A 72,089-nucleotide genomic window follows, 5' to 3' on the forward strand; every position below is an offset into this window, starting at 1 on the left:
ACACTCCCCTGCGGCACACCTGAAATCACTCTTACTTCGGAAGACTTCTCTCCATTGAGAATGACGTGCTGCGTTCTGTTATCTAGGAACTCCTCAATCCAATCACACAATTGATCTGATAGTCCGTATGCTCTTACTTTGTTCATTAAACGACTGTGGGGAACTGTGTCAAACGCCTTGCGGAAGTCAAGAAACACGGCATCTACCTGTGAACCCGTGTCTAAGGCCCTCTGAGTCTCGTGGACGAATAGCGCGAGCTGGGTTTCACACGATCGTCTTTTTCGAAACCCATGCTGATTCCTACCGAGTAGATTTCTAGTCTCCAGAAAAGACATTATACTCGAACATAATACGTGTTACATGGTATGAGAGAGATCTTTCTCCCTCATAGTGTAGATGATAGTGCGTGAGACTGCTCAACCTTTGGCTCATGTTCAATGCTCACCATCTCCGTCCCATTTGAGATACCCGGCATTTCCCAGGTTGTTGTTGTTGTTGTTGTGGTCTTCAGTCCTGAGACTGGTTTGATGAAGCTCTCCATGCTACCCTATCCTGTGCAAGCTTCATCTCCCAGTACTTACTGCAAACTACATCCTTCTGAATCTGCTTAGTGGATTCATTTCTTGGTCTCCCTCTATGATTTTTACCTTCCACACTCCCCTCCAATATTAAATTTGTGATCCCCCTGATGCCTCAGAACATGTCCTATCAACTAATCCCTTCTTCTAGACAAGTTATGTCACAAACTCCTCTTCTCCCCAATTCTATTCATTACCTCCTCATTAGTTATGTGACCTACCCATCTAATCTTCAGCATTCTTCTGTAGCACCACATTTCAAAAGCTTCTATTCTCATCTTGTCCAAACTATTTATCATCCATGTTTCACTTCCATACATGGCTACACTCCATACAAATACTTTCAGAAACAACTTCCTGACACTTAAATCTATACTCGATGTTAACAAATTTCTCTTCTAGAAACATTTTCCTTGCCATTGTCAGTCTAGATTTTATATCCTCTCTATTTCGACCATCATCAGTTATTTTGCTCCCCAAATAGCAAAACTCCTTCACTACTTTAAGTGACTCATTTCCTAATCTAATTCCCTCAGCATCACCCGATTTAATTCGACTACATTCCATTATCCTTGTTTTGCTTTTGTTGATGTTCATCTTATATCCTCCTTTCAAGACACTGTCCATTCCGTTCAACTGCTCTTCCAAGTCCTTTGCTGTCTCTGACAGAATTACAATGACATTGGCAAACCCCAAAGTTTTTATTTCTTCTCCATGGATTTTAATACCTACTCCGAATTTTTCTTTTGTTTCCTTTACTGCTTGCTCAATGTACAGATTGAATAACATCAGGGAGAGGCTAGAACCCTGTTTCACTCCCTTCCCAACCACTGCTTCCCTTTCGTGTCCCTCGACTCTCATAACTGCCATCTGGTTTCTGTACAAATTGTAAATAGCCTTTTGCCCCCTGTATTTTACCCCCGCCACCTTTAGAATTTGAAAGAGAGTATTCCAGTTAACATTGTCAAAAGCTTTCTCTAAGTCTACAAATGCCAGAAATGTAGGTTTGCCTTTCCTTAATCTTTCTTCTAAGATAAGTCGTAAGGTCAGTATTGCCTCACATGTTCCAACATTTCTATGGAATCCAAACTGATCTTTTCCTAAGTCGGCTTCTATCAATTTTTCCCTTTGTCTGTAAAGAATTTGCGTTTGTATTTTGCAGCTGTGACTTATTAAACTGATAGTTCGGTAATTTTCACATCTGTCAACACCTGCTTTCTTTGGGATTGGAATTATTATATTCTTCTTGAAGTCTGAGAGTATTTCGCCTGTCGCATACATCTTGCTCACCAGATGGTAGAGTTTTTTCAGGACTGGCTCTCCCAAGGCCGTCAGTAATTCTAATGGAATGTTGTCTACTGCTGGGGCCTTGTTTAGACTCAGGTCTTTCAGTGCTCTGTCAAACTCTTCATGCAGTATCGTATCTCCCATTTCATCTTCATCTACATCCTCTTCCATTTCCATAATATTGTCCTCAAGTACATTGCCCTTGTATAGACCCTCTATATACTCCTTCCACCTTTCTTCTTTCCCTTCTTTGCTTAGAACTGGGTTTCCATCTGAGCTCTTGATATTCATACAAGTGGCTCTCTTTTCTCCAAAGGTCTCTTTAATTTGCCTGTAGGCAGTATCTATCTTGCCCCTAGTGAGATAAGCCTCTACATCAGGCTGTTCCAGCACGTCGGCTCCGTCGTGAGCTGTGGAGCGCTCCCTGCTCCAGGGAGCCGTGTCGCTCGCTGTAACCAGTCAAGTGGGCCTGCACGCCGGCACCTTGCATGGCTGGCTGAGGCAGGCAGGTAGGCAAGCGTTTTGATGTGCCAGCTGCATCTTACAAGATCGACAACCTCATAGTCTTAGCTGCTAAGACGTGGTGACATGCTACACCAGAAAATACAATGTTCAGGAAATAAATAAGAAACAACTGTTTTACAAGAAATTGCATACTAACTTTATTGGGTCTCTGTAGCTTGACATTTTCTTTTCATTACAAGATCAGAAATATCAGGCATCAAAGTGTTCGCAGCATTAATGCGGAGGATGGCCTTCATTGTTGCATCCTGAAGAAACAATCGTTCCTTACTTTTTACTCTTTTCATTACTGAGAAAAGCTGCTCACAACAATACGTAGATCCAAACATGCACATGATCTGATCTGCATTTTTGTGACGCTTTGGAAATGTTTTTTGCTGTAATGAATGATACCATTGTGACAAATCCAACGTGTCTCTTTCAACAAAGTTGAATTTTGCAAATCAATTATCTCCAATTGAAGTGATGGTGACATGTCATCGGGGGAAACTGAAAAAGGAGTGCCGAACACCTAAAGTTCCATCTCCAGACTAGTGAGGTCTCGGAATCGTGTTTCAAACGACGTGATGAGCCGCTTTAACTTTGCTTGGTAATCGCCGAAAGTAGTACCTTCAGGTAGTTCTAAAGAAGCAAGACGAATGAAGATTGTTAAAATGTCCATTACTCATCTGCCTCTCAAATAAACGTAACTTTTCCATGAACGCTTTGATCTGGTCGTGCTTGTCAACGATTAGCTGCCCTTTGCCCTGCAGTGACTGATTTAAATTATTCAGATGCATAGTTATATCAGCTAGGAACGTCAGGTCTGATATCCATTTTATATCTTTCAGACAACACATTTCTTCCCCTTTCATTTCAAGAAAAAGGGATATTTCCTCACGAATGGCAAAGAAAACATCAAGAACTTTTTCCTGACTCAGCCAACGAACTGTACTGTGGTAAGGTATATCCCCATACTCCGCTTCCATATCTTTCAGGAATCCTTTGAACTGGCGATGATTCATACCGTGACGCTGCACAAAATTCACACACTTCACAACATCTTTCATTACGCCACCTAGCTCCACTGTTTCAGCGCACAGTGCCTCTTGGTGAATAAAACAATGAAGAGTCAAAATGTCTTTCCCGAATTTGTCACTGAGTTTATTTTTCAAACAAGAAGCAAAACCTTGGTGACGCCCGATCATTTGTGGTGCACCGTCTGTCACTACAGAATGGAGCTTATCCCACGGCAAATTCATATTGTCCACTGATTCACAAACAGCTTCAAAAATGTCACGTCCTGTTGCGGTGTAATCGAGTGGTACCACATCCAAGAGTTCTTCAGTTACTTGCAGCTCCATGTCAACACCACGCACAAAGACTGCAAGTCGAGCACAGTCCGATATGTCGGTGCTTTCGCCAAGCGCTAGCGAAAATGCAACAAAGCTCTCCACCTTTCTCCTGAGCTGTGTCTCTAAATCCGCTGCCATGTCCAGGATTCAACGAGACATTGTTTGCTTCGACAGGCAAACCCCTTCAATTGCCTGCACCTCCATTGGAGACAAACATTCTGCAACAGCTACCATGCATGATTTTACGAGTGGTCCCACCAAAAATGCCTTACCACTTGTCGCAATGATGTGAGCGACCCTGTAGCTTGCTCGAAGTACAGATTCAGTAGTGTTTTCTCCGCTCTCATTCACCTGAAAATTATAAACTCGTTACAGAACACGAACTATGTTGCATGTTTTGATACACTCTGTATTACGAAACTGTTTTTGAACTTACGTCTCCTGCTATGTCATTCTTAAGCCTGGCTACCAGTTCTCAGCGTGCAACGCCTTTTACCTGATCGTAGTGCGCAGCGCGAAGACGTGTATAATGTCGTCATATGTTGTACCTCTTTGCAGAATTGAATACTTAATGACATACAAGACATTGCAGATGACCATCCCTCTCAATGAATAGAAAGGTATCCTCCAACAGAGGTACAGGGCTCCCGCGGCTAGTCATAGCTGTCATTGAACAAGGATCATTGTGTCAGTTGCGGCTGTATGCGGCCAGGGGGCAGTGAGTTCGCTTTCCCCCTCCACGCAGGCTCCGAGCTGCCGCAATGAGCGCTCCGGCTCCCTAGAGCTCGGATGGAACAGCCTGCTCTACATCCTTACATTTGTCCTCTAGCCATCCCTGTTTAGCCATTTTGCACTTCCTGTCGATCTCATTTTTGAGAAGTTTGTATTCTTTTTTGCCTGCTTCATTTACTGCATTTTTATATTTTCTCCTTTCATCAATTACATGTTTCCCAGGTACAGGTACTGAATTTATTTACAGCTTTGCATCCACACCTTCATTAGTCAACCACAATATTAGTGCACCTGGGAGTGAAGGCGCTTTGGTCAGCTTACCGTGAGTTTTTACCATGACATTTCATGAAGACTCACAGAACCACTAAATAGTATATGAGCAACTGTCTCAAAATCCTTCATAATTCAATGCGTTCTCCTGTCGTCACTTTACTGATTTATTGTAATGTCGTCATGTGTTTCCGACAATGGCCTTGGGAGACCAAGTGCAATAATATCGTGGTTGGTAATACCACACAGTGTCTAGCCTTGTGCTTATTGCGTATGACGTCATATCTCCTGAAACAAGAGTCAAGCAAGGATATTCTGTAGGTACATTCAATGACATATCCAAATGTTTGTGTGAAAAATTTGTTGCGAATGGAGTTAATAGCAATGAAGCAATAAATTTAAACATCATGCACGAAGTAGCAGTTTTTCACCCATCTCACTGTTTATGGCATCATACCTCCTTAACTATATGTCATACAAGGATACAATATTGTAGCTGCATTCAATGGCATATGTGAATACTGTCTGCGAAATTTACTGTGAATAGAATTACTTGGAAAGAAATAATTAATTTAAACTTCATGCATGATGCAGCAGTTTTTAATGCATCTCATTGTTTATGACACCCTATCTCCTGAAATATTAGTCATACCCTGATACAAATTTGCACTTATATTCAGTGGTATATAGACATACTGTCTGTAAAATGTGACACAAATACAGTTAGTAGTAAAGAAGTAACAAACAAAAATGTCGTGTCTCATGAGGTACTTTTACTGCATGAACAGCGGGAAAGTAGTTAGTGGTAAACGTTTTTCCAATCATTTCGTAGGAGATGACAGCAAGAAAAAAATTTGTAAAGTTGTGAAATTGTGTGTAAAGTTTGTTGCATGTTGCTAAGTGCTTTCATTCTCAAATTGGATAAATAAAGTCTGGGCATTTACACGTAGAGATTTAAGCTTCTTTTTCCTGCCCAACCCCATCCTTTTCATAGGTAGGTGGTTTTTCCCATAGAGCAATTGTCACCTGACCGTAAGGTATATGTGTACCATTGGGTGAAATCAGTCTACTGGTTCTGGAGATGTGAAACATACATACAACATCCATTTTTGTATGGATGGATATATCTGCTTATGTACCACATATTAAAAAAAAAATGTACCATATGTCCATCCAAAGGCATATTAAGAGTATCATGTAAAAAAAATTGCAGTAAACTGGTCAAGTTCTTTTCCAAATTTTTAGTTCAATGTTAAACAACAATTTGTCAACAATCAGTATTATAGATAAGTTGTCACTCAGAGAGCGAAGTCTCCATAACAATAACACAATTTTACACCAGCATACACTGATGAGCCTAGACTGCTCTGTGGCTTTCCATAACGTGTCCTGTGTTCCATGTCAATGAAACCAGGTGTGCATGATCGATTAAACACTACAAAATTGTTCATCTGTTGTGATCCACTGAATGCAGATCACACAACCAAGTTCACGTAAGGAGCAGAGAAACATGTCATATTTTAATGGAAGCTACGAACGGAAATGTTACTTTGTTGGCTGCATGCCCTGTGGGAATTCGGAACAGATTATAAAACTAAGGAAACCTGGATGAACCACAAAATGCACAATTTGCTGGTTCCATACTCCTACAACGAAATTTTTGTTGAGGCACTAGGTCACATGTCAGTGAAATGATGAGTCACTGAAAGAGAGGGATGACAAATTTCCGATTGTACAGCTAAGAATTATCTGAACATGTAGCAGCAACTGAGTTGAGAGATAATGTATCATAAATACAGCTCCTAAAAGACCATTGACCTCTTACTCAAAACAAGAACCTATGACATGCACTGCTTTTGAAGTAAGGAAGGAAGGAAGGAAGGAAGAAAGCAAAGAAGCTGTGATTAGGTTTTATTGTTCAGTCAACAGGGTCTTAGAGACTGGGGAAGGGAATTCACCTTTTCAAGGGAATCACAGAAAATTCATTTTTAGATTGCCTGATTTGAATCCTATATATAACTAATCAAATGATCGTGACAAGATCAGCAGAGAATTAAAGAGTTCATAAAGTGGCTTACCAACAGTCATTATTCCCAGGCAACGGATCATTAAATGAAGGAAATGAGAGGGGTATTGGACGTGCCCTTGGCCAGTGATATGTTGTAGAGTGCAGGTATAGATGTGGCTCAGAAGGAAGGTTAGAATTTAGCATCTCATCAACAGCAAGATTATTAGGCATAAGAGCAGTCAGCCAGCTTGAAAAGGGAAGCAGAAGGTAACTGTCTATGCCCTTTTCAAAAGAATGATCCGTGTATTACTTGTCCGAACTTATTTACAGAAAACCTAAATAAGAATGAGCCAGTCTAGTGTCATAAATGCAAGTTCAGTGGTATCACACTAGCATACCCCCACCCAAGACAGAAAATACATTCTGCAGACAGTAAAACACACAGATGTCATCTCTTAGCAAACAGATACACATTAAAAGTAACTTGATGACTATTACACCCAAACTGTTTAACTTTTTTTCCTTGAGAAAACTGTTGGATTGAGATTCACTCGACCCACTTACTGTGAACTTTAAAAACTCACTACATTTTTTGGATTCCAGTGTATTGAGCACTCACTTACTTCTGAATATTTCCAGAGTGTTTAGCATAACAAAAGGTGTTTTTTGACATCCCACCATAACATACTTTAGTGTATTAGATGATAATTGAAGAGAGAACAATTAGACTCTTTGCTTGCACAGTAAAACTTACTCAATAATGGACTCTAAACGAACAGTAATACTTTTGTAGCCCCACTTGCACTGTGCTCAGGTTACATAAAGACCTATTCTATACAGGTGCTCATTAATTTCTTTTTAATTTAACTAAATGTCATCCATTATATTCATGGAAATATAGCCCATCAGATGGCAATACTTACCACATTAGATGGCACTGTTCTTAGGACACACTAAAAACAGATTTTGTCACCTGAAGCAACCCCAATAACTGGAAGATTTTCACTTCAAATTTTTTTTTTTTTGTCAAAGATGTCTTCGTGTGACAAGATGCAATGAGACATCTGCCCCTAAATCACACAGTGTGTAACCCACAGTGAATAAAACTTATTAATTTCAAAGGCTTCTTCCAGAATGATGTAAGTTTAACCCTTTTGCACCTGTGGGCATGTATACATATCCCGCTACACTGTTCCTCACATGTTGTAAACACGTACATGCATGCCACTTGGGTGTTCCAAAAATGTTATCGATATCAGAATGTGTCATAAGCCACAACCTCTCAATGCTAAGGGCAAGTTACTACCGTATCTCTGTGAATCAAAATGTTTTGAGTATTTTATCATACAACATATGTATTTCATTGCACGTTATTTGCAAAAAATATTTGTTTCAGTATCTTGAATTGTTTACGAGATATGAAGCTTGTTATGGCCACGATTCACGTTGCACAAGGATGAAAATGCATGTGTGTGACATGTAGAAAACCCAAAAACCGGAGAATGAAATGAGATATCATTCTGCTCCAAATTTCAATACCTTACCTAAATTCCAAACACTATAATGTATGAGCTAAAATCAAATATACACAAAGTTTACGCAATGTGGCTTTACATCTGCTCAAACTCTAAAATTTCATGCAATATTTTACTTAATTTGATGCAGCGCAGTAAGTACAATGGAAAACAAAAACAATAAAATTCTTTATTGAGTGTAGATATCAGACTGTAATATGTGCAAAAATCTAATTTTTCCACCTAATAGTTTTTGAAAAATTGAATGTTAAAGCATTCCATATCGATCGGAATGTCGTCTCTCAACACAGGTACCAGCATTTGGCAAGCAGGCACCAGCATTTGGCGAGCAGTACAGCCATAACAAAAGTGGCTGCAGCACAGAATGTAAAGAGCACGTCTGCAGCAGCAAAAGTGTTAATACAAAGGCAGGTCCAAGGACCTCGAGGTACAACAAATTGCTTTTCTGCTGCTGGAGTTTGAAGGTGGTCGGCCGATGTTGTTGTTGTTGTTGTTGTTGTTGATGTTGATGATGATGACTGTAAATGTACACAGACTGAACTATGTGATTATTAGCCCCTTAATCTTCTCGTGGTGTCTGAAAGATGTAGCCATTCTACCAAAGTGAATGACACACAATTTGGTTGGTAAGAAAAGAAAGATCACTGATATATAATGCTGGTGAGACTACATGACCTATGTCTACTACACCCCCCCCCCCCTTTTTTTTTTTTTTTTGGAATAGCAAATGGGTGGCACTTTAAACTGATCCTCATGCAACTAGATTCTTCCGCATGTATCAATTACTAAAGGTCGAACCAATCCTGCCTCTAATCTGACTAGAGAAACAATGTTGTATTAAGACTGGTAAATTTCCTCAAAAACCCCGTTTTTGCAGAGTTCATAAAATGTGATGCTGTCACATTGTATCATATGCTTTGTGTAGGTAAAAAAATACTATGCTGATGGTGCAAAAAGGTCTCCTGATTCACAAACTCCAACCATATCAGATGATCCATGGTAGTCTGAGATCTTCGGAATCTGCACTGGAAATGGGAAAGGAGATTTTTTTCAGATTCCAAACATTAACAGGACTGCATATTAACCATCTTTTCTAATAATTTGATAAGTTGTTTGTAAGGTTGATCGATCTGTAGCTATTTCTATTTTTTTGGGTCCTGGCTTCGTTTCAGTATAGGTATTTTGATTATTTTGATTCTCTCTCTCTCTCTCTCTCTCTCTCTCTCTCTCTCTCTCTCCATTGAGAGACAAATTCAATATCTCACTATAGATTGTCAAAAATTTATACAATAGAGCTGTGGGGGTGATGTAGAGTGGGGATCACTGAAATGTTAACATATAGTAAGAATGTAATACATACGAACATGAAAAACAACAGGATCATTTTATTAATTACTGAATCATTCCAGTAGTCTGTACAATATATACAATTTCATGATTTGTTCTACATATTTGTTATAACAAACCATTTCCATGTGCAATGGAAAATATAAATTATATCACAACTCTTATTGGTGAAACACTTCGAGATGAACAATTTCATGATTCAGCACTAATTAAGTATGTCATGAATACCAGGGTCAACAGCCATTGTGAAAAAAGGTGGAACTGTTAAGAAGCACTTGCAAATTCAGTCTACACTGTACCTACTCAAAGATTCAATATAGTCTCTTCATGTTATGGTGTACAACACGAGGCACATTTTTAACACTGATGCTGCCACCACACACACATGAAACATTAATTTTCATGCTGCTGCTCTACTTATCAAGAAAATTGAGCTTTTATTTGGTGGTGTTTAAGTACTGCCATAATACAGTGGTGAAGTAATAAAACTTTTGTACTGACAACCAACAAAAATTGATTATTTAGGATCCAAATAAAACTATTCTTTATCCACAATTCCTCATAATATTTTACATCATACAAATATAAAAATGTATGGCAATTGCAAAAATGTATGCAGTGCAATGCTTTAAGTAACAAATAACTGAATAAATATTTGCACCCTTCAAAATTTCCAGTGAGCCATTATCAAGTCCAGCTTTCTCTATCACACGAGTTAGTTAATACACCAAAACAATTTTTTTAAATGCTTCTACAAAAGCCTGTACTCAACCAACTCAAAGAGAATATTCAGTGGTTTGTGGAGTAACAATGAAATAATATACATAAGACTGCCATTGTACATTACAAGTACAAAAATTTATCTCAAACGCAATGCACACGGTTACACTCTGCCTGTACATCATTAGTGTGAAAATTAACTATTTTTAAAGTTTTTTTAAGCCCTGCGCTATGTACACGAGTAATCTACTGAAACATGCCTCTGTCAGAATACAAAGAAATCTACAACATTAAATTCTCTCTCCATATTGTTGTTAATAACAACATGCGAACTGTTAAATTAATTCTTCATACACCACACTGTTACTTTTAATTATATCAAGCTAAAAAATTGAGGTATCTAGATGAAATGTAGGGTACAAGACTTGAAAAAAATTTGTAATCTCATAGTGATACATTACCAAAAATAGTGATATTGTGAAAACGATTACAACAGTAAAATACAAAGATTCATAAGACATGAGCAAATTCAGTCTCTTCCAAGTGAACTGAATAAAACAGAAGATTTTTGAAGCTTTACAAAGAATTATTTCACTCGACAGATACATGATACAATCAAATACCACATTACTTTGTTTGCCTATAGTCCTTGAAAACAACTAGGCAATGGTGCAACATGATACATTGTCAAAAGACACATTACATCACTATACAAAACAAACATAATCAAACGGCAAGCAAACACAATTATGATCCTTTCTGGAATAAAATTAAACAACAACTGGAGAAGAAATGACCAGAACAATAACTTATCACATGTAATTAGCTTGAGTGAGACATATCTTGTATACAGTACAGAACCTTTGCAGACCATTATGCGACAGAGGGACCAACGCAATTAGATACAAATGGCAATGGATTTGCTTTACATTTTACAACATTGATAAAGAAGCTGTGCACAAATCTATAGAAAAATGCGCTTGCCAAAAACTTTTACTGAAGTTGTACTAGATTCCAAAGGAATACTTTTGTGCACATAAATGTACTTTCCGACTGACTATTAGAATAAAATGCTCTGCTTCTGCCAGAAGGGTGAAAATTCTTGACTACATATTATGTAACCATCAGTTCAAAATGTTAAGTGTCATTCAATTAACCTAGACTTAATCAAAAGCAAAGACAGTTAACAATAACCTACTAGGGAAAGCAGACAACATAAAACATTCTCAGCTACAGTACATTAAAAACAGGTGAAATTGATATAAGCTTTCCTCAAGCAAAATATACCATTTCTTGTAAGTCACATGTTCACATATCCAGTTAATATCAACAGTAAATCAAGAACATTCATCATGTGGATCATATGGGCAATAATTTGGAACTATGTTGCAAGAGATAAAAACTAAATGATTATTACAGATTCCATAAATATGCTATGGTACAAATATGCAATTGTTGGTGTTTTCCCCCTTAATGTGAATTGAAATCAAGTTATTTAACATTATATTGCATGACACAATGTTGCATTCACTACCAACTGACATCACAGCCTATCAGAAGTACCTATAAGTAAACAGTGACATCTATCTCCTGGAGTTAAAAGTACCTCTTTTTTTTAAAGCTGAGATAGGAAAAATCTGAAGTGTGGTTGCTCGTAAAGAAAGATCTTTCATTTCCAAGGAGGTGAAATTCAATTTTTTTCTTTTTTTCTTTTTTTTCAACTGTTTGAAAGTTTTCTGTTGACTTTTGTGGTATCTGATTAAACATTTACTTATGAATTTCTTTTCATCAATCATTCCATTTCTTAATTACTTTTCAATTCAGTTTATTACATACGGTTTAAAGCTAAGTGTATAACAGTACCACAGTTCTCCAGAAATACAAAACAATGTCAAATAACAGCTAAGATAAACATGCAGTGAGAGGGGAAGGAGGAATTCTGTCTGGGTGGGAGTGGGAGGGGAGGATAAAATTAAATAATCTTTTTCACTAATTTAAAGCTTAAAACTCATTACTTTAAGGTAAGTTTAGAAGGACATGTTATTTTGACTTTTGCACATAAGTTCAGAAAACAAACTATTACACTCAATGATGGGTTTGATTAATAAACATCAATGCTATAAAAAAATGTGCATGCATAAAAACTGAGATAACTATCATTATCTCCAAATATTAAGCAATTTCACTAGATGACGGCCAGTAAAAAGTACTGTTATGCATTGTTCAGACTCCCATATAAATGATTCTTGATTGCACTTGGATAATGAACAGTAATCAAATCAATGTGTAATGTTCTTTTTCTTGAAATACCATATGACGGGGAAAAAACTGTACAATGAAAACCTGCTGTTAAGAGTCAACAATGCACTCCGTATCAGGCTGTGATGTGCGTAGGACAGGCTGTGATGTGTGTAGGAATAGCAACTAAAAGGGCCCAGAACAATCAAACTATACATAAACACTAATATGCAATTGTTTCATCTTCTGTTTTTAATAGTTTCTATGTTATATGGATGCCAGAGCCCATAACAAAATAATTACGCTATGGAACAGAAATTTCCAAAGGCACAAAAAAGTGTTTAAATACTAGAGACCTTCCACATTTTAAGACAGACACAACCGGTCAACGTCTTACACGGAAAATTGCAGGCACAATTGTATTTTCTACCATAGTCATTAATGTTATTATCCAATCAATTCCACTAGCTGTGCAAAAAATCAATAGTGGGAACCATGGATGATTCTAAACGAAGGAATCATAAAGCATAACAGTCCAACATTTATGTTACCATAATGTTCACTCAATACTACCTGAATGAACTCTATCCTCCTCTCACGTACAATATTGTTTTTCACATAAACATTACGTTCTACAAAAGCAGAAAGGAGTGCCTAGTAATGTAATAAATTTTTGTCACCGGGAGACACAAAAATGTTTTGAGCAAGTGAGAAAACTGGGATATAGCAGTATAAATTAACAGAGCGTGCCTGATTTGTAAAACCTTCTTCATCATAAGCTCTGGAAGATTAGCTAACAAAAGAGCTCCTTAAGATAATTAAGGAAAACATTATTTAAATAAATTATAATGTTTATGAGAGACAAGAAGTCACAAATGGAAAGATAATTCTTTCAGAGTTTGCACTTTCCCTATACTGTAAACATAATAAAGCATATCTGCTGGTGCAGTGGCTGGGCTACTTTATGAGTATGGCCCTTTTATTTTCCACCATTGTAGGAAGCAAAAATGCCAGTTACAAAACACTAGAGATCAAATTTTTTAATGCCACAGAATCTCTCAAAACATACCAACTTAAAAAACAAGGGGGTTCTCTCAAAATATATCACATTTCTGCTATATTATCATACACATTGTATCAAACAACTAACGTAAGGTAAGTATCTGATCTGCACAAACACTTTTGTTAAGCATTTCTTTTTTTTCCTCACACTCTGAGCCTTCATGACAGGGCAAGTTTAAACTAGAAGTAGCAATTTTTGGCTGAAAATTAGTCCTGTACTTTCCAACAAGCATCAAAGTCATTTGTATAATTTTTAAAAAATTATATATATTTCTAATTTTCGTTTTTTTTTACAATACATGAAACAAAGATAAAACTGCAAAACAACAGAAAGCACTGACAACATTTTAACAAATGTATCAAGTCAGAAAATATGAAGCACTTCGTTTATGGCAGGTACTTGCACAGCATGAATTTGCTATGTGACTACACAAAACACATGTCCTCCTTGACATTCCTATTCTCAAGTTTTTGGGAGACAATCTGAACAATGTTAAGATGAAACATAGCACGATGCACACTTTTTTTGTTAACACTATAAACAAAAGCAGTGTTAAACTTGAGTGTTCTGTGGAGCAGTGCCCGCTGATACCAACGGCTGTGCATATTCCACGAAGTCATCAATAAGTACGGGCCACGCACCTTCTTCGTCATAGTTGGACATATCATCATTTATCATCATTGCAAAATCCAGAAGTAAGTTCCAAGTATCTTTAGGTATTGAACGTTTATGATGTTCCTGAAGCAAATAAAAAAACAATCCATCTGTAAAATTACATGTACACAGAGTGAGAAAGAGAGAGAGAAATTGGCCTGCATTGTCAGCAGTAGAATGTGACTGAAACAACTGTAAAATGAATTCCAGCTTTTAAAAGTCTAAAACATATTTTGTGGCAGGCTGTGATATTTATAGGAACTGCATATCATAGGTACTTGTCCCTGAATAACCAAACTTCCCCCCTAACAGGACCAAACTTTTGACAAAAATGATATCGGATAAGAAAAATGCAACAATAAAGTAACTGTGGTTTTAGTGTTTACAGGGGGCTGGCAGAAATATTGTGAAATAGCTTAATAATATTTCCAATTAACAAATGTAAAAAGAAATGAAATGTTGGCAAAATGGCATATAAAACAATAAATTATATCTTCCGATGTCTTTGCCACAAAAGAAGATTGCTCCACTGTGTGGCTGAGCTTGACAAACACACACAAAAGTAACACACTCTATAGCAATTGAATTACAGACATCTGTATAGTAGTGTGTAACAACCCCTTCCCCCCTGAAAATGGCTCCAAGAAGTACTCCATGTGACACCAAAGGTGTTGGGGAGGCACCCTGATCCAGGACCTTTGGACTGAAGCTGGCACAGTGATTCAAACTAGGACTGTTGACATTTTAAAAAATATTCGGAATCCAATATACTGATAAAGAAATATCATTATCGGCCCTAGATATATCAAAGAAAAAAATAAATAAAAAAGTAGCAATATATTGTTATATAAACAGAAAAGATAGCAATGTACTAGCCTATCAAAATATCAGCTGCACACTGTAAATATACTGCCAGTTTTAGAGCTATATGTTTAAGTATTGATTTACTATTAGATATTCTGTACATCAACAAGCCAGCAGCCTGCTCACCCCCTTGGAGCAAGAATTGAAAATCATGACGTTCACACCTGGTGGTAACCACTTTGCTAACATTGGTAACTGCATATAACTGGCACAATAAAAGGTGTCCGATGTGTGTGTCATTCAGTTTCATCACATATCTGATTTGTCCGGAACATTTCACTTCATGTCTACATCCATGCTTTTTTTTATTTTTGGAAATGCCAGTAACCTAGCAGCTGTAGTGTCAAAATTGCATCGTCAAGCTAAACATCACAGTTTCTGTTGGCAGCACAGAGTGCTTATTACGTTAGCATTTCCCCACACACATCTCCACCTTCCGCAAAGACCAATCTTGCCATTTAGATTTTTGTTCATCATTTTCAGCAACTGTTTTTGAAGAATGGTGATGTGAAGAAATAGCATACTCGTTGCATTAAAAATTGTTTCTTTTTTCCTACTACAATTTCAAATATTTACCGGGAGGGTTGGGCGCAAAGTTAAAATGTCGGCACATGATATTGACATTTCTATGTTGATTATCGGTGAAATATATATCGCAGATATATATCGATACTTTTTGGAAAAAAATATATCAACAGCTGTACTTCAAATGTACCAACTTTAACCTCTTACTCTCCCTGATTCTTCCTCTTTCATCTTTCTTTCCCTTAATCATCAAAATAACTATGTCTTTCATCCTGCCACTTCTTTCTAACCTTACCCAGTCTACTAATCTTTCCTCCCTTGAGAAAGAAGGAAGAAAGATTTAGAGTTAAACATTCCTTCAACGTCAAGGTCATTAGAGGGCGTAGGATGGAGAAGGAAATCAGTTACACCCTTTCCAAAGGAACCATCCCAGCATTTTCCTAAATGATTTAGGGAAATCATGGAAGGCCTAAATCTGGATGGCTGGATAAAGATTTGAACCAGTATCATCCAGAATGAGAGTCCAGCGTGCTAATAGCTGTGCCACCTTGCTCAGTACAAGCTAATATTTCCAAAAGCTAGAGAAGTTTTTTGTACTTTTTTGTGTCTACTACCAATACTTGAAACGAGTTTCACCTCCTGAAGTAAGTGTTGGCTATCCATGTCTCCTTTTAATTTCATAGTTTTCACAAGTTAATTTTCCTTTTGATGCAATAAAAATGCATTCCCATGTGGATGTATCATGTAAACATGATGGTTCACAGAATTTTATATATATATATATATATATATATATATATATATATATATATATATATATATATATATATAATGATTGTGGTTGACAGTGAGTGAACACTACACTCAAAATACCTCACTGGCAAATTTGAAGAAATCCACACTTCATCACAAATACACAAGACCCTGTGAATAATTAACCAATTAATAGAACTTTTTAAAACCCTGGTTCATGCATACTGCCTCCTTCTGCATGTGCAGTGGGTATGATTTTGCCAAGTTTTGCTTATTTCATTGTATTGTAGAATTATCCAAATGGGAATCTTTTACTCGTAAGGATATTATTTACTCGGTCATGGACAAATCCCTAATTGATATGGGTCACACAACAAAACCTATAAGCTGACATAATGTCAGACTATCTATGAAAGTACATCAAGAGCAAATGACCTTGGATGCTCTTAAACGGAATGATTCTGCTCCATGTTAATGTGCGTCCACATGTTTCCAAGACCACACAAAGTGTAATGGCTAAATATAACTGGGAGCAGCTTGAGCACCTATCCTACAGCCCAGACATGTCACCCTGTGACTTCCGTGTGTTTGGTCTGCTAAAAAACGTATCATAGGGAAATGCTTCAGCTCTGACAACAAACTGACGGACACTGAACGACACTCTTATTACAGGCACAGGATTTCTGGGAACAGGAAATCCTTTCACTTGTGAAACAATGGGATAGTTGTGCTCACATTTCTGGTGATTACTGCTGAAAAAAGACTTCAATTATACCCACACTGTTGTTTTGCATTTTTCAGTTTGAACACCCCTCACATCACAGAGAGGCTTACATTCAGCTCCCTGGAAACCAAGCCTGAACACAACAAAATATGATGACTATTCTAGTTACTAGCCGAAGATTGGAAACAAGCTGGAAAAAGCAGCCTCAGAGGGTTTAGCACCTGTGGGCAAAACTAAGCTATATAAAATCTATTTGTGTCTCACTGTAATTGTGCACATGTGTCTTATTAAGAAACCTGAATTGACAAATTAGTGGTCTGTTCAAGATGTTCATTCCAACCCCATTCCCAGTTTCTGCAAAGACTAGATACAGCTTCAAGGCCACTTTGCCAAGTTTGCATTTGAATTAGAATGTGATCTACATACCTACAAGTCACCATATTCTTTGATAATTTGCTATTCATTTCTTTGGTAATTTATTGGAAGAGTTTAAGAAAATGGTTTAACTCATATGAAATCTGCACCACTAATGAAAACGTGTGGATTTCGTGTAAGTGATATGTTTCAGGCGTATATTAAAACATTCCTCCTAAATAAGAAATAAAGATGTTATTTTTGAGACTCTAAGGTTGGAAACGTTCTAGGATTAAAAGTGAATACATAGTAAATCCATGACGACTCACTCAGAAGTTGCTTACCGCCTACTTACTGAAAGGTGAAACTGTTTAAATGACTAGACTTTTCACTACCAGTTTTTTTCAATTTCTATTGCAAAATGAAACAATTAAGTAGAAATCAAACAATGGAAAATCCAAGATGGAATGTAACAATACTATGAGAAGGAAAGTTGCCACTCACCATATAGCAGAGAAGCTGTGTCGCAGATAGGCACAACAAAAAGATTTTCACACTTAAAGCTTTTGCCCAATGGCCTTTGTCAACAAGAGACAGACATACACAGATAAACACTCATGCAAACGCAACTCACACACATGACTGCAGTCTCAGGCAACTGAAACCAGTTGCCTTTTTGTTGTGCCTATCTGCGACTCAGCACCTCCGCTATATGGTGGGTAGCAACTTTCCTTCTCATGATATTCAAACAATTAAGTAGGTCTCATGTCAGGGAGGGAGGGAGATGTGTCAACATGGAGGAATCATTGGTTTGTCTGAAGTTTAAAGCCATGAGGTGTACAATTACATTACATAGATTCCATGAAGAAGAGTCTCTGCAGTATATGAATTGTGGCCATAAAATAATGGGACTGTTACTGTCACAGAGTACATACGCATGCACCAAACATGAATGACCAATAGCTGTTAATTGTGAAGCCTTTTCAGTTGAATATGGCACATCTGCTGTTTGTAGACAAATCTGTGTGGTCATGGCTTTCCTTTGTGTAGGAGCAGTTATTTTGTTTTGCCAGAAAAAATCGTAAGTGTAATAATAGAGCAAAGAATTGTCACGAAGATTCACTTGAAACCTGGAAAAAACTGCTACTGAAACCTAACTTTTAGTAAAGAAAATTGAACTTTTAGTAAAAAAAATTGCATTGAGAAAACTGTTTATTACTGAGTGAGTTGAGCAGATTTTCAGATGGTCAAGAATACAACAAAAGCTCATGTGCGGGATGCCCTTCAACATCAAAAACTGATGGAAATATCAAAAACGTAGGTCATCTGATTTGATCTGACAGTTGGTCAAGTTGATTGCTGAAATTGTAGGAATTAACAGATTGTGTAAGGCAAATTTTACATAACCAGTTTTACATGAGAAAAGTGTGTACAAAACTGGTGCTGAAGATTCTCACAATTGAACAGCAAGAAACTTGCGAAAATTTTTGTACTGACACTCTGAAACCACTGAAAATGATCATAATTTCTTGGAAAGAGTGATAACATGTGACCAATCTTGGTTTTTTGCTTATGATCCGGAAACTGCGTGTATTGGAAAGGGCTAAATTCACCAAGAGCAAAAAAAAACTCATTTGAGTAAATCAATATTCAAAGTGATGTTGATTGCCATAATTTTATATATATTCATGGAACTGCGTATCTTCATTGGATTTCTGACGGTCATATTAATCAACATTACAATTTTGAGTTTTTTGCTCAACTCTATGAGAAAATAAGGAGAAAAAAAAAAGACTAACTGTGGAAGATCAAGTCATGGGTTCTTCATCAAGACAATATAAGACAACCCAGCTTTTTCACCTGACCTAGCACCATGCGACTTACCTATACCTCAATGTCATACCTCCAATACATGGAACAAGACTTTGGTCCATTGAAGCAAGGAAACAAGAAGCTGCAACATGTCACCAAGTAGCTCACATACAAAAACCAATGTTTTACAGCATTAATCAGGTTATTTCATAGCCCCACAATGCAGAAGTAAGTCAAAGGTGATTGTTTCATTTATCTAAGATGAAACAAAATGACTTACTTCATGAAAGAGTATGGTATACAGCACTAATATTAATTATATTAAATCTAAGACACTGATTTTAAGGATTTGCGTGAAGATATTCTTCACTGCTGTAAGAGAAGCTGCTGAACAAAAATTTACTTTCAGCCTAAGTTCCACATCATCCACAAGATGTTTAATATGTCATTTCCTCCACTCACAAAATTACAAGCTCTGATATTCCTGTTTGTATAACATATCAAAATCCGATGCCAATCTTGATAATAATACATAGAAAACACGGGTTTATAAAAGTGAACACATGACATTTTATTGTGTATATGCAGAGTGAAGCAACAAATGAAAATTTGTACCAAGCCCAGGACTCTAGACTGGATCTCCTGCTTACTAGACAGATGCGCTAGCCACTAAGCCAGACCATCATGGTGACTTTGCACAACTGCAGAGACTTCTGCAAGCTGTTCGATTTTAGGGGGATTACCAAGTGCCCTGAGACATGAACGAGAATTTGGAATGAGGAAGCAAGCATGCTCAGGTAGGCCAAACGGTTGTGCAAGTCACTGTGCCAGAGTGATGTTTGAAAATTTATACTTACGAATAGTTTTTTTCCCACTTTTTAATGTGCTTGGAATTTTGTCTCTTAAAGGCAAGCACAGGGCACCTATTTTGCTTCCGTGTAATTTCATAGTTCTCTCAAGTGAATCTTCCTTTTCGAACAACACAAATTTTTGTCCTAACTAGTAATATGGAAAAGTTTAGCTCTATATGACAGACTTAATGGCAAGAGCATAGCATTCAACATGGAGGAGGAGGAGGAGGAGGAGGAGGAGGAGGAGGAGGGAGGAGGAGATTAGTGTTTGATGTCCTGTTGACAAAGACGTCATTAGAGACAGAGCACAAGCTCAGATTACGGAAGGGAAGCAGCTGTGTCCTTTCGAAACACGGCATTTGCCTTAAGCTTTTTAGAGAAATCTAAATCAGGGTGGCTGGACGCTAGTTTGAACAGTTGTCCTCCCAAATGCATGTCCAGTGTGCTAACCACTGCACTACCAGGGCATTTGATTACAACTGGATCAAAAGACACAGAAGAACAAAACAGGTAGTTAATTTTATACAGTGCTGTTATAAGAGGAATAATAATCATTTGCACAGAATAGGCAATGCACATCATATCACTACAGACCAAACAGATGCTAAAATGTTAGGTGTTTAATGAACTACAAATCAGTCCCATTATACAGTGTTTCCTTTTTGGACAGACAGATACAATCATGTAATCCACAAATGTAGAAGTTTAATAATCTTCTATTCAGTAGTTGTAACAAGAAGTGAAGTAGTAAACAGAAACAACCGAGTCTGAAGACCTAATTAACATTATTACAGGAACAAGGCAGGGGCACTGAAGCAATATCCTCTAAAATAAAATACATTCTAGATCTCCCAACCCTCATGAAGAGATCATTTTTCAAGAGCACTCTGCTTTGTACTGAGATGAGCTCAAAAATACAGTTTTCATGTAATGCAATATTTGATGATCAGGAACGATGGGTGCAGCATGGTCATCAGCGACCTTGTGAAGTCTCAGTATGCATTCTTGTAAGGGGGATGAAGGCTGTCCTCAGTGGCAGAGTTACCTAAAATGCATTTACATCCACCTATCAATTTTAAAAACTGCCATCAAGATACACTAAACCAGTGGATCCCACCAACTTTTCTGAGACCATTAGCCATGAGTGCAATCAGGTATTAGCTAGTAAACCCCCTCCATCACCACCAACCACTAGTGCCCAACAAAATTAACGGCAAAAGATAAATGATATTTACCTTTTGTATGTGTTTTATTAAACCATGAGCTAATGAGTCAGTGATGTAATTGGTACCACCTACTTCCAACAACCTCTTTTACAATTATGAAGCAATTCTTGGTGCACTGCTGGAAATACCTACAACTCCTTCTCAGAAAAGGAAGTGAACTGCCCACATTGAGGGTCATTACAGAGGATTTAGGTTCACTATGTAGAGGCTTTACTAAGGAAGATACCGTGGTTATTGTGGGTGGGCCGGGCAACATTATTGACAGAGATCCGAGGTACAGCATAGAGTGTGACCTGGCAAATATTGCATCGGCATCGAGTCATACCAGTGTTGGGTTTGTGTCGGATCTGGAGTGCCACGACCGGCCTCATTCGAGCTCTTCTGTCAGGAGAGTTAATTTGGAGTTGGAACGGCTACTTGGATCTGATGCAGGGTCACACATTGGTGTGGTTCCTGTTGATTCACTCTGTAGGTGGGACTATACTAGACATGGCCTACACCTCAACAAGAAGGGGAAGGGTAAACTGGCTGGGCTGGTAGCAGGAAATATCAAGGGGGGAGGAACTATATCTCATGGTGGTAACTCTTTTTTAGTTTAAGATCAGTGTCCACTGGGAAACTCAGCCAGGCAAGTACTAAAGATGTTAAAAAAGTTCAAGATACTCACAAAAGTAAAATGAAAAATGTTAGTATATTTCATCAAAATATTGGGGGATTGAAGAATAAACTTGATGAGCTTCTGCTTTGTTTAGAAGATATAGAAACTGAGAATGTAATAGATGTACTATGCCTGTCTGAGCATCACATTGTCACTGATATGCAAAAGGTTAGCATCAATGGGTACAAATTAGCTGCTCATGTAAGTAGAGATAATATGATGAGAGGAGGAGTTGCCATATATGTCAAAAGCTTCCACAGCACAAAACATTTAGAAACCAAAAAAATTTGTGTAGAGCAACATATGGAAGCATGTGCCACTGAACTAAAACTAAATGATGGCACTTTCATAATTGTAACAGTGTATAGGTCCCCCTCAGGGAATTTCGAGCTATTTCTAGAAAACTTGGATGCTTTGTTGTGCTATCTGTCAGACAGGGGGAAGCAAATTATCATTTGTGGGGATTTCAATGTTGATTCCCTGTAAGAGTGTAATAGGAAGAATGACCTTTTAGTATTACTCAGTTCTTTCAATTTGAGTTCCGTCATTGATTTTCCTACTCGGATAACAAAGAACAGCAGGACATTGATAGATAACTTTTTTATAGACCAAGATAAGTTTAAGGACATAAATGCTTATCCTGTTGAGGATGGTCTTTCAGATCATGGTGCACAGCTAGTTACAGTACATGATATAGCTCCATGCAGTATATCAAATCAGAATTTCAAAACAGTGCGTTCAATTAACAATATAAATACTGCAAACTTTAGGGAAAGCCTAAAGGTGCTAGACTGGGATGAAGTGTATATGGAACCCGATGCAAACTTGAAATATAACTTATTTCACGGTACATATTTAAGGGTATTTGAAAATTGTTTTCCCAAGAAAATAGTGAAACATAATTCCAAGAAAACATATAAAAAAACCTTGGCTAACTAAAGGAATAAGAATATCTTGCAACCGTAAAAGAGAACTGTATCTAACAGCAAGAGGGAGTACTGCCCCCGAAATTGTTCAATATTATAAAAACTATTGTGCAGTACTAAGAAAAGTTATTAAAAAGTCCAGAAGCATGTGTATCATGTCTGAGATCAGTAACTCTGATAATAAAATTAAAGCAATTTGGAATATTATTGAAAGGGAAACAGGGCAACCAAGAGCACAGGAAGACTTTAGTGCCATAAAACTGAATGACAAGTGTACTAACAAACAATCTGAAATTGGAAATATTTTCAATAATCATTTTTTAAATGTTGTGGAGAAAATAGGATCTAGATCTTCACTAGAAGAGGCAAGGCTTTAATAGAAGAGGCCATACCTGTGCAATTTGAAACAACTGTATTTCCACAAACCTCTCCCTCTGAAATCAGTAAAATAATAAACTCACTGAAAAGTAAAAGCTCTTACGGAATTGATGTTATTTCCAGCAAGATACTTAAAGCTTGTTCCCCACAGATAAGTAGGATTCTCAGCCACGTATGTAATAGCTCTTTGGAGCAGGGGGTTTTCCCCGATAGACTGAAATATGCCATTGCAAAACCATTGCATAAAAAGGGGGATACGTCGGATGTCAACAACTATCGCCCAATCTCTCTTCTGACAGCTCTATCAAAAATTTTTGAGAAAGTAATGTATTCAAGAGTAGCCTCCCATATTTGTAAAAATAAAGCACTAACAAAATGTCAGTTTGGTTTTTCAACAGAAAATGCTATATACGCTTTCACTGATCAAATATTAAATGCTCTGAATAACCAGACATCACCCATTGGTATTTTTTGTGATCTCTCAAAGGCCTTTGACTGTGTAAATCATGGAATTCTTTTAGATAAGCTAAATCATTATGGTTTGAGGGGGGCAGTGCACAAATGGTTTAATTCATACTTAACTGGAAGAAAGCAGAAAGTTGAAATAAGTGGTTCATGTAATGTTAATACAACAGTTGATTCCTGAAACTGGCGGGCTATCAAGTACGGAGTCCCACAGGGTTCGGTCTTAGGTCCTTTACTGTTCTTGATATACATTAATGACTTAACATTCCATATTGATGAAGATGCAAAGTTAGTTCTTTTTGCTGATAATACAAGTATAGTAATAACATCCAAAAACCAAGAACTAGGTGATGTAAATGATGTTTTTCACAAAATTATTATGTGGTTCTCAGCAAACGGACTCTCTTTAAATTTTGATAAAACACAGTATATACAGTTCTGTACAGTAAATGGCACAACTCCAGTAATAAATATAGACTTTGAACAGAACTATGTAGCTAAGGTAGAATTTTCAAAATTTTTAGGTGTGTCCGTTGATGAGAGATTAAACTGGAAGCAACACATTGTTGGTCTGCTGAAACGTCTGAGTTCTGCTACGTATGCTATGAGGGTTATTGCAAATTTTGGTGATAAGAATCTCAGTAAATTCACTGCTTTCTTATGGTATCATATTCTGGGGTAATTCATCATTGAGTAGAAAAGTATTCATTGCTCAAAAACGTGTAATCAGAATAATTGCTGGAGTCCACCCACGGTCATCCTGCAGACATCTATTTAAGGATCTAGGGATCCTCACAGTAACCTCACAGTATATATATTCACTTATGAAATTTGTTGTTAATAATCCAGCCCAGTTCAAGAGTAATAGCAGGGTGCATAGCTATAACACCAGGAGAAAGGATGATCTTCACTATGCAGGGTTAAATCTGACTTTGGCACAGAAGGGGGTAAATTTTTCTGCCACAAATGTCTTTGGTCACCTACCAAACAGTATCAAAAGCCTGACAGATAGTCAACCAACATTTAAAAATAAATTAAAAGAATTTCTAGATGACAACTCCTTCTACTCATTGGCTGAATTTTTAGATATAAATTAAGGGAGGGAAAAAAAACTAACTTAAGCATTAGTGTCATGCAATATTTTGTGTAATGTAATATCTTGTACAGACATCTTTCATTAACCTGACACGTTCCATATCATTATGAAGTGCCGTATTCATGATCTATGGAACAAGTATTAATCTAATCTAATCTACTTGTCACAAAACATGGTTCCTCTGCACCACTCCTCTCCCTTCTGACATCTGCTTCACACCCACACAATGGAGCCCAACCCATATATTAAGTTAAAGCACGAGCACTATTATGGGTGGCTATAAACTATTCATTCATTTTCCAAGCTGTATATTTTAAAAAGTATTACAAGTAAAAATATGATACTTGCCTGACTAGAACTGTAAACTTACCAAGTTTACATTTTGCACTCTAAAAATATTCTATGATTGTCCCTCTGATCATATGACCCATCTCCAAGCAGTAGTCAAGTTTGTTCCACACTTTATGTCAGCAACACCCTATCACTTTTCATCACACCAGCATTGATGTGTTTTCTGAGCTGTTCTAGTTTTCTTGGCAGTGGAGGGTCATAAACATGGTCCTTTATAAACCCCCCAGCCCCACCTCACTTTCAACATTACACCCAATCGAACAATGTACACTGTTTAAGTTGCTTCAGTGAGAGGGTCTTGTTGAAAGATGAAATTCTCAGAATCAGGTGTTAGATGTGGTATCAACCAAAACTGTAATGTAGCACGGTATGAGGTATCTGCCACAGTCTTCTCAGAGAGGAAAAACAGTCAATACAGCATCATCTGCGGCAAAGCACAGTAAACAGTAGTCTATGGAGAATCTCATTCATGCATCACTATATCCTGACGATTTTCAGTGTCCTACACTTTCACATTATGGTGATTAACCTTTCCAGATAAATGGTAGGTTGCTTCATCACTGAACAACAACTTTCTTCTCATACTGTGATGCAAAATTGAAGGCACAAGCCATAATCTTCTGGTTTTAATTGTTGCATGAGCTGCAGATGGTATGGTTTGGAAGGTAGCCTCCAAAGCCTAATCTACCACACAATTTGCTGCAATATTCCAGCATGAGCTGCAGATGGTATGGTTTAGAAGGTAATCCCCATCACAGAATATACCACACAATTTGCTGTGCTGTTCCCAAGTTCAAGGCTAGCACCGAATTTTGGTCTCCGCCCATTAAAACTTTCCCTTACCTTCTCCACGATTGCATCTGGCACACTTGGTCGACCAGTACTTTTCCGTTTGCAGAGACAAACAGTGTCCCTAAATTGTCGGTACCAAAGCACAATGTTCTGTTTACATCAGAGTTCTTTGCTTTTCCATAATTCCTACCGAAGGCACACTGCACTGTTGCACCAGAGAAACATATTACATATTCCAAGTCACAAAAACTATTTTCTTGCCAACCAGCAGTCACAATGCAAACTCAGAAAGTTAACAGTTCTATTCTTGCATCAATAAAATTTGTATATGTAATATTTTGGAAAATATACATCTCCTAAAATGAACTAATCATTTATAGTAGCCCTGTGCTTACTGTCTGTACATCAATTGATCACCGCACTCCTTTGACCACTGCATTCCTTCCTCCCAATAATAATAATAATAATAATAATAATACTTGTACACTCTACCTATTTAAATGCCACTACACTGCTGCAATGTCCAAGCTAAACTGTCAATTAGTTCATTAACTGTTTTGATGTGGATAAGGAAGCAATTTTTCTTGTCTATTTTGGGAGCTACCTAGACTCGATAAGACATTTTTAAGAGGTATTTAAACATATGTAATGTTTATGAATATCAGTCTCTCTATCATAGACGCATGGTACAGAGTATGAGAGTACTGGTTGGACTATGTGAGGAAGATGATTTTCATACATTCCTTTCACAAGCTCTAACCTCCTCCACACTGTGATATGTTTTAACACTAGTAATTGAAAAAAATTACTGGTAACTTATGTTATCGCTATTAAAGTCTTGCAAAATTTGGAATAATAGTCTTGACTTTTAAAAATAATTTAGTGACCGAAACACAATTGAATGCTTTCGTTCTTAGCTGTCAGAAAATTTAATTAGTTGGGAGCCACAGCACTGAACTATGACATTGAAAATAGAGTAATAAAAACTTATGCTGCCTGGGCAAGCTATTTATTCAAAGCATGCCGACATCACCAATACAGCACCCTAAGGATGAGTTTTGACAGATCCCAAAATATCAAAATACATGTTATGCTGGTCAGAAAGAATAGGGGGCTGGTCTCCAGCCAAACCAATGGTTGCCCTGATGTCAATACATAAAACAGACACAAAACTACCTGAAACTCCATCCAACCTCCTGACTGCACCTAGCCGCATACCCTCTCTCTCCACCCTCGCAGCTTCATGCTCCTACAAGCAGCACTTCAGCGTCCCCATACCTATTCTGCTATCCCTCCCCTAATTCCCCAGTCTCCTCCTTACACACACCACCCAGATTGCTTCTCCCACACAGCTCTCTCTCTCTCTCTCTCTCTCTCTCTCTCTCTCTCTCTCTCTCTCTCTCTGTGTGTGTGTGTGTGTGTGTGTGTGTGTGTGTGTGTGTGTGTGTGTTTTTTTTTTTTCCAATTCCTAAGGCAACCTTTTGGCCAAAAGTTTACTTATTTAAGTCTTTCTTTTTGTTGTGCCTATCTGTGACTCAACATTTCCGGTGTATGGTGAGTAGCACTCAATCCTTTTCATAATATTGTCATTATTCCATCCCAGATTTTTCCTTGCTTGTTTTTTTTTTTTCCAAATAGTATGAAAAGAGACAGTTGGTGTTAATTGTGGTTTTACTTTATTTTTCATGTCACAAAGAATGTTAATAACATAAAGATGTGGGATGATCCATGACATATGGGTATTGTCATCTATTGGGAATGATAATTTGAGAGAGAAACCACTGACTGACAATCAGAGTTGACATCAGTGAGTGAGTGAGTGAGTGAGTTAGTGAGTGAGTGAAAACATTTACACTGGATCAGCAAGGTTTATATGAAGCGGCATCGATGTAATTATAAAAGTTGTACTTAGTCTTTGCTTTTTGATATTTTACAATAGGACTGACTTCCTGTGGATTGATGGAGAGTTTTTCTGGATTTTTATAATTTTGCATCATTTACTATCCTGAATAAATGTCATTACATTCCAAAGCTCCAGTAAGCTTGTTATGTTAACCTATTTTTTTCAAAAGCATGTTTCTTTAACTTTGCCAAAGTAAAAGTTACATTAATTCTACTAGTCTTCATTTCTTATTAATTTCATGAATATTGTATGACACATGATGTGAGTAAATGACATTCCTTTCTCAAATGTTGGGATCCATTTTCCGAGAAATTATATGTTGAGAAATTTTCTTATTTTTACATGCCACCTTAATAAAATTGTGCTGAGAAGTGTGTTTGTTCATGTTGTGGCACTTTACCACTCAAACCGACCTCCTGCTTCCTATCAATGATAGCAGAGAGGCAAGTAAGTGGCCATACCAGGCAAGGTTTCAAAGTTAATTTAAAGTGTTTAACAATTGTATCAATTTTGTGTACTGTCTTTTACTTTTGATTCACAGGTAATATCCTTTCCTTCTCTACTTGCCATTTTTAATATCCTACTAGTGTGTTTATCAATATCAGGTAAATTTTAGTGTGAGTGATTGACAGTTACCCACAATTGCAGGATACGCCTCATCTTCCTCTGGGCCAGTTATGAACTGCTTAGTATCGTATTTAATGTTTTAATTTATTAACTTAGCTGGGGACCTTCTATGACTATAGCTTTTTCCCCCTTAAGTTACTGACATAATTCAGGAAGAGCCAAAGCAGAACATAGTTTTGGCAGCACTTAACCACAACTACACTTCACTTATATTCAGTTATAACCTATTTAAATGATATCAGAGTATAATGGGCATCCTCCCCTGGGGATTAATTATATTTGGTTGGAACCTATTTAAATGATATCAGAGTATTACGGACATCCCCCATTGGGAACACCACCTTGAAGCACTTACTATGTGGTCAGAGAGGCATGTTCACAAGATGATAAGGGGCTATGCCAGCAACAGCAGCATACCCATTGGAGGGTCTCCCACACCAGAGAGGCCTCAGTAGATGTACCAGATGAAGGGTATTGCACAACACCCCCATCTCTCATATAGTCAATTCTCATGGAACACAATGAATAACATGGAACAAGGAAAAACAAAAACTGAGGAATATGATGCGACCTCAGGTATCCATACATAAGGGTTGGAACCAACAGAAGCTCTTTCTGGGACAGACCAAATTGTCACAGAGAATTTGGACCAGGTCAAGATTAAATCCTTGTCTTGGGGTTCAAATGAGAAAACATCTCCAACAATAAAAACAAAAGGAAGGTGAAGCTAAAGCTAAGACAGGAAACACCAGAACAAGAGAAGAGTCTAATGTTTCCACTCCTCAGGACAATCATATGCAAAATAAGATGAGGGAAGAAACAGGGAAGCAAACCTACAGTGCTGCAATCACAGTTTTCAGAGTGGTAGCTGGTCACCATCACCTTCAGGAAGTGGAGCTTTTTCAGATGGTACCTAAAAGATTGGGGAAGACTTTAGTCCAGGTCCCAAATCCAGGAGAGTCTGAAAGGACAAATGAGTTCTTATCTTTATTTGTGAGAGGATACGATGAGTGAATTCACTGAAGGAGACAGAGACAAGATATCTCCATGGGTGGAGCTGAAGCTGCTGAGCTCTTCAAGACAGTAAAGGTATCAACTTGTGTACTGAAACTTCTTAAGGATACTCCACCAAAGACTGTTTGAGAAAAAAAGAGTGTACAACCACAAGGTCTCTAAAGAGGATTGGAGGGTAATCAACTGAAAAGTTGTACCAAAGGAGATTGGAGGGTAATCAACCGAAAAGTTGTACCGGAGGAGAATGAAGGGTTATCAACCGAAAAGTTGTACCAGAGGACAAACTCTCATGACGCATATTACTGAAAAATCCCTGACGACAGTGCGGGAACAGGACCTGAGGCTGTATTCTCAGTTCTCATAAGTTAATGTCAGGGTAATCAAAGATATCTTAAAATGGAACTGCAAGTATTGCAGATAAACCTGTGACACAGTTAAGGGGGCAACTGCCGCCCCGATTTATCTTCCAGGGAGACAGGAGGTGGCCTTGAACCACGAATGTCTGCCTACATAAAGTAGCTATTTCGGGCCATGGAGGAACCAGAGCTAAGCTGATTTATGCTAGATATCTAAGAAACTCCAGGACATGCATTTATGTCAAAAACGGAATTTCATTCATTCTAGGGACTTGGTGACTGTCCGGCTGAATCACTGTGAGGAAGGAAGCACAAGGGAATTGTATTGGCTTTGGTACCTTTGTTACAAGGACAGTGCTTATCCCTCCCAGGAACGGAAGAGCAGAATAAACTAGCTGCTGGTTGGTTGTGATGCCAGTGCCCACAACCTGGTGTGTGTAAGCAGTGACACCAACAGCTGAGGTGAGGTGAGGTGAGTACCTCATTGAATATTTACTTGAGAGCAACCTGGAGATCATGAATTGGACAGGGGACCCATGTTCAGGAATATAAGAAGAGAGGAAAAAATTGTCGTAACTTTTGGCCCATTCTGATGTATGTTGTTGTTGTGGTCTTCAGTCCTGAGAATGGTTTGATGCAGCTCTCCATGCTACCCTATCCTTTGCAAGCTGCTTCATCTCCCAGTACTTACTGCAACCCACGTCCTTCTGAACCTCCTTAGTCTATTCATCTCTTGGTCTCCTCTACAATTTTTACCCTTCACGTTGCCCTGCAATGCTAAATTTGTGATCCCTTGATGCCTCAGAACATGTCCTACTAGCCGGTCCCATCTTTTTGTCGAGTTGTGCCACATACTCCTTTTCTCCCCAATTCTATTCAATACTTCATCATTAGTTATGTGATCTACCCATCTAATCTTCAACATTCTTCTGTAGCACCACATTTCGAAAGCTTCTATTCTCTTCTTGTCCAAACTATTTATCTTCCATGTTTCACTTCCATACATGGCTACACTCCAGACAAATACTTTCAGAAACGACTTCCTGACACTCAAATCTATACTCGATGTTAATAAATTTATCTTCTACAGAAATGTTTTCCTTGCCATTGCCAGTCTACATTTTATATCTTCTCTACTCTGACCATCATCAGTTATTTTGCTCCGCAAATAGCAAAACTCCTTTACTACTTTAAGTGTCTTATTTCCTAATCTAATTCCCTCAGCATCACCCGACTTAATTCGACTACATTCCATTACCTTTGTTTTGCTTTTGTTGATGTCCATCTTATATACTCCTTTCAAGACACTGTCCATTCCATTCAACTGCTCTTCCAAGTCCTTTGCTATCTCTGATAGGATTACAATGTCATCGACAAACCTCAAAGCTTTAATTTCTTCTCCATCGATTTTAATACCCACTCCTAATTTTTCTTTTGTTTCCTTTACTGCTTGCTCAATTTACAAATTAAATAACATCGGGGAGAGGCTACAACCCTGCTCATCCCCTTCCCAACCACTGCTTCCCTTTCGTGTCCCTCGACTCTCATAACTGCCATTTGGTTTCTGTACAAATTGTAAATAGCCTTTCGCTCCCTGTATTTTACCCCTGCCACCTTTAGAATTTGAAAGAGAATATTACAGCCAACATTGTCAAAAGCCTTCTCTAAGTCTACAAATGCTAGAAATGTAGGGTTGCCTTTCCTTAATCTTTCTTCTAAGATAAGTCATAAGGTTAGTATTGCCTCACGTGTTCCAATATTTCTACGGAATCCAAACTGACCTTCCCCAAAGTCGGCTTCCACCAGTATTTCCATTCATCTGTAAAGAATCTGCGTTAGTATTTTGCAGCTGTGACTTATTAAACTGATAGTTCGGTAATTTTCACATCTGCCAATGCCTGCTTTCTTTGGGATTGGAATTATTATATTCTTCTTGAAGTCTGAGGGCATTTCGCCTGTCTCATACATCTTGCTCACCAGATGGTAGAGTTTTGTCAGGATTGGCTCTCCCAAGGCTATCAGTAGTTCTAATGGAATGTTGTCTACTCCTGGGGCCTTGTTTCGACACAGGTCTTTCAGTGCTCTGTCAAACTCTTCAAGCAGTATCGTATCTCCCATTTCATCTTCATCTACATCCCCTTCCATTTCCATAATATTGCCCTGAAGTACATCGCCCTTGTATAGACCCTCTATATACTCCTTCCACCTTTCTGCTTTCCCTTCTTTGCTTAGAACTGGGTTTCCATCTGAGCTCTTGATATTCATACAAGTGTTGTTGTTGTTGTTGTTGTTGTTGTTGTTGGGATGTTTAAGGGGGACTAAACAGCTAAGGTCATCAGTCCCCCATTCCAAAAAAACCGGCGAAACAAAATTTACGGAACAGGTAAAACCCCAAGGGGGAGGAGACGCCCCTCCCCCCAGTCACTGAAAGAACACCCATGTGGCAGCCAACACTAGAGACAAGAAGAGTACAGACGAACACTGGACAGAAAGAAACGGAAGAAAATAAGAGGGTCGGAGACTGGTTGACTGACCATGGGAACAAATAGGGAAAGAGTCAACCACACGAATACACACATTAAAATCTGCGACCAATGGGACACTCGAGGACAAGATACACAGAAAGGGAAAGGGACAGGTCCCCCCTAAATGGAACCATAAAAAGGACTACCACGGATAAAATTTAAAACGTCATCAGCCATGGAGGCATTGTCGCATGAAACCAAAGGCAACGTGCCCGGGAGATTAAAAGTCTGCCGGAGGGTGCGCAGGCGGGGACACTCCAACAAAATATGGGCGACCGTCAACCGGGACCCACACTGACACAGGGGGGGATCCTCCTGACGCAAAAGATGTCCGTGCGTCAGGTAGGTATGGCCGATGCAGAGCCGACACAGGATGACAGAGTCCCTGCGAGAAGCCCGCAGGGAGGACTGCCACACATCGGTCGTCTCCTTAACAGCCCGCAGTTTATTCGGAGAAGTCAGGCTACGCCACTCGTCACGCCACATCTGAAGCACCTTATGGCGCAACGCCAGCTGCAAATCACGAGCCGGGAGGCCGATCGCCAAAGTGAGGGCGTCGACCGCCCCTTTGGCCAGCCTGTCGACACGTTCATTCCCCGGGATGCCAACGTGACCTGGCGTCCAAACAAAGACCACCGAACGACCAGAGCGGGTAATGGCAAAAACAGACTCCCGAATAAAGGATACCAGAGGAGAAGAGGTATAGCAGCGGTCGATAGCCTGGAGGCTGCTCAGGGAGTCACTGCAGATGACGATGGACGTACCTGAGCAGGAACGCATATGCTCAAGAGCGCGCAATATGGCCACCAGCTCTGCAGTAAAAATACTGCAGCCAGCCGGCAAGGAGCGCTGTTCAACATGGGCAGCGTGAGCAAAAGCGTAGGCAGGACGACCATCCACCAGGGAACCATCAGTGTAGACAGGCTCACAGCCTGAAAATGAGGCGACGAGCGCAAGAAAACGGTGACGGAGGGCCACATGCGGAACCGAGTCCTTGGGTTCCCGTGCCAAGTCCAGGCGGACGGACGGACGGGTCACACCAGGGAGGCGTGGGTGCACATGCCCGGAAGGGCGGCAGAAGAGGGAACGACCCCAGTTCAGACAGCAGGGACTGGACGCGGACAGCAATGGAAAGCCCAGACCTAGGTCGCCAGTCGGGCAGAGGGAGAACCCTGGCAGGGAAAAGCAGGCGATGATTGGGATGGCCCGGTGAGCAATGCACATGGACAGCATAGTCGGCGAGCAGTCGGTGGCGGCGAATCCGCAGCGGGGGAACCCCGGCCTCCACCAGCAGACTATCCACGGGGCTCGTACGGAAAGTGCCAGTTGCAAGCCGAACCCCACAGTGGTGTATGGGGTCCAACAACGTCAACACTGAGGGTGATGCAGACCCATAGGCCAGGCTCCCATAATCAAGCCTGGACTGCACAAGGGCTCTGTACAATCGCAACAGCGTGCTGCGATCTGCACCCCAAGACGCATGGCTCATGCAGCGGAGGGCGTTGAGGTGCTGCCAGCACTTTTGCTTCAGCTGAGTAATATGAGGAACCCACGTGAGCCGGGCATCAAAGACGAGTCCTAAGAAGCGGCTAGTGTCCACCACTTCAAGTAGGTGACCATCGAGGTAAAGTTCCGGATGACGGTGGACCGTCCGACGCCTGCAGAAGTGCATAACTCGAATCTTGGCCGCAGAGAACTGAAATCCATGAGTCAGAGCCCATGATGCCGCCTTGCGAACGGCTGCTTGCAGCCTGCGTTCGGCGACTACCGTAGTCGTTGAGCTAAATGAGATGCAGAAGTCGTCGGCATACAAAGAAGGAGACACCGACGACCCCACGGCTGCAGCCAGACCATTAATGGCCACTAGAAATAAGGAAACGCTCAACACCGAGCCCTGCGGGACCCCATTTTCCTGTATATAAGATGAACTAGAGGCGGCACCGACTTGCACCCGGAAAGAGCGGCGCAATAAAAAGTTTTGAAGAAAAGCTGGGAGCTGATCACGAAGACCCCACTCGCGCAATGTAGCAAGGATGTGATGCCTCCATGTTGTGTCATATGCCTTCCGCAGATCAAAAAATACAGCAACGAGATGCTGACGGCGGGAAAAGGCCGTACGGATAGCAGATTCCAGCCGCACCAAATTGTCCCCAGCATACCGGCCCTGACGGAAGTCACCCTGGGATGGAGCGAGGAGACCGCGCGACTCAAGGACCCAACACAAACGCCGCCCCACCATACGTTCGAGCAATTTGCACAAAACGTTGGTTAGTGTAATGGAACGATAGCCGTCCACCGCCAGAGGGTCCGCACCGGGCTTCAAGATGGGAACGATAACACCCTCTCGCCATTGCGACGGGAACACGCCCTCGCTCCAAATGCGGTTAAAGATGGTGAGGATATGTCTCTGGCAGTCCCTGGAGAGATGCTTCAGCATCTGCGCATGGATGCAGTCCGGTCCTGGCGCTGTATCAGGGCAATTGGCGAGGGCAGCGAGGAATTCCCTCTCGCTGAAAGGAGCATTGTATTTTTCAGAACAACGTGTGTGGAACGATAACGGCGTCCGCTCGGAGCGCTCCTTTAGAGAGCGAAAGGCAGGAGGGTAAGTTGCAGTCGCAGAGCTCGTAGCAAAGTGCGTGGCAAGGTGGTCAGCAATGGTGGCAGCGTCCGTGCAGACAGCGCCGTCCAGGGAGATTCCAGGGACACCCATAGGGGTCTGGTATCCATAAATCCGCCGGATGCGGGACCACACGAGCGACGGGGAGACACGGGAGCCCAAGGAAGAAATGTACCTCTCCCAGCATTCCTGCTTACGCCGTGCAATAAGACGACGGGCCAAGGCACGGAGCTTCTTAAAGGCTATGAGGGTATCCAGAGACGGGTGCCGCTTATGACGCTGGAGAGCCCGCCTACGGTCGCGAATAGCCTCCGCAATCTCTGGCGACCACCAGGGGACAGACTTCCTCCGAGGGAGTCCAGAAGAGCGAGGGATGGCAGTCTCGGCCGCAGAAATAATTGACGAGGTCAAGACACGGACCACCTCGTCAATGTCACCCTGTGGGAGAGAAGCAATGGTGGCAGCGGAAGTAAAAGCCGGCCAGTCAGCCCTGTTGAGAGCCCAGCGGGACAGGCGCCCAGAAGAATGACACTGGGGCAGTGACAAATAGATGGGAAAATGGTCACTACCACACAGATCAGGATGCACTCTCCAGTGAAGGGATGGGACAAGTCCGGGGCTGCAAAGAGAGAGATCGATGGCCGAGAACGAGCCATGGGCCACACTGAAATGCGTGGGAGCACCAGTGTTCAAGAGGCTAAGGTCGAGCTGAGCCAACACATGCTCCACAGCGCGACCGCGGTCATCGGAGACAGTCCCACCCCATAGAGGGTTGTGGGCATTGAAATCGCCCAGAAGCAGCAATGGCGGCGGGAGTTGAGCCAGCAGCGCAGTCAAGACATGTCGGGGGAGTTGCCCATACGGAGGAACGTAAACAGAGCAAACAGTAATAGCCGGCGAGAGCTCAATCCTGACAGCGACTGCCTCTAAAGGCGTCAGAAGGGGTACTGGTGAGCTACAGACAGAGTGGTGAACAAAGAGGCAAACTCCACCTGAAGCTCGTTGACAGTCAGCGCGGTTCTTATAGTATCCCCGATAACCGCAAAGGGCAGGGGTCCGCATTGCTGGAAACCAAGTTTCCTGAAGAGCAATGCACAGAACAGGGGAAACACTCAGAAGCATCCGGAGCTCAGGCAGGTGGCGGAAATAACCGCCGCAATTCCACTGGAGAATGGAAGCAGGAAGGGACTGGGAGGGCGTGAAGGCGACTAAGAGGCAGACGGCGCCGCAGAGTCAACGGCCGCCACTGAGCGAGAGTCAGCTGTGTCCATAGGAGAGGTCCCCGAGGGTTCCGTGAGGGCGAGATCCGCGGCAGAGGCGAGGATCTCCACCGCATCCCCAGAGCCAGAGCTATTGACAGCAGGCGGTACTCAACTGCCGGAGCGTCCTTCTTCTTGGACACGTTCCGGTCCTCCTTCTCGCGTCTCTCCTTTGGCTTAGAGGGCTGGGAGAGTTTCTCTGAAGGAGCGTCGGAGGCTGACGACGACGCAGAAGCCCTACGACCAGCAGGTGGATGAACCTTCAGCCACTGGCTGACATCCGGCGGGGTAGCAGAAGAAACGGAAGAAGGGAGGGCCCCGAGGGACCCCTTCCGCGAGAGAGGAGCCGGCAGAGACGACGTTGGCGGAGACGACGCCGGCAGAGAAGGGGGAGGGGGAGGGATCGAGCCCCCTGGTTTTGGAGCAGATGTCACTCCTGAAGCATGTGCGGGGGGAGTGACAGAAGGGGGTTTGCCCCCAACTGCTAAGGTGGAAACAGAGGAAGGCTTGCCCCCAGAGGGGGGCAGACAGAGATGGACGGCCCCGAGGGCCAACTGAAGGCGGCACAGAGGAGGCGACAACTGCCGCCCGCGAGGGCGACGATAACGTAGCTGCAGCATAAGAAGTTTGAAGAGGGACAGGATGCAACCTTTCAAATTTCAGTTTTGCCTCGCGATAAGTAAGCCGGTCCAGGGTCTTAAATTCCATAATCTTCCGTTCCTTATGAAGAACGGGGCAGTCCGGCGAGCATGGAGAGTGGTGTTCCCCACAGTTGACACAGACAGGCGGAGGCGCACATGGAGAATCGGGATGAGAGGGGCGTCCGCAATCTCGACATGTGGCGCTGGATGGGCAATGGGAGGACATATGCCCAAACTTCCAGCACTGGAAGCACCGCATCGGGGGAGGGACGTATGGCTTGACGTCACAACGGTAAACCATTACCTTGACCTTCTCAGGCAATACAGCACCCTCGAAGGCCACGATAAAGGCACCGGTGGCCACCCTGTTGGTCTTGGGTCCTCTGTGCACACGACGGACAAAATGCACACCACGTCGTTCCAAGTCAGCTCTCAGCTCATCATCGGACTGTAACAAGAGGTCGCGATGGTAAATAATCCCCTGGACCATATTTAAGCTACTGTGGGGAGTGACGGTAACAGGGACGTCTCCCAGCTTATCACACAAGAGCAACGCCCGTGACTGGGCTGGGGAGGACGTCTTGAGGAGGATGGACCCATTCCTCATTTTAGACAAACCCGCCACTACCCCAAACTTATCCTCCAGGTGTTCCACAAAAAACAGAGGCTTTGTCGAAAGAAAGGAGTCACCATCAGTCCTGCTGCAGACAAGGTATTGTGGTACATAAGGCTCCTGCTTGGCACTAGATCTGCGTCCCTCCCATGACGCAGCCAACGAGGGGAACGACTGAGGATCATATTGTGCAGCATCGAATTCAATTTTGCCTCGCTTAGAGACGTTGGTGGCAGTGCGACCACCAGCTTGGTGACATTTATTGCGCTTCATTGCGCCACATCCGCCCAGATGCCACCTACTCCGAACGAGGGCTCTCCCCAAGGGCGCCACCCAGCCAAAGCAACGGGTACCTGGCCGATATCCCATTGCCCGGAGTCCCCGTGCCCCAGACAAGATGGGCACATACTCCTTGGCATGCATGGGGAGGAAACAGCTCTGGCATCTGTAGTGCGATCCCTGCGTGGTCAGGGGGCTACCACCAAGAGGGTACATGACGACCCCACCACAACGGACTGGCTACCGTGCTGGATTTTAGGTGTTGAAAGGGTCCACAGTTGCCGTGGGCGCTAAGAAGGGGATTGCGCACAAGACGAGGAGGCAACCCAGAAGACATGGGGTGTAAATCCCTCCATACGACAATAGATAGCATGCAAGATGGAGGTGCATGATGGACCAATAGAAAAACACCACGTAAGGCGTCCTTCCCCAAATGGCACGCACTAACAACGGAAATTTTGAAAATGGCAGATCAAACCCAAGGGGGGACCATCACATAAGGCCGAAACTTTGAAGACTCCTTTTAGTCGCCTCTTACGACAGGCAGGAATACCGCGGGCCTATTCGTACCCCCGAACCCGCAGGGGGTTCATCCAAGTGGTTCTCTTTTCTCCACAGGTCTCTAATTCTCCTGTAGGCTGTATCTATCTTACCCCTAGTGAGATAACCCTCTACATCCTTACATTTGTCCTCTAGCCATCCCTGCTTAGCCTTTTTGCACTTCTTGTCGATCTCGTTTTTGAGACGTCTGTATTCCTTTTTGCCTGCTTCATTTACTGCATTTTTATATTTTCTCCTTTCATCGATTAAGATCAATATTGATTCTGTTACCCAAGGAGTTCTACTAGCCCTTGTCTTTTTACCTACTTGGTCCTCTGCTGCCTTCACTACTTCATCCCTCAAAGCTACCCATTCTTCTTCTACTGCACTTCTTTCTCCCATTCCTGTCAATTGTTCCCTTATGCTCTCCCTGAAACACTGTACAACCTCTGGTCTTTCAGTTTATCCAGGTCACGTCTCCTTAAATTCCCACCTTTTTGCACTTTCTTCAGTTTTAATCTACAGTTCATAACCAATAGATTGTGGTCAGAGTCCACATCTGCCCCTGGAAATGTCTTACAATTTAAAACCTGGTTCCTAAATCTCTGTCTCTACCATTATATTATCTATCTGATACCTTCTAGTAGTACACATTAAAACCTCCACCCTAAAAGCATTAGGGTGGAGGACACAGAGGGACAAAGGACATGCGCTAAGACAGATCAATTGATAAAACCCACCCTCACGAAGAAAACGTGAAACTGAATCAGCCAGTGAGGCATTGTCAGATAAAATGAGTGGCAACGAGTCCAGTAACCCAAGATCTGGGCAGTCAAAGTGGGACCGTGTACCAGAATATGGGCCACTGTCAACCAGGCACTGAACCGACACTGAGGTAGGTCTTCACAGTGCAAAAGGTAACCATGGGTTGTCCAAGCATGGCCAACGTGGCTCCAGCAGAGGACAACAGATTCCCTTCTACAGGCTCGCAAGGAGGACTTCCACACATTCGTAGTCTCCTTAATGACACGCAGTTGGTTGTGCGTACTGTTATGCCACTGTCTCCCAAAGTCGAAAAACACTGTGGTGTATGTCAGAATGCAGGTCAGGTTCAGAGATGCCCATCTCCAGAAGCAGTTTCCGCATAGCCTGTTTGGCCAGCCTGTCAGCAAGTTCATTGCCTGGGATGTCGACATGTTCTGGGGTCCACACAAACACCACTGAACACCGGGACCGGTCCAGGGCATAGATGGACTCCTGGATGGACGTCACCAAAAGAGGGCTAGGGTAGCACTGGTCCATAGCTTGTAGACTACTCAGGAAGTCAGTACACAGAAGAAACGATTCCTAGGGGCATGAATGGATATACTGAAGTGCACGAGATATGGCCAACAGCTCTGCAGTGAATACACTGCAGCCATCGGGCAAGGAATGCTGTTCAATATGGCCTCTGTGGACAAAGGCGAAGCCAGCATTACCATTAGCCATCGAGCTGTCAGTGTAAACCACTTCAGAGCCCCGGAACACTTCAAGAATCAAGAGGAAGTGACAGCGGAGAGCCGCAGAGTTAATGGAGTCCTTAGGGCAACGCGAAAGGTCAGGCAAAGCTTTGGCCTACAGTTACACCATGGAGGTGTATCAGAATGGACCTCGGGGAGAGGAAAATGCAAGACAGAAATGAATGACACACATCTTCGTGGCAGACAACTGCAGAGAGACTCAATACAGAGCCCTGAGAGACTCAATTCTCCTGGATATGGATGGAACTATGGGAGGCACCAACTTGGACATGGAAAGTATGGAGTGACAGGAAGTTTTGGATAAAAATTGAAAGCCGGTCCCGCAGACCCCACTCATACAATGTGGCAAGGATATGATGTCGCCAGGTTGTGTCATATGCTTTACGTAAGTCAAAAAAGATGGCAACCAGGTGCTGGCGTCTGGAAAAGGCTTTCAGATGGCAGACTCATGGGACACAAGATTATTAGTAGTAGAGCAACCCTGGCGGAAGCCGCCCTGATATGGATCCAGTAGGCCACGTGACTCCAGGACCCAACCCAACTGTCGACACACCGTATGTTCCAGCAGTTTACAAAGAATGTTGGTGAGGCTGATGGGCTGATAGCTATCCACATCAAGCAGGTTTTTACCGGGTTTGAGCACCAGAATGATCATGCTCTCCCGCCACTGCAATGGAAAGATACCTTCGCACCACACCTGGTTGGAGATGACGAGGATATGTCACTTGTAGTCAGATGAGAGATATTTAATCATCTGGCTGTGGATCCGATCAGGCCCAGGAGCTGTGTCGGGACAATGTGCAAGGCCACTGAGGAGATCCCACTCTGTAAATGGAGCGTTATAGGATTCACTGTGGCATGTAGTGAATGAGAGGACTTTCCCTTCCAGCTGCCGTTTGAGAGTGCAAAAGGCTGAGGGATAATTCTCCAACGCAGAGGCTTGAGCAGAGGGCTCAGCAAAGTGCTCGGCAATCTCGTTGGTAGATAACACGACCCTTATGGTAACACCGGGAACACTTGTTGGGGTCTGGTACCCGAAAAGACTTTTGATCTTTTCCCAGACTCGGGAAGGTGACGTATGGCACCCAATGGTCGAGACGTATGTCTCCCAACACTCCTGCTTCCATCGTCTGATGAGTTGGAGAAAGCGGGCACGGAGCCGTTTAAAGGCTATGAGGTACTCCAGGGAAGGGTACCAGTTATGCCGATATAGAGCTCGCCAACACTCCTTAATTGCTTCAGCGACTTTTGGTGACCACCAAGGGTCTGCCTTACGCCGTGAGCACCCTAAAGAGCAAGGGATCGCGTTTTGTGCTGCAGAAACAATTATTGTAGTCACCTGCCCAAACATGATATTGATGTTACTGTGTGGGGGAGAACGGTGACGGCAGAGGTGAAAGTTTCCCAGTCCGCCTTGCTTAACCCCATGGTGCATGAATTTCACTGCAGTGGAAAACTTTTAATGGTTAATTCTCTGGCGGTTTCAATCAGTCATGAGGCTGCAAATGCATGCAGGACACAACACCAGTAGGGAGTGCCCACTGCAGTGAACTGTGTACATTTGTAGCCTCAGGACTGATTGAAAATGCCAAAGAACTGACCATTAACAGCTGTCCACTGTAGTGGACGCTATGCACCACAGGGTTAAAGCCCATCTGGTCATGCGTCCGTGAACCTGAAATCGGGGCAGTGACAGGAAGATGGGGGAAATGGTTACTAACACAGGTTGTCATGTGCTCTCCAGTGAATATATGGGAGAAATCCTGGGCTGCAAATTGATAAATCAATGGCTGAGTAACTACCATGAGCCACAATGAAATGTATGGTGGCCCCAGTATTTAAAAGGCGGAGGTCAAAATGAGACAGTAAAGTTTCGACATCTCTGCCTCGGCCAGTAAGCATGATGCCACCCCCCAGTGGGGTCTGGGCATTAAAATCTCCCAAAAGTAGGAAAGGTTTAGGGAGTCGATCAATCAGTGCAGCTAATACATTCAGAGGTACTGCACCATCTGGTGGAAGATATACATTGCAGACAGTTATTTCCTGCATAGTCATTCTGAGAGCCACAGCTTCAAGAGGGGTTTGAAGGCTCACAGTGTCACTACAGACTGAGTTTAGGACATAAACGCGAACTCTACCGACACTGAATAATAGTTGTTACAGTTCATGTAATATCCCTTATAGCCACAAAGGGCAGGTGTCCGCATTGCCGGGAACCAGGTTTCGTGGAGGGCAAAGCAGACAGCAGGTGTAAAGCTTAACAGTTGCCGTAGCTCAGCCACGCGGTGGAAAAACCACTGCAATTCCACAGGAGGATGACACAATGACATTATTGTGAGACTGGGAAGGTGTGGAACATTCAATGAGGCAGTTTACACCTCAGAGTCACCTGCTGCCACTGAATTTTTGCCTGAGCAGTCTATATCCATTGTGTCTGAGGGTCTGGTGAGATCTAGGTCCTCGGCAGATGCCAGAATCTCCACCCCATCCTCAGATGCAGAGCTTGTAGGTAGCGATGGTGTGGGTGCCACAGCTATTTCCTTGGTCTTAGAGGTCTTCTTTTTGGATTTCTCTTGCTGCTCCTTGGGTTTCCCTGTCTGGGAGGACTTCACTGGCTCAGTCTCTTGGACTGAGGATGAGCAAGAAGCTCTATGACCAGCTGCTTTTGAGTTCTTCAGCCTCTGGTGGGTGTCATCTTTCCCAATAGCAGAAACCTGGGAAGGGAGTGACCCAAGGGGGCCCTTCCTAGGGAGAGAAGTTGAAGACTTTCGCTTCTCCAGCTTAGAAATGGGGACGGGTGTCCCTGATGGTCGAAGAGGGGGTGTTGCTACCGAAGTAGGTGGTGCAGGAGCATCCCCCCTCAATCAAGGGGTAGGTGCACTCTTCCGGCTCAGAGGCGACAGAGGTTGGCAGAGCTGATGGTGCCAGAACTGTTGTAGCAGCAGCGTGACACAATATCACACGAAAAGGATGCAGGTGTTCAAAATTTCTCTTAGCCTCAGTATAGGTCAGTCGGTCCAGGGTCTTTTACTCCATGATTTTCCTTTCTTTCCGAAGAATCCTGCAGTCTGGTGACCAAGGCGAATCGTGCTCGCCGCAGTTGACACAGATGGAAGGCGGGGCACGTGGAGTATTGGGATGTGATGGATGTTCACAACCTCGACATGACGCTGGAAGTACAGCGAGAAGACATATGGCTGAACTTCCAGCACTTAAAGCACCACGTTGGGGGAGGGATGTACGGCTTTATATCACATCGGTATACAATCACCTTGACCTTCCTGAGTAATATATCACCCTCAAAGGCCAAGATGAAGGCACTGGTGGCAACCTGATAATCCCTCGGACCCCAGTGGACTAGGACAAAATGTACACCTCACCGCTCTAAAATTGGCAGCCAGACTGCAAAAGAAGGTCCCTGTGAAATATGATACTATGGACCATATTTAAGCTCTTATGGAGTGTGGTGGTTACAGAAATATCCCCCAGCTTGTCACAAGCGAGTAACATCCGTGACTGGGCAGAGGAAGCTGTTTTGATCAAGACTGACACAGATCTCATTTTGGACAATCCCTCCACCTCCCCAAACTTGTCCTCTAAATGCTCAACAAAAAACTGAGGCTTCATCATCATGAAAGATTCGCCATCAGCTCTCGAACGTACAAGGTACTGGGGCTAATAAGATCCGCTGCCATCCTTAGCCTGACGTTCCTCCCATGGTGAGGCCAGGGAGGGGAATGATTTGGGGTCATACTTCTGTGGGTTGAATTGAGCTCGCGAACGCTTAAGAGACTGCTGGTGTTTCACCACCAGCAAGAGATGATGGACTTCAAGAGATGATGGACTTCACTTCATCGCGTGTCATCCGCCATGATGCCACCCACTCCAACCAAGGGGACCTCCCCATGGGCGCCATCCAGCCGCAACAAAGGCCACCTGGCAGGATGGCCATTGCCAGAAGTTCTGATGCTCCAGGGGATAGGCATCTATCCCAGGGCATACGTGGAGAGTTAATGGCACAGGCATCAGCAGAGCGATCCCTGTCTCGTCAGGGGGCTACAACCAACAGGGTACATGCCGGCCCCACCATAACAGACTGGTTACCATGCTGGATATCATCTGCAAAGAAGTCCATGTTCATCGTTGATGCAGAAAGCGACACTGCATAGTGCAGGGTAGAAAATGCACCCAGGAAGGTGTACTCACCCAAGAGATGGAGAATGTGCAGGAAAATGCGACGATGAGAAAGTGGGCTAAAGATCTCAATGCACAATGGACACTGCACCATGTAAGGCACCCTTCCCCAATTGGCTCGCTCTTCGGGGCAATTTTGAAGAATGGAGGTCAAAGCCTACAGGGGACCATCACATAAAGGCCAAAACATGTGAAACTCCATTTAGTCGCCTCTTACAACAGGCAGGTATACCTCAGGCCTATTCTAACCTCCAGACCCACAGGGGGAATAAAACTAAAATCAAAACACATTGTAACTCTCCCAGAGTTTCCATACTTATTAAGTGAATAAGTTTGCCTCTTTGCACGAGTTGAATGAATATAAGATTATGAGTGTGTTCTGCATGGCATATGTCAACTCTGTGCTGTGCTTCCACTTTCTCCTGTTGAAGCGTCAATCCTGAAGTAATTTTGGACAGGGAGCGACACAAATGTGGGTCCTTGCGGTGCAATAAAAAGCTGTGTGTCATCCAGGTGCGGCCAATGCGCAAAGTTAGGTTGAACCACCACACTAAATGCCAAAGACTGATGAGGCTATGCTAATATTTTCAAGGCCTTTTGAGCAAGGACAGAGCACTGTCAAATCTGAAGTGGTGGATCACCAGCCTCTGCACACAGGCTCCAGAGTTGGTCCACTAGGCTCCATTCGATATCCAAATGCCCTCATGGTGGACAGTGTCTAACATCTTGGGGTAGCAAGTATGTGATGATACATAAACCATGCTGCCACATAAAACTGCAGGTGGCAGGACTTGCCAATTTCCCACACCTTTCTGTTGAGGCATTTCATAACATTCAATAACCTGATGCTCTTGGATCATAGATCTTTCAGGTGCAGGAGCCACAATTTCTTGTCAATAGGCCCAAAACTGCATATTGTCCTTAAAATTTAAACTACTGTACCCACAGTTTGCCCTGATTTGTTAAAACTTCAAGAGCATGGTTAAGTAGATGCAGTAGTTTTCTCTAGCGAGAACCTAAAACTAGTTTCACCGGGCTAGTTTCCAGCCATCTGATGCTCAACTATAGTTGCCTTGTTGTCACTGCAAGATTGAAGGAAGAGTATAACACTGTGAAGTCATCCACAAACAATGCCACTGACAGTGATTGTAAACAGACAACACTGTGCATAGTGCATTGGGGGGGGGGGGGGGGGGGAGGGGGAGACCCCATCCTCCTGAACAAGGCAGTCAGACATGGTATCACAAATGCAATATTTAAAAAGCCTGTCATCGAGGAAGGATTGACTACGAAACAATAGACATTCACGTAGCTTCCATTCTAGAAGATGGGGAAGGATGTTGAACCTTCAAGTTTTCAACACCAAAAAACCAGACCGACTAAATGGATTTAGCTTACCATTGTCACCAGTAGAATTAAATTGACAAGGGCACAATGATAGTGCCTGAAACTGCACTGGGATAAACACAGGCCACTTAGGGATTTGAGGAGCCAGATGAGGCAGCACTCTAGTCTTCTGCCTACCGCTGGTAAGAGATACACTCTGGTAGCTGTTAGGGTTGGTAAATCCTTGGCTAGTTTCCGTACGGGAATTAACACTGCCTCTCAAGTAACAGGGTATGGTCCATCAATGTGGATCTGACTGAAAGAAGATAGGAGCTGGCCTTTGGCTCCAAATAACACATGATGGAGCATAGTATAATGAATCTGATCCAGTTCTGGAGAGTGTCTTTGGTCGTGGACAGAGCTGACACCAGTTCCCATACGCAAAACGGATAATTGTAGTTCTCCTCAATCCATGCGAAGAAGTGGTGCCTTCCAATTTCCATACTTTGACAGAACACCTGGAATTCAGGAGTTTGACCAAAGGATGCAGCAATGGTAAAAAATGTTGAGCTAAAGCCTGAGCTACATATCTAGGCACATCATCAAGACCCCTTTTCTCTGCCACGCTGTGGAGGAAGGTGATAACACCCTTACCAGCAGTAGTCCTCACTGATACCCAAACTAGTGTAGTGGAATTGGACCACTTAATGCAAGTTAATAATTCCTTCCAGATGTTTCTCTTCTGTTCTTTTATCATTTGTCTTTCTTGGGCTTTTGGAGTCTTGAAGGCATGAAACTTTGGTGCAGATGGACGGTGTTTGAATTTGTGCAAAACTGTATGCCTGGCTCTGATGGCTGAGTGACATACTTCATTCAACCAAGGAACATGTCATCTGAGATGGTAGTTATAGACAGTGGAACTGAATTGGTGGCAGCCTGGTGTACCAGTCTAGTGATATGATCCACTATCTCCCCAGTGCATATTCCTGCTGTTCGAAGACTGTACCACAGTCACTTTGGTCTTTATAGCAGCCATCTTCATGGTCTCCTGTTAACCACCATTCCATCCAGCAGGTGGAGCCACACTGGAGAGTGGTCACTGGAACACAAATCTGTGCTCGCTTTCCATTTGAAACAGTCTGCAAGAGCTAGAGAATGAAAACAAAAGTTATTTGCTGAATATGACCATATAGCTGTTCGAAAAGTACATCACTTGACCAGAGTTCAACATGCACGCTGCATATTTTCGCGTTACGAAGATATAAATTCAAATTCCACCAAACACCGCATGTTACTTTCCAAGGTATTGAAATCGAGATTGCGGCGCGCTTTTGTGAGCCAGTCATAGCTCATGTCATGTGATCTCGCCAGCTGATGACTGCATAGGACACGTGATGTAGTCAGCCAATAGCAAGATCACTCTTAAGTATCGCGAACACACAAATAAAAAAAAGTTGATAGTTTAAATTAATATACATAGTGTTGCTACAAGAAAAACAGAGGTTTCACACATAATTGTAATCTCAAAAATTAATAAAACACAAATGTGCCAGTAAAATTTTTAATAACGATTTAAATGTCATCTTCTGAGCTCAAAATTCTTATAGATGGTCGTCCTCAGAGAGTTTATTTTTAATTGTGAGTCAAATGCTCTGTGATTTAAGAAATTCATCGTACACTCCGCATATAGTTCACCTTGTGAAAACGGAAATTTGCTTTGAAAGTAACGCTTTTCAAACCACCATCCGCAATGTTTTCCCATGACCTGTTAGAAACTGATTCGTTTCAGCAGTTGCCAGATAACACCAGATAACAGGCACCACTGCGCTTACTCAGCTACAATGACACAGGAAGCCCGTATGAGTAAAACATCAAAAGATCTTGCGCTATGTCACAAAAGAAACAAGACATCAGAGGACACTTCAAAGTTCATCAGAATTTCGTGAACTATGCTGAAATGCATAATTGGGCGTAAAGTGCACATTCGTATGTCCAGATTCGGATGTAAATTTTCTTGAGTACAGGTACTGTGTTCTCATGTTTGGTTCTTTATTATGGCATAATGCCATGCGAGCTAGAAGATGGAAAACGTGCACTTGAAATGCAGAGAACAGTTGAAACTAGCCAACAGTGTGAAATTAAACACTTCATTTCAAATAAACTGACTGCCTCAGTGCAAAATATTAATAAAAGCCAAATATCTTTAGCAAACAGACAAAAATAACTTCATTGTCCCGCAAGGTGATTAATGCTTGACCGTCAGAGAGATGGAAATAAAACCTGAAAATAACAACATATTTTAGCCTTCCGTAATTATGCGAACGTATTTGAATTAATTTGATAGCTCCCGGCCACAGAAATCTGTTTAGTTTTCATTTGATGTGAGATTAACAAATGAAGAGGAAGAGGAGACTACCCACCTCCCCACCACTACTCAGACTGCTCTGTGCATCAGCTCCGGATCTACGATATTTCCTAATCAGGGCAATACTAGGTAGTGGCGCCCAGCCACACATCCGTAGCCAGAATCGGGAGAAGATACTACCCATACGTGACTCAACTGCGCATGCACAAGAGCCCACACACAACTGCTCAAACGAATCCAATGTCAACAGCTGTCATGTCACGCTCATCGGAGGCAACTCGTCATTATGAATCATTGTATAGTCTTTCTAAAGCCTTTGCCACACTTTGCTGTTGGCAGACGCTTGAATGAGCACTATGTTTTGTTGTTGTATACGGCAGATTTCCTTTGCGGCTTAAGTTTTACTTTCGTTTTCTCTTCCTCTTGTTAATGTTTTGTTGCTGCAGTATTATCCTGCAGATGCGGAATACAGTAATATCCTTTGTTGGTGTGTTGGTGCTTACCAGTCAAAAATCACAAAAATTTAACTGAAAACTAAAACAATGAAACATTCCAGGAATTCTAAAAAATTCCCAGGTTTTTTCTGGATTTCTCCCAGATGAAAAAATGTCCGAGTTTTTCCCTGATCTCCCGAGTCGTATACACCCTGTAAAAAGCTAACTGCTCACTAATCACTCCACCGAAATTTTTATGAAATGTAATAATGTAAGAGAAATGAGAAGGAAGTTATAGTTAAAACACTCCAGTGGCTTCAAGGTCATCTATGACTGACTCAAATGTGTTAGGATAGTGGAGAGAACTGAATATACCCTTCTTGAGAAAAAACTTGCATTGCATTTGCAGTACTGATAAGTAACAGGCATCAACAAGAAATTTTAAGTTTGTACAGAACTGTCAAGCTATCTAAAGTACTTCAGGCTGATTGAAAAAGTCAAAAATTTACATCTCCTTGAAGATACGGACACTTCTGCACCTACATATTAAAGTGCATTATGCAATCAACCCGAATTCGACATTATGCCTCAGTCAATAAATAAAACAAAATTTTCCAAATTTATAACGAAATGCCTGTACTGAAAACCGTGTGTGACTGAATGAATGTCAATTTTTGTGACATTTTCCTTTCTAAAGTCAATTTTTCCCTCACCACTGTATTATGAAATTATACTCTTCACTGAATGAGACAATGTTCATTGCACATAAATGTGTATTACTGATATACGCAGTGTTCACTCTAGACACACTGTAACTGTGAGACTATTTAAAAAGTTGTCAACAATTATTGGAGTTTGTCACTAACCGCAGTTTAAAAATGACAAAACATACTTCAACAATTTAATGAGAACTAATTTTTGCTAAAACCCATTTCTCATTCAATGAAAGAAGGCAAGTATTTGAACCTGAAGATGATTGATAGTAAAAGTTGCTTGACAACTCCTCCTAAACCACCAAAAAGTTTCTGAACAAAGGAGAGAGAGAGAGAGAGAGTTAAAATTAAATCAAATACAACTGTGTAAATGGTCTGTATATAGTCATATTTTACACCGAGAAAAATATATTTATTAATAAATCGATCGAGTACACACCTTACTGAGAATTTGCACGGTTAACTGGACACACAAATAACTATAGTGACTTAGACCCTCAATATAGTGACTGTGGTACCACACATTACTACCATAAATGGCAGGAAGGCATCACCTGAACATGCATCAAGGGGGGGGGGGGGTACAAAAAGTAAAACCAGCTTTTGTGAATATTGTGGATAGGTACCAAATGAGCTACTCTGACACACAAACACAGGAATGTGTACAATGGCAGAATTGTGCAATTCAACATAATCACCACGATGGACTACATAAGTTATAACTCATAACAAGAATTGTAATAATTATGTCTGTTACCATATGGGTTGCAACGCTATCTCTCTCCACACTTGCGGCAATTTCATCATCACTTCAGGTTATGTTAGGTAAGGACCAAACAGAAGACTTCCACCTGGTTGCCTTCACATTCTTCAGATGACTGAATGAAACATAAATGCACAACTCCCAACACAATCAAACAACATGCTACAGACATAAGTGAAGGAGCATGTAAACGATACTGGACAGCAATGTATCACTTGTCATGCCATCAATCATATCGTGAGCACTTTTACATACTTCATCTGGTTGAACAGAATCAAAATAGTTTACAACTGTCACTCAACTTTAACACAAAAGTAATATCTTCATGCTTTAATAATCTCATACAACAGCTAACTGAATAGTACACTTCCAGTACCAATAAAAGATGAGCTGCAGACACAAATTTAGTCAAGCCCACTTTAGGATCAACAAATCAGCAAAGGGATATTTAAAACTAAAAATCCCCATACAAGGACAATTACACAGTATACAAGGTGTCAGTATGATAACAGCTAACCAAGAACACTATCACAATTCCCTTGAAACAGAAGCGTCCAAAGCCTGGCAGCCAAAAGAAAACTTACCTGCAGAAACTTACACCACAGATCTAGAAATTGAAATTTTCCTTGTAGAACTATATTCCAGTAAGCAATAGCCATGTCAAGATCTAAGCCTTTCTGTCCTGGATTCTTGGCATAGTTGAATGTAAAATGATAAAAATCTTTAAACCTTAATGGATCCTTGAGTTCATTTTCAAGTGATGACAGTCTAGCTTTGAGTTTCTCCACACTATCCACCCTACAAAAAAGAGAGTCAGATTAAAAAGTCAAATTTGAAATTCAACACACATCTTAAAACACATTGCAACTCAGTGTCATTATGAACACTAACTATTAATTACAATGCCTCACAAAACATGAGCATGAATAATATACGAAGTTAATTCCAGCACTCTACAACATACCCCTTACTAAACAAAACTAAAGGTAACATGTTCTATGATTTTTTTTTTTTTTTTTTTTTTTTGGAAAAACAACTTGTGGGCTGATTTCTTTATATAATTTAAACAAAAAATCCATAAATAACAGAGCAAAACAATTTAAACTTAGTTGCCATTTTTGTTTGTGTCACTCCTGATGAAGTCATACTACAGACAAACTGCAGCAACACACGTGATGTCTACCATAATATGTTACCCAATAAGGTCACCAATACCAGTAGATAAATACAATTTTCAAAAGATTGATACAGGAGCTTGCAGCAAGTAAATCACATGTCTATAAATAAATCCAGGCTTCCAAACATTTACCCTGACAGTTCACAGTCTTTCTGAATAACTGAACACTAATCTAACACAAAAACCTGTGAATCTACTCTTAAAGTAGCTAAATACAACGAAATGTCTCCTGATTATCAAAATGCATACCCCAGTTCTGTCATGCCATTCATGAATTCTTCCTTTGTAAATTCACATTGTGTGGCAGCTTTAAACTTCCACGCAATAATTAGTACAAGCTTGGATTCTGGCGATAAATTTAGTTCCTCCAAAAACTTCATAATACCATCGGCAGTCATCTTGTCTGGCTCCAATGGATCTGGTGACAGAATAATGATTAGAAACTTCTTATGCTTACCAATAGCTCGTCACAAGCCTACAGGAAATGAAAATGCATACAACCTCTGTATCTGGAGAATAGCTGCTCCAGCTTCTTCTTGTCAACAGATATCTTCGGTTCTCTGAAGTATACATCAGGATTCTGAAAATAATTATCGGAGGCCAAATCCAACTTCCAATCATTTTGCGATAAGCAAAATATAGCTGTATTTTCCCCAGTTTGAGTAAAAGCTATGAATTTCTTGACTTTGTCTCTCTGTGAAGATTTCAATTTGTGCTGCAAGACAAGAATGATAAAGAAACGAAGAAATGTATTCCTTGTCTATAGCTGTCCCTCTGTGGCACCTAACTTACTGTTATGATTAGGCTAGTGTTGTAAACGAACTTACCATGATTGCTCACTTTCCGGTCCGGCTGACCCAATGACTTCACACAGATCTTGACAAGGATGTGTACATGTTTCAGCTACCTGACGGTGGTTTATTATTTAGTCTTCGACTCTTGGTGTAACGGGAAGCCCAACTAATCTGGTATCTACTGTCTTCGATGCAATACGATATGAACATAAACTAAATTTCGTTTGGGCGGCAGAAACACAAGAATAATTTTTTCACAAATGGTACTACTAACTAGAACATTGCTAAATTGAAACTATACTGATTAACAAACAAAATATTAGAAAATACGTGCTCTTCACTGATTTACGGTACAAAACACTTCACAGTCGCCAAAGATGGTTTAGTGACAATAAGCTAGTCTATGACGATGTCTGTAATCTATGGTAGCCACGCCAAAGATTGATGATTGACAAACAATCGCAGTGCGACGATAGAAACACAACCGATAGTGATCTTGACAGAAATTCATGTGCGATGATAGCCAAAGTATCATAATCTGTCTTTGTATCGATCTCCAAGCTACCGTTATTAAAGGTTCTTAATATGTTTAGAGACCCAATAAATGAATAATATTTTAAAAGTTTCACGACTGCTTACAATTGCACGTTCGAAGTTTCTCGATTACCAGTTTCATAACAACTTTCCATGTGAAGTACATCCACATTATACGTTACAGGGATTACTTATTTTCTGCCTAGAAAATACAGTTTGGATTCCAGGTATGAGTTAACCGTAGACACCAGGCCCGATAAAACATTATTAAGAGAGCCCTAGCAGCCTCTTTGTTCTGGCATAATGAGAAGTGAGATTTTCTTCATCTGGATTTTGAAGTATTCTGCGTTTCCTTTCTTCTTCCCGATATCCCATGTAACATTATGGCAGTTCTCATTTTATTATTAGAGTTATTAATTCCTTGTTCATAATATAATGAACATTAATTTCTTTAAGATTTACAGTAAATTTTATAGTTAACTGTTTGTAGCTGCGTGGACATTCTAACTATAATACAAAGATATTTACATGTTTTGCATGACGGTCTAGTACTTGTTGTGGCTCAGGGATGTGGAATTATTGTTTCTAACAAACTTTTGTTTGGAAATGCTTCTTCAAAGAGGGAGAATTCGTTTATGAACATATTAAATTCATTGGCATCTTTGTCCATCCTGCACACCAGGCTCCAATCCATCTCACGCAGTTCATGTTTGAGAATTTTCAGCGAGTGTCTGTTCAATAACCTTATAGATTTCCAGGTGTTGATTGCTTTCTTAAAACACGTAACGTCATACAAAGTGAGTAGTTTCCCATCATGGTCACAAAGCCTGTCAGACACTGGAGTCACATTGAAGCTACAACATACTTACATCTGCCAGATGTGATGTCTGTGTATGGTCGACATTGTAAAAGAACATTTCTTGGAGCTACTGCCAAATCTGAACATATCGCCCAGTCACACATTCGTTGCTGTGAACTACTAACTATGACTGACATGCTCTGTGGTGCCTAAGGAGGTTCCCAGCCCGTAGAATAGTGAATAAACTTTGTGGCGGGACATTGACAAACAAAGTAGCTACACTTTACTCCAAAGAGATAAAGAATTATTTTTGCTTTACTCACAACGACTGTTCACATAGAGTCAAGGAACATTTTGGAGCTGATGAACTGCTTTTAGTTACTTGTATCTTTGTACTGGCTTGCTCTTGGAAGTGGGGAGTAGTCTTCAGCAAATAGATGATTATCTCAACATATTTGTGCACAGATGCAAAAATTAAATATCTTCTCACAAACTGTGCTTTGCTGAAAGAATGTACTTTTTATCAATATGATAACTATGACAAACTGCTAATGATTTTTTTAGTAGTAGACACTAAAATAGAAATATATTTCCGTAATCAAAAGTTTGGAGAAAATATATACGTACGTTCCTATTTCTTCTTCTTTTGATGACTCGAGACTGCTTTTTTGCTGTATCAGCTTCCCATTCTTTCCTTTTCTTAATGTCCATAATTCACTACATCGAATTTGTTGTAGTGCCAGGGTAGCTATAAATTTCTTACAATGTTTAGAAACTTAAAACAGGATCATTTTTAAACATAGTTTTAAATTATGAATCAGCAAAGAAATCTGTCCTTAGATGCTGTAAAGCGAAACTCGAGTGCCTACCTTTGTCTCTGAATGTCCTGTCCAGGTCATTATACAACTTTTCATTCATATAACAGTGAAACTCTTAGCTGTCAGCTCAGAACTGGGAATGGTTCTCTCATATAAAAGGATTCAGTGAAACTAACATGTAGTCATACCTCAAAAGAGTGTGCGCCACTTCCACTTCCTTCATTTCCCGTATTTCGTAGTTTCTTCTTACTGATAACATCATTTGACACATGGGAATCATCATGTAGTAGCTATTTAGATTCATTTAATTTCAAAAATATAAGCTTACATTTCTAGTTTAAATGAATTGAATTTTGAGATTGAACTGCTGCAAAGTATATATAAAATTGATACACTTTATCTAAAAAAACGGAATATGACCATGTTGACAGTGCCAGGCTACACAGATAAATTAAATCGTAAATTTTAGCCTTCATGGAGGCCATCTCCCTGTAAAATGGAGAAGATACCATTGTGGGATGTAGAATGATGTACTGGGATAACTTTGTATGAAGGGGTGTAGGTTGTTGAGCATTAGGTGGCATAAGATTGGGGTGTAAGAAGAAAGCAGATTAGGGTTCAACTTTTCATTGGTGACAAGGTCATTAGAGACAGAACATAAGCTTAGATCTGGGATAGAAGGGGAAAAAATGGTTCAAATGGCTCTGAGCACTGTGGGACTCAACATCTTTGGTCATAAGTCCCCTAGAACTGAGAACTACTTAAACCTAACTAACCTAAGGACATCAGACACACCCATGCTCGAGGCAGGATTCGTACCTGCGACCGTAGCAGCCCCGTGGTTCTGTACTGCAGCACCAGAACCGCACGGCCACCGCGGCCGGCGATAGAAGGAAACTGGATATGTTGTTTTCAAGAGAACTATTGCAGCATTTGCCTCAACAAAATCTAAAGTGTGATGACTGAATGGAGATTTCAGCATGATCCTCCCTAATAAGCACTACCTTGATGAGTAGCTAAGGAAGTGGAAGCTTAGTTAGGATAGTATCAACATCAGATTACATTACTGGGAGATAGATTGTAGCCATAGAGCATCAGTCAATGGCGAAGTCAGGAACAAGGATAGAACTACATTAAATAGAATGGTCTGAAGTAGGTACAAAGTTTTGGGTTAGCAAGATAGAATGCTGGTGATGATATGGTCCAGGATAAAGGTTGTGAAGCTGAAGTAAAGGTAAATACATCTGTTGTGGTTGGCAGGAGAGCCAACCGGTATAACTAAAGGAGGCCAAAATGCATGCGTTTTAGCTCTCGCAGGTTGGCGTGAGGTCTGGAACATGACAAGGGAATTAGAATTGAGAATAACGGACGTAGCTGGTGGAATACTTAACTTTAATCCATTAATGACGAACGTCGCTCTTCACGGTACATGATTTATAACATCAATAGAAACTGATCATGGCGCCTTGCTAGGTCGTAGCAAATAACGTAGCTGAAGGCTATGCTAACTATCGTCTCGGCAAATGAGAGCGTAGAAGTCAGTGAACCATCGCTAGCAAAGTCGGCTGTACAACTGGGCTGAGTGCTAGGTAGTCTCTCTAGACCTGCCGTGTGGCGGCGCTCGGTCTGCAATCACTGATAGTGGCGACACGCGGGTCCGACGTATACTAACGGACCGCGGCCGATTTAAAGGCTACCACCTAGCAAGTGTGGTGTCTGGCGGTGACACCACAACATCCACACTGACATAGCAGTGGATAGAAAAGAAAGTGGCAAATTGTTCTTCAAGTCTGCGAGTTTTGTAACATTTTATCAATTTATAGGAGAGAAGTGAATTTGATTTACTTATATAGGGTGATTTTTTCCACTGTGTAAAAACTCTAGGGATTGATCAATGAGAGGACATGGAACAAAAAAGTTCTAATGAACTACTGTCTGGAAATGCATGGTTTCTACACTAGAGACCATTCATTCACTCATACATTGTTACAGAGACTGCAGCCTAATATGGGCTGTACCATATAGTCACAGTTACAGTATGTGCTGAAAATGGTTTCTATGTGCCTCAATAGGCTATAGTATGTTCTGTCTCACACATTCACATCAGCCAGGTTGCATCTGAACAGTGTCAAGGGCGGCATGAGTATGCTGCTCCAGTGTCTCCATATCTGGAATGGGCACTGCATACACAATACTTTTGAGATGGCCCCATAACCAGAAATCGCATGGGTTGAAGCCCAGTGAATGAGCAGGCCATGCAACTGGACCCCCGTGTCCTATACATCAACCAGGGAAGACATGATTGAGATGCGTCCGGACATAAGTGGCGAAGTGGGCGGGAGCACTATCATGTAGCACCCACATAACCCTTTGAATCATCAATGGCACGTCTTCCAGTAGGTGCGGTAAAGTCATCTGCAAGAAAAGCCGATAGTTCCGGCCTGTTAGACGACTTGGAAGGAAGACTGAACCCAATATATGGTCGCCAGTTATCCCAGAACACACATTCTGGCTGCATCGATGCTGATAAATAGCTGTCATCATACTATGGGTGTTTGCATACTATTCCACAGATACCTATTATGAAATCTGAAGATACCACTCCATGTAAAAGTGACCTCATCTGTGAAAAGGATGGATGACACAAATCCCAGAATAGTGGTTGCGTGGTGATGAAACCAGTGACAAAACTGCTTCTGATGCAGAAAGCCTGTCGCCAGTAAGCCCTGCACACACTGTAAGTGATAAGGGCAGTAACAATTGGCAAGGAGAATGTTCCACACAGTCGTCTTGCTTACCCTGTACTAGTGGGAGAGCTGCCTGGTACTGATACCATGGTCGCCTTCCACATTGGTAATCACGTTTTCCTCCAAGTCTGGTGTCTGAACATTTCAGTTATGTCCTTCATGATTTCCTGCTTCCTACTTTGTCTCAAACATATTGCAAAACACTGTTGCAAACATCGAATGCCGTCGTTGTTGTCGGTGGGGATCAGTCTCCTGATACAACCTTGGTGCCTGCCATCCATTGCCACTCGCCTTTCCGTAAGTGAACATCATGTTGGCAAGCTCTAGATTCGAATACAGAACCATTGTGTACAACGCCATATCACATCCACTACAAGGTGAGTCAGAGAGAGAAGTGAATCAGACAGAACATTACCAACTTCTGTGAAAGGGAGCTGGGGCATTATGTATGAGGAACAGTGCCATCCTCTAGAAGGAAACCATGCATACTGTAACTGTGGCCACATGGTACAGCGCATATTAGACAGCAGTCTCTGTAACAAAGTATGACTGAATAAATGGTCTCCAGTATGGAAATCATGTATTTCCAGAAATAAGTTTATTAGACCTTTTTTGTTCCATATCCTCTCATCGATTAGTCTCTAGAGTTTGTACCCAGTTGAAAAAATCACTCTGTATAGAAAGAAAGTTAAAGCGTGTGTCCACTATCAAGTAAATTTCAGCTAGTCGTTTGCAGAAGCTATTTTTGCAAGCTATTTGATGTGGAAATAACCCCAGAAAATCGAATTCACAAGTTATGTCAACTTGCAGAAGCTCACACAAGACAGAAAACTTGTTGAAACCTGAAGTAAAAAGCAGTGGCATTTCTGGAGAAAATTTAAGTGTATACAGAAAGGATAGACAAATGAGAAATGGAGGCAATGATTTTTTCAACAGACAAGAAATTCAAATCTACACAGAAATTAAAGCTGTTTGCAAGAATGTTTGGGAACAACACGGTACCAGGGGTGGATATAAAATTATTGCCAGATCCATTTATTAATCACCAGACTCACCTCGTGATTTCACCAAAAGCTTTAAAGAAAACCTCAGTTCAGTAGTGCATGAGTTCACCAATAACACTGTAATCACCAGTGGAGACTTCAGTCATCCAACAATCAACTGGTAAAAACACAGTTTTGTTAGCGGTGAGCGTGAAATCCTGTGAAACACTGCTAAATGTGTTCTTGGAAAACTACTGAGAATTGACAGAGTGGGATGCCAGTTGTTGTAGAAGCATAATTTTAGGATGCACAAAACCAAATTTGGTGCCCAGCAGAATGGGGAACCACCTCAAATTATCATGAAAATTAATTGAAAATAGGGATGTCATGCAATGGAAAACGGCTTTTTAAATGAATATTGATAAGAATGGCCAAAGTAAGTATGAAACAAATTGGTACCACACTACACACATAGATATATTAATGGGAGGAGGGATCTTTTAGTTATGATTGGAAATAAATGGACTCTATAACGAGTAGCTTTATTGACATCGAATATGAAAATTACCTACTGAAATCTGAAAAAGGGAATGCATCTCAAAGTATAACCTTGACACCAGTGGGTAGGGAGGGTGACACACAGTTACATCAGTAATTCTCAGGCAGGACCAGAGACTGCAAAAGTTGTTAGTTTGAGAGACGCCAAACCCTTTGGCTTGCCATCATTCATTTATTTTCTTTAATTGACCTCTCAGGGATGATGATAGGAAGGTGACTGGGTATCAAGGGCTTTAATTACTCTTTGCTTGAATTAAGTCAGTTGATGGGTCTTAAACCGTGTGATATAGTTTCCAAATTCTGTCGGTAGCCATTCTTTGTGGGAGATGCTTCTGAGATAGAAGAGTTGTGTGTGGCCACATTCGCCTGGTTCCAGGAAGGTCAGGCTGAGGCAGTGGCGGATACATATCCCTCCCCTTCCCCTTTCGGGGCCGGCTGCATTGCCATCTGCGCCACCCCAGCCAGTCAGCCCGAATACTATTCGTTCGTTTCTTTCGTCAGTCGACTCGACTGAATCGAGTTATGAAGTAGTTATACTTTCCTATGTAGCACGAGCATTTGCATCATCGTATTTTATACGTTTCTGTCTGTCACATAGATAGCCAACCATATCTATGAGAGAAGTCACAGCCATTCTAGTGCTCTCAATACATTATTCTCTCTGGCATATGTTCAAGAAAAGTCGCGAATATTCTACTGTTTTTTGTACAGAAAACCTTCGATATGTAGCGTTATAAATATCTGTCTGTTTGTCCTAGATCTATCTTACTTTGCACAAGCTGTGCAAAATATTCGCTTGTCTACCTGCATCTATTGCCACAGTAGAAAATTTTCCAGGAAGAATAGGCGCATAGATTTCATCATTTAAGGAAGAGAGCCACAATTGTAACTTTTTTTTATAAGACGGCATTGTCTTGTATACGTGTATAATCAGTTTAAATAAAACTTTATTCAACGTTGCATGTGTCTTGATCATTCTTTATTACAGTAAAAGTAAACGTAGCTCAAAGTATTTTTAGCGCCCCCTCCTTGAGGTTTTTCTGTATCCGCCACTGGGCTGAGGCGACAATAGCGGTCTTCAGAAACACTGTCTTTCAAAGGCAACCTCAACTCGCTCTGGACTGGAGGGAAGGCAAGAACAATACCTTGGAATCTGCCAGTGCGACGCCGTGGTGCCTGGGGCAGGGCGTTCAGGCTTCGTACTGTCGTGTTCTTAGAATCGTGGCTTGGTGACAATGGGATATCCGCAAAGCAGGTGCCTCATGCAGATGTAGTATATTGCTGTGTCAGTTACTCTTCCCACGCCGTGGTCCTCCTGTATTTACTTTAAAAGAGCAAGAGCAAGCTGATTGGCAGACAGCTAGTGATGCTTGCTGGAGTAAGAAGGTGCCACTATTTTTTGGAGCCAAGCCACTCAATTGGAATAGGATTATTTATGGTGTTTTGGAGGGGTTGTGTACAGCGATTGGTACACTTAAGAATGGCACTGAGATCCGCAATTGCCCATTATTGGCAGCCGTGTGGCTTGATGGGACTGATGCATCTTAATGTTTTCAGAGATTGTGTAGAGAATTCAACTTCTCCAGCAAGTCTACTCCAGATTGCTGGAGAGAAAAGACATGATGTAGTGACTGGAGATCGATCGAATTAAGAATATTCACTCACTCAGAAGCCCAGACAGAGTTTTTGTAAGTGCTGATCCGGAATGTCAGTCAGCATAAGTTGGGTTTGATATCGTGATTTGTTACAACATTATCCATAGCCATAGGGTGGTCAGCAGTCCTGATTGCAGACTGCAGTGCAACCCCATCACTGATAGCTGACTCCACACGAATCGAGCACGGCGTTTGGTAAAGTATTGGACAGCTCCTGGAAAGTAGGGACACAGTTATTTTGACGCCCCTGACATCGCGCTTGCCCACACAGTGTCCACAACAGATTTAATTTTCATATGTGATACTACAAATGAGACCTGTTAATCGTTCACTTTACTACAGTTTGGCGAACTGGCTATCTGTTAAGGTAATCAGCCCACTCACAGATGACGAAAGGGACTACAATCATTTGATAGGCTCCCGATTCAATTTGCCAACTAATTATTCATGGAAACTTGTTGTACTTGTCATGTGTTTGAATAACCACAACTTGTCATAATACCTGAAGACTGAATTCATTTGTGTTTAAATCAACAATTCTCATTCTGATAATAAATCCCACTATCATTTGAGTATTTATTGCAACACATTAGAATATCCTGAACTTCATCCCATTTTTGGCAGAGAGGGTCAATTCATGAAGTGTCATTAAAGACAGGGCCAAATAGATTCCTTTGTATGCAGACACACTTGAGCGTAGTAGGGAGAGAGACAGCTCCTGGGGGTGGTCTGTATCCTCAAGACAGTAAGATACAGGCTTTACTCAAATCAGGGTATTAGTTTCATCGCGCAAATAGGCACCCTTTCAAGTTAAAAGCAGTGATTACACGGAAAGACAGGAACGAGCACCATAAGATTGGCAAAACATACATTGTGAGCGATACGTTCTATATGCTACTTTAACAACGCATACTCGGTTCGTGAAAGGAGCATAATAGCTGTCCGTCTGAACGACTTTGGCGGGTACAATGATAGCTCATCTTACCTAAGCACATGGAACATGGATTAGGTATCTGGTAGCGGCAGCGGCTGGGTTATATGACTTTCGCCCTCTCTTTGAACTTAGAGCTGAAGAGCAGACATCCTTGCACGGCTCCTCTTATCAGTCATCTCTCCCATACTAACCTGAACTGTTTGCTGTATAAAAGCCTAAAGCAAAGTATTTACTCTACAACAACCTGAAAAGAAGCGTTTACTCTTCAAAATTCTAAGATAAAATAATTACTGCAGGAAAGTCTAACACTAAGCCATCTGAAACTCGGCAGTCTTGGTGCCAGAAATGAGAATTGTCGACCAGTGAGCACAGAGATTCCAAGTTCCGATGAATGAAAAATACATAATAGTGTTAAACAATCTCCTACGCTTTTTTATCCCACTTCACTTCACCCAATTGCTGAGAGGCGGGTAGCCAGGACCAGGAGACATCTCCCACACCATGACATGGTACTGAAATTGAGGAACGAAAAGTTCTACACATAGGCACAGCACAAAAATGCGGGCTCTCCCTAAAATGACAGCATGACCAAATTAGAAGGCTGTATTCTAGAAGTTTAAACCGAACATATCTGAAGTGTCGTAACGAACATTCACACACCCTGAGAGAGGCTACACCTACCTAGAGAACTCTTTTGGCTAACAGGCTCTTGCAAAGAATTCCATGTTTCCTTTGACACGGGAATGTGTGTTCCGGAACCCTCCTAGACAGCGAGCTGGGAGAAAGACAAGGCCAGCCCCGCTACCAGTAGCTGGGCGCCTGCCCAGAGTACAACAATTTTATAGCGGCAAATTTCTCTTAAAAGGAACCTTGTCTTGTGCATCCAACTTGTAGGCTTTTAGGTCTTCGAAACCTCCAACAAACAGTAAAAAAAGACAGAAAAGCAAATAGTGAAGCGAAACAGTCATTGGCAACGCTAATCTGGATCTGCAATTTCGGAGCAGTGTAACTGGATGATTAATTGATCAAGGAAATTTGCACTCGTCCTACGAAATATTTTAGTGGACAGCGTCAGAGAAAAACGGTTGCATAACAGCAGTCTGGAAATCCAGCCTTGATGGAAATGCATTAGATCTAATGACAATAAAGAGATCTGGTCTCTTCGAGGATGTCCACCTCAAAACTGGTATCAGTGGCCATGAGGTGGTTGTGGCAACAATTATTATCAACGTACGAAGTGCAACTAAATCAAATAGTAGAAAAAATGTAGTAGTGTTATATATTAGTAAGGTAATAGAAAGTTTTAGCACAGGACAAGAGGCATAGAGGAATTATGGATCGAGTTGATTATGTACTGGATAGATATGTATCTAGTAGAACAGTTTATGATGTGAGGAAACTTCCATGCCATACTATCACAGGAAATTAACTTCTAAAGGAACAAAGACAGCTGCATAATCGGCATAAAACAAAGCAAGGAGGTATAAATAGAGATATGCTGAGTGAAACTTATTTAGCTATAAAGAGAGCAATGCACGAAGCCTTCAGTGACTACCACAGCAGAATATTGTCAAACGATCTTTCAAGAAACCCAAAGAAAGTCTGGTTGTATGTAAAGTCTGCTAGTGCCACTAATGTTAGTGTCCCCTCACTTGTGAATGAGAAAGGAACTTATATTATGGGAAGCGAATCAAAATCAGAAATGTTCATTTCTGCTTTCAAATTTTACTTTGAAAAGGAAAGCTCAGGAGTAATGCCCCAATTTAATTCTCGTATCATAGAACAGATAAGTGAAACAGATATGGTGTTGAGAAATAACTGAAAATCGTTAAAATTGAACAAAGTTCCATGACCGAAAGGAATCCCTGTCAGATTGTGTACTGAATTTGGCAGTGAGTTAGTCCCTGGTTTTAACAATAATCTACTGTAGGTCCTTTGAATAAATAACCATGTCTGGAAATTGGTAGAAAGCAGAGGTCACAACTATTACGAGATGGGTAGTAGAACTGATCCACAAGACTACTCCCCAGCATCCTTGACATCCATTTATTAAAGACTCTTAGAACATATTTTGAGCTCAAACATTATAAGATATCTCGAACAGAATGACCTTCTTCATGCCAACCAGCATTTGTTCCAAAAACAACGATCATGCGAAACCCAACTCGCACTTTCTCAATTTGACATCCTGAAAGACTCAAATAGAGGGCTGGTCCCAGACTTCTACAATCGTCAGGAGAAAGCCAGGTGGAAGGCGGTTGTGAGGACCCTTAAAAACATGCAGCGCCGTATATAGTGCTGACCACAGTTGTACAAGATGTGGCAGCAGCACCTGCCCCCTCATCACCGCAAGCCCTCTGGAACCCATGGGCAACTCAGCCGGCAGAAGACGAAGAAGGACATCGGTCTCCCCACCTCACTGGTTGGTAATGGTGACATCAGACACCGGGAGCCATCACCCAGCTGGTTGTTCCCACCGATCATCACCACCTCCACCTCCTCAAACAGTTCGCCCCTGCCATCAATGAAAGGTGTGTGTACCAAGGCGTATACCCCTCCCTACAGCTGACGCACCCTCACCAGCCCTGTCATCGACAGGATGGACTCCTAGTTGTAGTAGTAGTACCAGTAATATTGATCATCCTATGGCTAGCGGTAGTGCTCTCCTCCATCCTACTGATAGTGAAGGACATCAGAATGACGGTATAATGACCCCTCTAGAATACTCAGCTGTTGCTAGGGCAGTGTCCGAACAGTTACAAAGTCAGTGATATTAGGACATCTTATAACTTTGATGGTATAGAGTTCCTCGTAAAGATCGAGGACATTTGAGGCGCATAATAGCGGCATATCGGTTCACGTTTATGGCCTGGAGAAGAAAAGCAAGTCAGATGAGTAACACAAGCACACCATCGTCGGCCTTCTCCATTTCTCAAAATCTGCAGGTGAGCGAGAGCTGCAAGTAAACATTCTGCTCTTCTCTGAAGCTGGTAATTATCACTATGTTTGGATCAAAGACATGTCCCAACTCCTTTCCTCCCAACTATCAACTAGTCATCATCCAAAGCATATTTGTTTAAGGTGTCTGAATCATTTTCCATCAGAAGAGTTATTAGTGATGCATCTATTAGATTGTGCTTCTAAGGATCCGGTATGTGTCATTATGCCCACAGAGGAAAATAACCTCATTAAAATTCAAAATTCTCACCGTCAGCAGCGACGACCTTTTGTAGTGCACGCCGACTATGAATGCCTACTGGCTCCTATTACTCATTGTGAAGGGAACCCCATTGGCTCACATACAACCTTCACACAAAAACACATACCTTATGCAGCAGCGTTTCATATTGTATGCGGATATGATTCTGAACTTAACCACTACGAGTCTTATGTCAGGGATGAACCTGCGGTTTGACTCCTCACTGAGCTTGAAAATCTTTCATGAGAAGTTGATAAGCTCTACAGCACCATTATTCCCACGACCAGATCAAAGGAAGATGATGATTTGTATGAAAAGGCGGTTAAGTGTCATATTTGTGGGATACATTTAGCTTGAAAATCGGAAACTCCCTGTAGAGTTCATTGCCACCATGCGGGAAAGTTCAGCAATGCAGCTCATAACGCATGCAATTTGTTACCACGGCACATACCTGTCTTTTTTCATAATTTGAGTGCGTATGACGCTCATTTTCTCGTTGAGCACTTGGCTAATTTCGGTATGAAGAATGATCAGATCAGTGTCCTGCAGAAAAGTGTTGGGAAGTACATTTCTTTCTCAAAATGAAAGACGCCAAAAATTACGCTCCACTTCCTTGACTCTTTACGCTTTATGCAGACTTCACCCCAGAAACGCATTGAAACTTTACCTCAGAATGATATGCATATCACTCGATCTGCATTTCCTTATGAGTAAAAGTTCCAGCTTGCGACTAGGAAAGGAGTTAACCCGTACGAGTATCTTAATTGTATCGCAAAACTCAATGAAACCAGGCTTCCTGACATATCTGCATTTACCAGTACTCTCACAGGCGATGCCATAACTACAGCAGATTATGAGCATACTGTGAATGTCTGGCAGGAATTCAACATCCCCAATTTGGGAGAATGCGAGAATATGCAAGACTATACATTGACACAGATGTGCGTTTGCTTTCAGATGTTTTCAAGAAGTTCCGGAGTGTATGTATGGCTACGTACTCTCTGGACCCAGCTTTTTATTACACGGCACCTGGGTTGTCCTGGGATGCTATGCTCAAAAAAATGGGGCGCTGCATCGAACTTTTGACTGATGCTGTAATGCTTCTATTTTTTGAGCGCAGGATCTGTGGGGGATTTTGTCAATGACTTCACAGGCATGCTAAGGCAAATAACCCATGGATGGTTGTCAGGTTTAACACATCCCTCGATTCGAGTTACGTTATGTATGTAGATGGGAAAAACTTATACGGGCCCTCCATGATGTAGCCACTGCTGGTTAGTGTATTTTGATGGGTGCCTGAAAACGAATTGAAGGGATTATGTGGAAAAATAATGGGTCTTGCGGCTGATCGTGATGTAGGGTATGTGCTTGAGGCAATCATCACGTATCTTAACCATTTGCATGGAGAGACAAGCGACTTGTCGTTATGTCCAGAGCAACAACTTCCATGAGGAAGCACCATCCCTAAATTGTTGAAACTGTGAGAAATGAAAGCGATGTTTTGATTAGAGCCGCATGGGAAGGGCGCTACAGCATGAGAAAGTGTATCACCAGGCCCAATTTTAAGTGTTCCACCATCTTCAATGAAAACTTTGTTGCTGTGGAGATGTAGAAGACTGCATTAGAGTTTATGAAGCCTATTTATTTGGGGATGTGCATACTGGATATCTCCAAATTCTACATGTACCGCTTCCACTACGAATTTGTGAGACCTCATTTCGTAGATCGATAGTTGCTTTATATGGATATATGGATACAGACAGCTCTATCTACTGGATAAAGAACTATGATCCATATGATGTAATTAGGTGCCATAGTAAAGAATTCGACACGTCTTCTTATGAGACCGATAATCCTTACGGTATTGTTTCCAAGAGCAAGAAGGTTATCGGTCTCATGAAAGACGACGCAAGTGGTTTACCGATTGTAGAGTTTGTGGGATTGAGGTCCAAAATATATGCATATTGTACAATAGACGGGGCACCCAGAGGCAGGCAAAGGGTGTTAGACAAGTGGCACCGAGCGAGGTGGCGCAGTGGTTAGCACACTGGACTCGCATTCGGGAGGACGACAGTTCATTCCCGTCTCCAGCCATCCTTATTTAGGTTTTCCATGATTTCCCTAAATCGTTGCAGGAAAATGCCGGGATGGTTCCTTCGAAAGGGCACGGCCGATTTCCTTCCCAATCCTTCTCTAACCAGTCACTTCTTCTTCTGCGTGTTTCTGCTTTTAGGAAGCTTTAATAGTCGAGTGCTATTAAGTGTTCCATAGATCTAGTGTTTGTTTTGAATACAGTCAGGGAGAGTCCCTTTAGTCAGCCATAGTGCCAGTAGTGTCAGTGTCGCCCTAACCGCCGTCTGCTTCACGTCTTCTGTGCAGCGAGCTACCTTAATTTAAGTATTATCTGTATTTTTCTTACTTGTCACTTCTTCTTCTGCGTGTTTTTGCTTTTAGGAAGCTTTAATAGTAGAGTGCTATTAAGTGTTCCATAGATCTCGTGTTTGTTTTGAATACAGTCAGAGAGTCCCTTTAGTCAGCCATAGTGCTAGTAGTGCTAGTGTTTGTTTTCAATACCGTCAAGAGACAGGTAGTGCTATTTTCCTTGTTTCTACAAGAAGTGGTTAGCAATCACAGTTTAGTCAATAATCAACCGCCTTTAGTGAATTAGCAGTCTAGTTAAAAGTTGATTAACTCTCTATAGTAAATTGATTTCTTAGGATGGATAGGATGTGTGGCTGCTGTGTACGGACGCAGGAGGAGCTGGCCACTCTTCGCGAACAGCTGAGCGTGTTGATGGCCGCGGTCAGCCGTCTTCAGGCTGCTGCCTCGGAGTGTAGCGGCAGTGGGGAGTCTGGTGCGTCGCATGGTGCACCCCAGGTGTTAGATGCTTCACCCACTGTCCCTGCTGTCGAGACATCTTCGCGGGTACTGGGCGCGGTTGGGCCACCCTCTCCCCAAGGGGAGTGGCGGGTTCAGCGGCGTTCGCGGCGCACGAGGCGGAGGGTCAATGTGGAGGTTGGCCGTGTGGCATCGCCCGCTCTGCCTGTGAGTGGACATGTGGCTGCTCCTTCAGCAAGGTCCGAGCAGGCACACGGGGGGAGGGGTTTATTAGTTATTGGGAGCTCCAACGTTAGGCGGGTGATGGAGCCCCTTAGGGAAATAGCGGAAAGGTCGGGGAAGAAGGCCAGTGTTCACTCTGTCTGCTTGCCGGGGGGTCTCATCCGAGATGTGGAGGAGGCCCTACCGGCGGCGATAGAGAGCACTGGGTGCACCCGCCTGCAAATTGTTGCTCATGTCGGCACCAATGACTCTTGCCGTCTGGGTTCAGAGGTCATCCTCAATTCGTACAGGCGGTTGGCGGAGTTGGTGAAGGTGGAAAGCCTCGCTCGCGGGGTGGAATCAGAGCTAACTATTTGTAGTATCGTACCGAGAACCGATCGCGGTCCTCTGGTTTGGAGCCGAGTGGAAGGCTTAAACCAGAGGCTCAGACGATTCTGCGGAGAGCTGGGGTGCAAATTTCTCGACCTCCGCTATCGGGTGGAGAAATGTAGGGTCCCCCTGAATAGGTCAGGCGTGCACTACACGCCGGAAGCGGCTAAGAGGGTAGCGGAGTACGTGTGGAGTGCACATGGGGTTTTTTTAGGTTAGAGAATTCCCTCCCTAGGCCCGACAAGACGCCTCCTGAGACGCGGCAAGGCAGGAGTAGGCAAAATGCAACAAGGAATAACAATATTAATGTGCTAATAGTAAACTGCAGGAGCGTCTATAGAAAGGTCCCAGAACTGCTCTCATTAATAAACGGTCACAACGCCCATATAGTACTAGGAACAGAAAGTTGGCTGAAACCAGACGTAAACAGTAATGAAATCCTAAACTCTGATTGGAATGTATACCGCAGAGATAGGCTGAACAGGGAAGGGGGAGGCGTGTTTATAGCGATAAGAAGTGCAATAGTATCGAAGGAAATTGACGGAGATTCGAATTGTGAAATGATTTGGGTGAAGGTCACGGTTGAAGCAGGCTCATACATGGTAATTGGATGTCTCTATAGGCCCCCGGGCTCAGCAGCCGTTGTGGCTCAGCACCTGAAGAATAATTTGGAAAATATTTCGAGTAGATTTCCCCACCATGTTATAGTTCTGGGTGGAGATTTTAATTTGCCGGATATAGACTGGGAGACTCAAACGTTCATAACGGGTGGCAGGGACAAAGAATCCAGTGAAATATTTTTAAGTGCTTTATCTGAAAACTACCTTGAGCAGTTAAACAGAAAACCGACTCGTGGCGATAATATATTAGACCTTCTGGTGACAAACAGACCCGAACTATTTGAATCAGTTAATGCAGAACAGGGAATCAGCGATCATAAAGCGGTTACTGCATCGATGATTTCAGCCGTAAATAGAAATATTAAAAAAGGTAGGAAGATTTTTCTGTTTAGCAAAAGTGACAAAAAGCAGATTACAGAGTACCTGACGGCTCAACACAAAAGTTTTGTCTCAAGTGCAGATAGTGTTGAGGATCAGTGGACAAAGTTCAAAACCATGGTACAATATGCGTTAGATGAGTATGTGCCAAGCAAGATCGTAAGAGATGGAAAAGAGCCACCGTGGTACAACAACCGAGTTAGAAAACTGCTGCGGAAGCAAAGGGAACTTCACAGCAAACATAAACATAGCCAAAGCCTTGCAGACAAACAAAAATTACGCGAAGCGAAATGTAGTGTGAGGAGGGCTAAGCGAGAGGCTTTCAATGAATTCGAAAGTAAAGTTCTATGTACTGACTTGGCAGAAAATCCTAAGAAATTTTGGTCCTATGTCAAAGCGGTAGGTGGATCAAAACAAAATGTCCAGACACTCTGTGACCAAAATGGTACTGAAACAGAGGATGACAGACTAAAGGCCGAAATACTAAATGTCTTCTTCCAAAGCTGTTTCACAGAGGAAGACTGCACTGTGCTTCCTTCTCTAGATTGTCGCACAGTTGACAAAATGGTAGATATCGAAGTAGACGACAGAGGGATAGAGAAACAATTAAAATCGCTCAAAAGAGAAAAGGCCGCTGGTCCTGATGGGATACCAGTTCGATTTTACACAGAGTACGCGAAGGAACTTGCCCCCCTTCTTGCAGCGGTGTACCGTAGGTCTCTAGAAGAGCGAAGCGTTCCAAAGGATTGGAAAAGGGCACAGGTCATCCCCGTTCTCAAGAAGGGACGTCGTACAGATGTGCAGAACTGTAGACCTATATCTCTAACGTCGATCTGTTGTAGAATTTTGGAACACGTATTATGTTCGAGTATAATGTCTTTTCTGGAGACTAGAAATCTACTCTGTAGGAATCAGCATGGGTTTCGAAAAAGACGATCGTGTGAAACCCAGCTCGCGCTATTCGTCCACGAGACTCAGAGGGCCTTAGACACGGGTTCACAGGTAGATGCCGTGTTTCTTGACTTCCGCAAGGCGTTTGACACAGTTCCCCACAGTCGTTTAATGAACAAAGTAAGAGCATACGGACTATCAGATCAATTGTGTGATTGGATTGAGGAGTTCCTAGATAACAGAACGCAGTACGTCATTCTCAATGGAGAGAAGTCTTCCGAAGTAAGAGTGATTTCAGGTGTGCCGCAGGGGAGTGTCATAGGACCGTTACTATTCACAATATACATAAATGACCTGGTGGATGACATCGGAAGTTCACTGAGGCTTTTTGCAGATGATGCTGTGGTGTATCGAGAGGTTGCAACAATGGAAAATTGTACTGAAATGCAGGAGGATCTGCAGCGAATTGATGCATGGTGCACGGAATGGCAATTGAATCTCAATGTAGCGAAGTGTAATGTGATGCGAATACATAGAAAGATAGGTCCCTTATCATTTAGCTACAAAATAGCAGGTCAGCAACTGGAAGCAGTTAATTCCATAAATTATCTGGGAGTACGCATTAGGAGTGATTTAAAATGGAATGATCATATAAAGTTGATCGTCGGTAAAGCAGATGCCAGACTGAGATTCATTGGAAGAATCCTAAGGAAATGCAATCCGACAACAAAGGAAGTAGGTTACAGTACGCTTGTTCGCCCACTGCTTGAATACTGCTCAGCAGTGTGGGATCCGCACCAGGTAGGGTTGATAGAAGAGATAGAGAAGATCCAACGGAGAGCAGCGCGCTTCGTTACAGGATCATTTAGTAATTGCGAAAGCGTTACGGAGATGATAGATAAACTCCAGTGGAAGACTCTGCAGGAGAGACGCTCAGTAGGTCGGTACGGGCTTTTGTTAAAGTTTCGAGAACATACCTTCACCGAAGAGTCAAGCAGTATATTGCTCCCTCCTACGTATATCTCGTGAAGAGACCATGAGGATAAAATCAGAGAGATTAGAGCCCACACAGAAGCATACCGACAATCCTTCTTTCCACGTACAATACGAGACTGGAATAGAAGGGAGAACCGATAGAGGTACTCAGGGTACCCTCCGCCACACACCGTCAGGTGGCTTGCGGAGTACGGATGTAGATGTAGATGTAGATGTAGATGTAGATGTAGAGCTTGCGCTCCGTCTCTAATGATCTCGTTGTCGGGATGTTAAACACAAACCACCACCACCACCACCACTACAAGTGTCATCTTGGGCTCTCATGGCTGAAGAATATTTGCAGTGCCTGTATGGTCACAGCATTCAAGGCACTCATCCACACATCGTTCGACAAACTAGTATTCGATCTCGAGGGCATGAAGTGTACACTGTACTGCAATCTAAAGTTGGATTGTCTCCTCATGACAATAAAAGAGTCATTTGTGAGGACGGGTTGGAAACCCTCCCATACTCACACTATTTACTTGAAGCAAAAGTAGGGGTGGGGGACTCTGATTGAGAGATAGAGACAATGAGTGTTTGAATGGGGTGAGGGGGTTTATGCGTCAAATAGTATAGCTCTTTTATCATAGTCTAATTATTGATTGTGTGTGTGATATAAGCATCATGTGCTGAGATAAATGAAAATTTATTTCCTTATATATAAATATATACAAGCACCATGTGCTGGGAAATAAAAAAAATTATTGCAACTTTATTTATACGTAAGCACAATGTGCTGACAAAAAATATTGTTTTGTCTCTCTCTCTCATTATCCATTTGTGTGTGTGTGTGTGTGTGTGTGTGTGTGTGTGTGTGTGTGTGTGTGTGTGTGTGTGTCTGTGTGTCTGTGTATGTAGAGTAGTGTTTGAGCTTCACCTACTGCTAGCCATCCAGTCAAAGTAGTTTTATTTCCAACCAAATATTTCTTTCCTTCAGTACAGCTGTTTGGGTTGGACACTTTAGAGCCACCTAATTAATTGTTATTATGGAAACTGGTGGAAAATTAGTAAAGCCACCCTGTTCAAAAAATATTTAGGGCTGCTTGGTTAAGTTGAGACCATCCAATTAAATGTTGATGTAATTAAAGTATTTCAATGATAAATGTATATTTCAAACATATATATAAACTTGTCTCATTAATTTGGAGCCACTCAATTAATTTTAATTATTTCACAGAAAATGTCTACCTCAAAACAAAAAAATTTTAGAGCCATCTAGTTAAGTAGGAGAACGTTAATTCATAGAGCAGCTAGGTTCAACATAGTCTATTTGGATGGAATTTCATTAGCAATATTTTTTAGTAAGTAACTCAATACCTCTTTTAGTTTTAAATATGGCTCTATAAAGAAAAAAATATTTTGTTCGAGGAATCTCCAACATTTGTTGGATTCTAGTAATAATAAGTTAAGAGTATCGCTGCATTGAACTGAAATGCATCTCAAGAACTATATATATATTGCACATCACTAAAATGTTGGCAGATATGTTTTAGCAAAAACATAATGATTAGGGTTTTTTGAATAAGAACAGTGATGTAGGGTAACGAATTATTTTCCTTTATTGTTTTCAATTCAGTTCTTGAGTTTACAATTGGTTAGTTAACACACACATTTTCAGAGACTTCCCTGCAGGTGTGGGCTCAGGAATGTGAAGGCGCAGCTATTAATAGCATAGGTGCGTGCCTCCCCTGGTGACAGCATGCAAAGGCTGTGGTGAGTCAGACAGTTCCAGTGGAATGCATGTATAGATGGAGGCAGGTATAGTATCATGATTAAACTTACT

General features: G+C 41.7%; 1 protein-coding gene across 2 annotated transcripts; it reads right to left on the bottom strand.

The window, feature by feature from the left end:
- Positions 1-9,631: 9,631 nt before the first annotated feature.
- Positions 9,632-52,166, bottom strand: LOC126335340 (DCN1-like protein 1). 2 transcript variants are annotated; one of them, XM_049998514.1, is made up of 5 exons: positions 51,757-52,166; positions 51,431-51,644; positions 51,179-51,347; positions 50,337-50,550; positions 9,632-14,372 (listed from the first exon to the last, which is right to left on the bottom strand). In XM_049998514.1, the coding sequence occupies exons 1-5, from the start codon at positions 51,757-51,759 to the stop codon at positions 14,187-14,189; spliced, it is 786 nt and encodes a 261-aa protein (XP_049854471.1). In that variant the 5' UTR covers positions 51,760-52,166; the 3' UTR covers positions 9,632-14,186. The 2 variants fall into 2 exon arrangements, with proteins under 2 accessions (XP_049854471.1, XP_049854472.1); XM_049998515.1 differs by having other exon boundaries at positions 51,431-51,509; positions 51,757-52,133.
- Positions 52,167-72,089: the final 19,923 nt, after the last annotated feature.

The sequence above is a fragment of the Schistocerca gregaria genome, chromosome 2 (genome assembly GCF_023897955.1).
Source record: "Schistocerca gregaria isolate iqSchGreg1 chromosome 2, iqSchGreg1.2, whole genome shotgun sequence".
Classification (NCBI taxonomy): domain Eukaryota; kingdom Metazoa; phylum Arthropoda; class Insecta; order Orthoptera; family Acrididae; genus Schistocerca; species Schistocerca gregaria.

What these genes read in the sequence shown, in the direction of transcription:
- LOC126335340 (XM_049998514.1), bottom strand. An exon ending in GCTATTCTCCAGATACAGAG is followed by an intron (nt 51,348 to 51,430) that starts GTTGTATGCATT and finishes TTCTGTCACCAG; the next exon opens with ATCCATTGGAGCCAGACAAG. An exon ending in TGTGGTGTAAGTTTCTGCAG is followed by an intron (nt 14,373 to 50,336) that starts GTAAGTTTTCTT and finishes TATTTGCTTCAG; the next exon opens with GAACATCATAAACGTTCAAT.